This window comes from Lytechinus variegatus, chromosome 5 (genome assembly GCF_018143015.1).
Source record: "Lytechinus variegatus isolate NC3 chromosome 5, Lvar_3.0, whole genome shotgun sequence".
NCBI classification, from domain to species: Eukaryota; Metazoa; Echinodermata; class Echinoidea; order Temnopleuroida; family Toxopneustidae; genus Lytechinus; species Lytechinus variegatus.
This window is the reverse complement of record NC_054744.1, coordinates 40,882,547-40,949,040: the sequence shown is the minus strand read 5'-3', so window position 1 is coordinate 40,949,040 and position 66,494 is coordinate 40,882,547. Positions and strand designations below refer to the sequence as shown.

Here is a 66,494-nt window from a genome sequence, read left to right as displayed (position 1 = left end):
TTAAACTGTCATTTTTTTCAGACCGAATTAAATATCAAAATTTTCAGCTCGCGTTTCGCGCTCGCATCTATTTTTTTAGATACCCATCTTAATCATTGGTACAAAAATGCTTAGAATATCAAGCTTTCAGGTCAGAATATAAAGAAATTTCAGCTCGCTCTCGGCACTCGCACTATCTGTGTAGAGAGATATGTATCCTCCTCATAAGTTACTACAAATAGTCCTAAACAGTCACTTTAATCCTGTTTTCAGGTCAGTACACTAAAAAAAAATTCAGCTCGCGCTTCGCGCTCACATTAATTTGTTGGTGAAATATGTGTCTCTATCTCATGAGTCATATGTATATATATGTATGTATTTATATATAGATTTGTATGTGCGTGTGAGTATGTTTCGGGTGATCGAGTGCCTTTGGGAAGTTGATTCATGATTCCCTCCCCCTCCCATCTGAAAAATGGATCGACGCCCCTGTGGATAAATGACAAGATGCTAGCTCGAGTCGGCGAATGGAGTGCAGAGCAGGATCAGACTCTTCAACCTTTTCTGGTTTACTGTCTTTTTCAGGACTATATACGCTCATTTAAACAAAAATGACTCGACTATCAACTGTCCACGTCCTCTCCGATCAATTTTACTTCTTCCTCTATCCACTTTCTCGAAAACTCCAATGGTGTACCGTCAACCACATCCGCTATTGGAATGTAATTGTTTTCTTCTAAATAATGTTTCATAATGTACATTATGAACTGTGTTAGATTGTTAACCAGTTCATGCTTATTTACAAATGAACATTTCCTGGAATTGATATTCATCATTTCGTAGTTATGGTCACATTTTCCCCAGAAAATATGTAAAGAAAAAAGAAGATTTTGAAGGAGTCATCCAAAATTGCTTCCCAGCCATACAAAACATGCAAAAGGAAACACATAAATCGAGTAATGTTTTAAACTTTAATGATTTTCAGAAAAGTTTTAAATTGTTAGACAATTAAGCTTGTCATATTTCTTTTTCCTCCAGTTACAAGATATGAAACGTATTGTCCATGCATGCATGGATAATCAGGGACTATCTCCAATGCTGATGTCAGAAATGATTTGCATAGAATTTGGATTTAAGTGCTTAACGACGTCTGCCACGTCAGAACAGTATATTTTGAATTTTAAAAGACATTCATCAGAATTTATTTTGTTTCTGTTGTTACGGATCTTCTGCTTAATACACTCCTTGTTCTGACAGGAATTACTTGAAACTTATGATGATTGTGCTCTTTTGCGTCTTCCGTGTATGTAAATGTACATAAATAAATATTTCTGAAAGGATATTGAATGAAAAATGTAATTTCTGGTATTTTGAGTCAATATAAGCGTAATGCGCAATATAATTGATCAGACACGAAAACCAAATTCCGAAGCGATCGGTTTTCGCGTAGATTTCATTTATTATGAGTAAAGTCTTTCGTATCAGTGAATTCTATAATTCTCAAGAAATTCATTTTTGAATGCTTACCGTGGGGGTCCCAAACCCTCTCCTGCTCGATCGCTTCGGTATCTCACGCTATCAAAAATATGGTGCCTCCTTCGGGATTTTGCCCCCCCCCAAAAAAAAATGAAGTGTTCCGGCGCGCCCGCTCTTATGTCCAAGTTTTATGAACCACATCCATAAACTTTCAGAGTTAGAATGGTAATTTAACAAATACCCCCAAAACGGCCAAAGTTCATTGACCTTAATGACCACTGACCATGGTCATGTGACCTGAAACTCGCAAAGGATATTCAGTGGTATACTTGATTGACCTAATGTCCAAGTTTCATGAAATAGATCCATAAATTTCCAAAGTTATGACAGTAATTCATCAAATACCCTCAACTTGACCAAAGTTCATTGACCCTAAATGACCTTTGACCTTGCTCATGTGACGTGAAACTCATGCAGGATGTTCACTAATACTTGATTAACCTTGTGTCCAAGTTTCATGAACTAGATCCATAAATTTCCAAAGTTATGACAGTAATTCATCAAATACCCTCAACTTGACCAAAGTTCATTGACCCTAAGTGACCTTTGACTTTGCTCATGTGACGTGAAACTCATGCAGGATGTATGGTGATACTTGATTAACCTTATGTCCAAATTTCATGAACTAGGTCCATATACTTTCTAAGTTATGATGTCATTTCAAAAATTTAACCTTAAGTTAAGATTTGATGTTGACGCCGCCGTCGGAAAAGCGGCGCCTATAGTCTCGCTCGCGAGACAATAAGCAGCAATTCCTTTAAAATGGGCAAAATATTCATCACACTGGATAAATAAAAATGCCCAAAAGAAATATCCAATGTTGGTTGGACACATCATTACCCTCATGGAGCACATTTACCCAACATTGTTTAGAGTCTTGGGTGGACTTTACCTTTAAAGTTCAAGTCTATCCCAGAAAAATGTTGATTTGAATAAATAGAGAAAAATCATACTAGCATAACGCTGAAAATGTCATCAAAATCCGATGTAAAATAAAAAAAGTTATGACATTTTATAGTTTCGCTTATTTTTCACAAAACAGTTGTAAGTGCGGGTGATATGCAAATGAGACACAGTTGATGATGTTCCCCACTCACTATTTCTTTTGTTTTTTATTGTTTGAATTATACAATATTTCATTTTTAAAAATTTAACAATAAAGACCTACTTGCCTTAACCATATTTAATTCAAGAATGCTAATTTCACATGTTCAGGGAGGAATTAATCGATGTTTTACCTAGTGTGTGTATTTGAGTTTTGTCAGACGTGTATCAATCAGGTATGATTATTTACGTCTGGACCGACCTTTAACGTCACCATCCGAAAGACGTGATCAGGGCTCGAACCTCGAACCTCTGCATCAATTTGTAACTTCCCCACAGCTTGGATTACAGGCGCATGCACGCCACAACGCCCAGTTTTACTTAGCTGACAATGAGAAGAAAATTATGATATTTCGTATTTCCTATAATAAATACAAAAGAAATAGTGAGTGGATGATGCCACCAGTCTCCTCATTTGCATATCGACCAGGATGTGCATATAACTATTTTATGAATTTAAGCGAAACTTTAACATTTCATAACTTTTTTTTTTTTTTACATTATCCGATTTTGAGAAATTTTCAATAATGCGCTTGTTGGATTTTCTCTTTATATCTGAGTCAACTTTTTGTTGGAATGGACCTGTCCCCTAATATACCATAGTCCTTAAATGCACGAAGTTCCTAGTTTTGTTGTAGAAATAAAATTAACATTATTAAAACTTACAGTTAGTCTTAAGAACTACCTCCCCTCCGCTGATGAACAGATGTGGACCGGGGCTTGGGGTACATTGCATTAGAAAAAGAGAAAAGTTTCGCGACCAAGAAAGGGAAAAAAAGAAGAAAATGAATAGGGTGAAATATGTCATATTATTTTCAATATTTTGTTTTAAATGTCGTGTCAAAATCTATCACAAAATTAAATTTTTGTAATAAAATGTCAAAATTCTTGCTCGCTCGCTGAGCTTTAAAAAAAAATAATTTTTGACCCTTTGCCACGGGTCTGGTCCCCTATTAATTTTAGACTCGTTACACCACTGACCCCCCACCCCGTTCAAAACAAAAATATTTCCTTAATAGTGTCACCCCTACCCCAACCCCACCCCCCCCCAACCACGAACACTGATCGACAATCATGGTCATCAGTACACATGGATTCATATTTGAGGTCAAGTCCACCAAACTAAAATTTGATTTGAATAAATTCTGAATAGGCATAACTAAAGAAAATTCAAACAAGCGTAATGCTGAATCAAAATTGGATGTAACTTAAGAACGTAATGGTACTGTAAATTTTCTTCTTGGTTCTTATAAAACAGTTAAATAGACAACACGAGTGATATGCAAATGAGACAGTTAATCATGTCACATACACACTATTTCTTTTATATATTGCTAGATGAATTAATAAGGACTATTTTATTTTTTGGTAGATTTAACAACAAGGAAACTCTGTGTTTAATAATGACAGCGTGGCAATATTCCACATGGTCATGCAGGGAGAAATGAAACCGTGTTTCACATATTATTTATGAAGAAATAATTAAGCTCTTATACAAATAGTGAGTATATTTCGCTATCATCTTTAACTCATATTTTCTGACTTAACATTCGACTGAGACGACCTAAATTTTCAGCGTTAATCCCTCGAACTGTTTTTTCTCACTTTGCTCTTTAATAATTATTTATTGAAAACAAATTTTGACTTAATTGGGTATAATTGGCTTTTGACAGTATACTTATATATTCATTAAATACATGGAACAAATCTCATTTCAAATATCCCTTAATTTTGAAAAATATGAAGTTATTGTGATCAGCCGGCCCAAGCCCCTATATCGTGTAAAAAAAAGCTGACACGATTGTTCAAACATTGAATGATTGCACAAAGGTCCCTTTTATGATGGTTCAATCATCCGTAGAAGCCATTCTTCATTCAGAATACCCGCCTTGTGCTGTGTGAAGCACAATATACCTTGTTTACAGCGAGGGGAAGGATTGACTCAGGGTGCAACGTGTACAGAAAATATTGGCGTTTTACTCGTGATTGAGGTCTACGAGTGATAGAAATTAGTGACACCAAAGATAAATGCAACTCTTACCAAAGTGATCATGCTGATCCCGATCTAAAGAGATAAGTTACACTGAAAACACGGGAAACAGAGTCGGTGAGATTCCTGTATGAGAAGGGTAAAGAAGAGGTAAGCTTGTGTTTGACGTCATGCTATTAAATGCAATACTGTTCAATACATTTCAATCAGTTCAGCCCAGTTTATTCCCATTCGAGCAAATATGTTTACATCTAAATGTATAGTATTTGCATTATGTCAGGGGCCGCGGAACGGTTTTCAAATTAGGGGGGGGGGGGGGGGCTGACCAAGTGCATAAAATCACAATCATATGGTCATTTTTACGTTTATGTACACGGTTTTGGAAAAAAAAATTTGGGGTGAAGCCCCTCCCCTCCCTCCGCGGCCCCTGTGTACGGCTAAAAGCATGGATGATATAAAAAAAATGATCAACGTAATAGCCATACGTTGTATTGGTTCTTTACATACAAACAGACAAAAGGCGTACATATTTTGAGCAAGCAACTGTCCGTTTACAAGAAATGAATATAAAATTATAAAGTAGCATATAAGAAATGGATATTGCTTCGTTCACATCTTGATGTTTTTAGTGACATACAAATTCTACCATTCTCCATCGCCGGCTGTGATCATTGAAAAAAAAAACATATCACCGAGTCCTCTAAGTTATATGCTTACTAACATCTTCCATCAAAATTTCACGCACCTTTTTAATTATTGATACCATCAACAGGGCACCAAACAGTGTCAATTTACTTGTAATTTCGATCCTGAAAAAAAACAACTGATGGGACTTTTTTTTATTTCGATATTAGTATGAACTAAATTGTAATCTATTAACTAACAAACACGTTAACGCTATACGGAAGAAAGGTAGAGCCAAAGAAAAATGAGTGAAAAACACTACATAGGCCTATATAATACTATGTGAAGTGAAGAAAAGGTTAATTGTTAAGAATGCCAAAGAACTTAAATCAGCCTCTCCCGGTGTTCCTTTAATTCTACCCTTTTTTCTTCGTTTCGTTTCTTTTCTTAATTTTTCTTCCATTTTTTTTTCGGGGGGATGTTATGTCCAATGTGTTTTTATATGATTAAACCAAGTTCCAGAACAGTTTAGATTTACAATGGAAACCTAGGTTCCATTCAGTGAATACCAGGCCTACATTGTAGACTCTACTTTCACCCGATTTTATTTTGTTACTGATTTGATTTTCGCCACAAAAACAAATATAAATTTTGCGTTTCCTCTGATTTTTAAATCACCATATAGACATTATTGTGTTTGTAAAGCTGCAGCTTCAATGGTAAAACTCTCCATTGCCTTGTTCTTTTATCAGTTTGCAAGTGAATCTAGGCCAACATTTCTACTGTGGGCATGGCTGAAACAACATCCCTCAACACCGACGTTATTCTCCGCATCGCAAATCATATCGAAGTCAATGACGTCGGTAAAGAAGACACGATACAATCCCTTGGACTCTCCCTTGAACTCAACAAGGATATCGTCGACCAGGCACTAACCCTGATCGGAAGCAAGTCATCGAATCTAGTAGATGCAACACGCCATCTTCTCAACGAGTGGGTAAACGAACACGGGAGCGATGATAAGGCGGTTAAAAAGCTGAAGACGACCCTGAAAAAGAACGGTTATTCCAAGATGGCGGATGATCTCAAGGAAGGTAAATATAAAATAGATTATCATTCACGTGATATTTTTTGAATTGTTAACTTTTTGTTACTATGAAGTAACATTAGTAATGTTTAAAGACCAAGTGAACACCAAAACTGTTGACAAATAGAGAAACATCAGATTAGTATTGCAATTCGAATGCCACGAAAAGTCATAATTTCGCCGATTTCATAAACTTATTATAATATCATCAAGTAAAGCTCGGGGTCATGTTTAAATGAAAAAAATCAGACTTAATCATTGATACATGTAATAAGGCGTCAATAAAAAAAACACCAATTGAGCTGTAAACAGTAGTTTACAAAGTATTCTAGGGTAATTGTCGTGATTGTAGGAACAATTATCTTTTGAATGACATTGTGATGAAAATGGTTATATGAGGGAGCCAGTCGCATTATACACACTCAATACAATATGTCTTGTTAGGGAAAAATGATAAAAAGAGGAATTTCAGAGAATCACAATAAATTATGACAAAGATGATCTTGTCTTCTTTTTATGCAGAATCTACCAAGAAGTCTGTCAAACATGGTCACACCCACGAGCCACAGCCACAATCGACAACAGACAGAATTATTACATTAGTCACAACAATAGTGGTAGCCTTTCTGGCTATCACATACATCAACTATCGAGACTTCTCTTAAAAGCCATTGGTCAAGACTCAAAAGAAAATATTACCTCAGTGTGGGAGCTCGAAGGAAGGTGTCTTGATGTGAACTCGTCTAGGATAAAATGGTGCATTTCTTTTAGAAGGGATGGTAGCATGATTTGCTGACTGTCTTGCCTTGATAGGACCGAGTGCCATCTTGCAATGAATCCATGTGGCCGGCCGGGGATCGAACCCCGGACTTTCTACGTATAACCAGGCGCCTGAGACCACTCGGCCACGGCACCTCCTGAACTTGTATCGGTTGCCGTTCATGAGCCATTCTTATCAAACTTGACCGCGTGTCCCGTGTGTTTTATCACACTTTGATGAAACTCTTTCTTGAAACCTAATACACTTTTAACGAACCATTGAAGAGGGAATAATATGCGTTTCCCGTGAGAGCATCTAACAGTGACAATGACTTCACCTAATCCGGTTAACGTCGATAATTTGAATTGGTAAATAGGAACCTCACTGATTGAAAATGTTCCTGCATGGCCCCGTTGCCTAAAAATTACTTTAATGGTAACTTTGCCATCCGATGGTAACTACCATCGGGTAATTTACCCGACATAGCAGTCATGTCGAAAGAAGAGTCAGACAAACAAATTACAAAAATAAAGATTATCACTGTATAAATAAAACATATGTAATGTTATTTTACTGTACAAAAGAGATGTGCTAGATGAGTAAATATGCAAATTGAATGTGAAAATATAATTTTTCTCATATATAAACGCAAACACACGTATTTTCCTATTTTGGACGCTGTACATTTAGACCAACAAAGAGCGCAATGAACTATTATTTTCATTGATAGCTCACTCGAGCTTTCATGTGGTGTATAATATAAATCAATTGTTACTTTTTTTGCTTCCAATAAGACCTTAAAATAAAATTATTGTTCATAGAAGTCTTAAGGACGGTTTGTTATGAACAATTCCTCAAAAATGAAAGATTTGGATGGGGGCTGGCGGCGTTATTTTTGTCGTCTGAAAAAATGTCTGATCCGACAGCTAGACAACTTCTCTTCGTTTTGAAGGATAAGAAACTGGGAGCTATAGTTTCCTTGGTGAATGTAAGGAAAAGAGGGGAAGAGAGAGAGAGAGGGGGGGGGGTGGACAGAGGAAGCACATTGAGTGAAGGCGACAGGGTGCGCATGCAGAGAGGAAGCAAATCTATTGTCGGACAACATATACTAAGTTTGGGGAACAAAAGGTTTATAAAACTGCTTTCTGTTATTTTGGGTTACACTTCGTAATTCCGAAGCTTCGTAATTCCGAAGGTTCTTTATTCCGAAGGTTCGTAATTCCGAAACACGTAAATTGCCTATACCTCGATGTTCGTTAATCCGAAAACGAAAAAGGGTTCGTTAATCCGAACATTTGTGGCGTAATTCCGACGATTCGTTATTCCGAAGGTTCGATAATCCGAAAACGAAATAAGGTTCGTTGTTCCGAAGGTTCGTTAATCCGAAAACGAAATAAGGTTCGTTGTTCCGAAGGTTCGTTAATCCGAAAACGAAAAAAGGTTCGTTATTCCGAAGGTTCGTTGATCCGAAAACGAAATAAGGTTCGTTAATCCGAAAACAAAATAAGGTTCGTTAATCCGAAAAATGAAAACCGGGAAAGCAGAGGCAGAGGCAAGGGGCGGGGGACACTGTTGCCGTTCAATTATCATATGAGGATGGGAAGGCAAGGGCGGCCGAACGAACGAAATGGGCACTTTGGTGATATTTTCACCTTAAGATTATCATCTGCTTGAAGTCATTGTGTGTTTGATAGTGATTAAGAAGAGAAAAACTTTTTTGAAGTGACTTCTTATTATGGCAAAATGTATATTTAGGCTTTATTTTTCGGGAGAGAGTATAATGGGAGAGCGGCTTGGTAAAACAAATTCAAAGGTGAAGTTGTATAACGTTTTTTGTGGTCAATTATTCTTAAAATGGCATTATTGCGAGGTGTTGCGAGCGTGAATCACAAGCTAAACCTTAGGTTATTTCAATGAAAAATGAAAATTAGTTTTTAAAAATCTGAGCAGATTTCTGCTGTCATTAAAAAAGATGTGCATCTAACTAAAGAATTAACACGAGCGCAAAACGCGAGCTTAAACATACTGACCAGAAAAGGAACCTGTTAAAGAAAGCATTTAGTGACCTCTTTAGGATGAATATTTCACCAATCGAATGAGAGTGCGAAGCGCAAGCTGAAATTTTTCAATATTCCAGCCTGAAAACTTAACTTAACTTGTATACTTTAAAAAGAGTATTTTATTTCGAAAAAAACATGAAGAAGGGCATATTTGTTTTTTAGAATGATAATATTGATATAGATATCATTTACCCAGGGAAGCCACTTCAGTTCTGAAAACTATTCTCCCAGCTATTATTTTTTTTTTACAAGAATGCTTAGAATGTCCAGTTTTCAGGTTGGAAAATCGGAAAAATTTGGCTCACGTTTCTCGCTCGCATCAAGTATTGTTTATTGAGGAACTCATTCTATTTCTGGTTACAAAAAAGAAGTATGAAATGTCCAGTTTTCAGGTTGGAATATCACAAATTTTAAGCTTGCGGTTCGCGCTCTCATTATTTAGTTCGTGAGATATATATTCTATTCATGAGTCACTAAATGCAGTCCTTAAAAGATTACTTTCCGAAGGCTGTTGCATAAAACTTTTTACCTGAGAAAACTCTGGTAAAAACTGAAAACTAAGGTTAGTCTGATTTCCGCCTATGACTTTAGAGTTTAGTACAGGGCAAAAACTCCTGTAAAAACAACCTGAGTTTTCTCAGGTAAAAAGTTTCATGCAACGGGCCCCTGGTCAGTATATAAACAAATTACAGCTCGCCCTTGCATTAATTCTTTAGAAAGATACACATCTTTCTCACGATTACAAAAAATGCTCCGAATGCTCACTTCATGTCTTGTTACATGAAATGTCTACTAGTTTCAGCTTGCGATTCGCGCTTTCAACATTTCACAAGGATCATTATTAGTATTATTTTTATTTTTATTACCAGCAGAAGCTGTTATTAAAATGACATCCCCTCCAATACAAATCCTATTATGTAGAGGTTGCTCGCACGCTTCCAACACACTTGATCCCCTGCATCTTTAATGAAACCATTTGCTTATAGGCAGCAATTGCTCAGATAAAATCGAAATTAGCCTATGCTTGATCAGGGCGCCATTCTTAATGAAATACATGCTTTGGCCCCAACACACGCATGTATAATCGATCGTTATTACTATCATTGCATAATATCGTGTAATCTTGTAATGACAACATCGTTTTTGTTACCAAAATGAATTATTTTCATTTTCGGAAATACGAACCTTATTTAATTTTCGGATTAACGAACCTTATTTCGTTTTCGGATTAACGAACCTTATTTCGTTTTCGGATTAACGAACCTTATTTCGTTTTCGGATTAACGAACCTTCGGAATTACGAACCTTATTTTGTTTTCGGATTAACGAACCTTCGGAATTACGAACCTTATTTTGTTTTCGGATTAACGAACCTTCGGAATTACGAACCTTATTTTGTTTTCGGATTAACGAACCTTCGGAATTACGAACCTTATTTCGTTTTCGGATTGACGAACCTTCGGAATTACGAACCTTCGGAATTACGAACCTTCGGAAATACGAACCTTCGGAATAACCGAACCTTCGGAATTACGAAGCTTCGGAATTACGAATGTATGCGGTTATTTTGCCAGGATAAAAGTTATGGTTTTAAAGTAAATTTTAGACATCAAATCAATGTATGTCATATCACATCCATGGAGAGCAACTGTACTTTCTTTATAGTTGATTTGAATCAATAGAGAAAAATCAAGCATATAACTGACAATTTCATCAAAAATCGGATGCCTTATAAGAAAGTTATGAATTTCACTCATTTTTCCACGGTAAAGCTATATGCACCACTCAGTTATATACAAATCGAGTGATTCGATGATATCACTCACTTTTTCGTCTGTTTCATATTGTTTGAATTGTGCAATATTTCTACAGATTTGACAGTATAAGGACCCCTTTGACTGAACTACAAAATGTTTAAAACAATGGTATTTTTACATGCTCATGGGGGATAAAACTTTGCTTTACATTAAAATGGGGAAAAATTTTAATATCTTATATTTTATCATTATCAAATACAGAATAAATAGAGAGTGGATGAGATCATCGGTCATTTGCGTACCAACAATGAAGTATATGGGGATGTCATAACGTGTTTTTTCCTTACTGTTTTGTGAAATTAAGCGAATGTTTAAAATGTCGAAACTTTATTATTTTACATCTATTTTGATGAAATTTTCGGTGATGTGTTCATTTGATTTTTCTCTCTTCATTCAAATAAACCTTTTGTTGGGATGGACTTGACTGTTAATTGCAATTCTCCCTCGCACGATGGTGATACGACATCCGTCAAAAGTGGACTGAGGCTGGCAGGGGCGTGGATCCATTTTTCAGATTGGGGGGGGGAATCATGAGTCAACGTTCCACAAAAAAACAAACAACCCCACACACACATATAGGCCTATTCATACAGTATGATATATATATATATATATATATATATATAAATGACTCATGAGAAAGAGACACATATCTCACCGATGAATTAATGCGAGCGCGAAGCGCGTGCTGAAAATTTTCACATTCGAGTTGGAAAAGGGGACATTTTGAGTACGATTTTAAATAAAGAACAAGTTGTGTATCTCAATCTCGCTTGCTGTTTTCTGTGTAACATATTTTATTTTTGCACTTAGGAAATTATGGGGGGGGGGGGCAAAACGATATGTTTGCCCCCCAATATTTTCATTGGTGGGGCGATCGCCTCCCCCCTGCCCCCCACGATCGACGCCTCTGGAGGCTGGTGTAGGATGCGGCTAGCCGGGTTCCACTTATATGTCAAATCCCGTTTAGAGCCAAAACCCATCGGGGACCCACTGCTGCTTTCTCGTAAATCTATTCAAAACCAGTAATTATACTTTTTAATGATCACATAACAATTAAGACCCTGTTAGATGAAGCACAATTGGTGCTTGTTACCTCAAAATGATTCAGCCTACACCAACGTAAGTAAACGGGTCGAGGGGAATTCCCGAAAATGACAGACCTTAATGATGATTATATCAGCGTCCTTTCATCAATTTCATTCTTTTGAAAATCTGTCCATTTACAGCCATTCCCAATCATTTCCTCTTTGAGTCACGTTAGCTTAAAAAAAATCACAACTGCCCTTTTTTAAAGAGTTTGTGTATTCAAGTTCATTTTCCTTATCACTGATATTGATAACATCTACAGATATCTGCTGATTTTGGTATCTGCGTGTGTGTGTGTGTGTGTGTGTGTGGTGTACACATTATACACGCCAACCTCCCACACACACTCTCTCATATTAAAACCATTTTATTAATTATTAACAAAGACCAATTGAATGTGATTATAATGAAATCAACATTATATTCTTTACATTTCAGACAGATGCCAGTGATCCACAGGTTACCAATGGGCTTGTTTTCACTGCACTTCTTGAATACCAGTTCAATTCATTATGCCTTTTGTTAATATCGGTTCCGAAGTCCTTAGTCACAAAGGCGGTGCGCACAAAAGAAATCCCTCACAGAGAGAGCGTCTGGTATATGTCGAGAGCTCTAATGTACTAGTATACACAAACGATCTGATCAATAGATAAATAGACAAGCCTGTGTGCTATATCAATCGAATATAGGCGATATTAGCCACTCTCCTCTATATTCTCCGGAAAGTTCTATGAGCAAAGGTGAGTATTCATCCATACGTTCTTTCAATTATCATATATTTATGCTATATAGTGTGGTGATTTTAAAAGAAAAAACTTGCTTATCCAATGATATAATCGAAGAAAACATAGTGGTATACATTATTATCTGCTTTCATTTTGCGCCGTGGTATCGGCCATATATAGTTTCCTCTTTTAATCGTCGTAAGATACAAAAGACGATGGGATATGCTTATTGATGTGTAGACCATTAAGATAGCATGGGCACATGCGTTAGGATGTTAACTTGTTGAAATGATTTCTATCTATTGTTTTGATTTGCATCAATAGAGTAGATATAGCTTATTTGTTATTCGTGGGATTAAGAAATAATTTTACCAATAAAAAAATTACTTGTATTTTACAAATTTCGACTTCACAGCGAGATCTGTGAAAGAAAAGCAAATCTGTTCAATCACACAATAGTACACCGAAACCACCGAAGTTATATAACACACAAATTAGAGTGATGCATTTTAGGTTTTCGTCCCGCTCAATTTCATATTTATTTTAATGTTATTACCATTTAATTTCGTGATAGCTATATGATCGCCTCGGTTATTTGTCATTGTGTTTGATTATTTTTCACATGAATCTATTTTCCGCGCAAAATGATTATCAAACAAGTCACTATATAGTGGAGATTTATGTTTTTTGGTAGTATAGTGGATAAAATAATCTTGTTCCTTGGTAGTATAGTAAAATTTGGTTTTATAGGAGTAACATCATAGCCTAATACATGTTAAGTATTTGAGTTCTGATAGTACAGTATTTCCTCTATATTTCTAGGCATTGTTTACATATAGTTATCATCTTTTGATTGTTTCATTAGTAGATTATAACCATTTGTGGATTGTCTGAATGTGAAAGTCAATACTGTTAGTAATATTTTGAAATAATATTAAAATGTACTACATAATAATGTTACTTTCTAGAATAAAAATCAAAGTAAAGGCACCGGTTGATGGTATATGGAGCCACCCCTTGCAAATCCCCCATGTTTGACATACAAATGACCTCGACTTATGCAGTGAAAATCGCTTTTTAGGTTGTCAAAATTTTCGTAAGCAAAATCCCCCCCTCAATAGTAAAACCCTGGATCCGCCCTTGGGACTGACTTAAGTTGAAAAGAACAAAAAAGAGGGGAAAGTAAACAATGGTTAGAAATGCCCACACAGCCAGCATTGTCAAGTGATATGGAAGACTATTCATTCATTCATTCATATGCATTTATTTCGTTCATGTACTAAAAATAACATTACAAACATATCGATACAGGGATAGACAAGAAATAGAATTGATTTATGAAATGAGGAGACAGCCTAGAAGGCAGAGAAGCCTTATTGTTGCTGTCAGCAAAAGAACAAAATACAAATTATACCAAAAAAAACCAACCTTACAAAATAATGGACAATATACAGTGCGAGTCAGAAAAATTTTAAACTTTTTGAATGAAGTATTATTCAAGAAAATGTGGGATTCAGAGAGAATTTTTAGCATGTATGGATAGACTGAGTAGATATTCCTTTAACACTCGGTAAATTTGTTTCGGTGTTGTTGTTATATATGGTTGAGTGCACAACAGCCATTGTTTGAAAAAGTGTCAAAATCCATTTGCGCCAAGTCAGGTGATTGAGTAGCCGATATCTCTGGGAAAACGATAACTTGTAAATTTAAATGCACTTTAATACTTTTACGTGACTCCTATATGAAATAGCACGGGAAAACATACATTTCATAAATTTGATAATAATTTCGATTCACGGCCAGTTCAATTTAATTTGTCAAATTCTGAAATTGCATGGGAAAACATACATTTCATAAATTTGATAATAATTTCGATTCACGGCCAGTTCAATTTAATTTGTCAAATTCTGAAGCTTATATCTGTTGTTTTATATCGCAGTGATCATTGACATTTATGTTAAAATTTCTTAAAGTATAAATGCAATAAAAGAAACTAATTATCTAATATATTACGCGACTGGGAGGAATTTCGAAATATAAACCCTTGAGCTCAAAACGATACGGAACTTTGGAACATTTTGAATTTACAATCTTTGAATACCATCAATTGACCTTTGGAACATCTTCATGATATCATAATCCCTGATAATTTGCAAATTACTATAATCATGCTTACATTTCTTCCTTTTTTTTAATACCGTTATTTCTTATTCCTCTCCATGCAGATAAAGCATCATGAAAGATAACATTCTTAATCCTCCTTTTCTGCTGGAGTTATCTGAGAGTATTGACTTGGCAGTGGTTTCTCCAGCGAATTTCGCAATTTATTTGGGAGTCTCAAGTCCTAAAGGCAGCGCAGCAGTACAACAAGCAATACTTGGCATGAACCCCCAACAGGCATATATGACTTTATTAAACCATCATGTTAAAGAACATGGGACCGATGTTAACAGCGCATTGAATCTACGATCAAAACTATTGAACAACCGCTTGAAGTCTATTGCCGATATTGTAGATAGAGGTATGTTCTATTAAAAAAAAACCTACATGTATTTATTAATGAATCTATTCCTTTATTTTCGTTGCTATCCTGCTTCTTGTTATCAGTATAATTTGAATCTGCCACGTGCCCTAATAAAATTTGAAGTGATGAGAATGATGATATAAAAGGTTTAGGCCTACATAGAAACAAAAATGCTACTTTCGTCCCCAATACAAAACGCGTGACTAATATGTAGATAAATAGCTGTTGTGAAGAAGAAGAAGAAGAAGAAAAAAAAACGTAGGCAGATAGGGCATGATTCGAAGTCACCACATCTGAAAGAGTTACGAAAGGTGTGTGGAAGAAGAGAACTGGAAATTGGATAGATTATAAGCTTGGATTAAAAAAACCCAGATATAAATATGACTTAATGTACGTACGGTATGTATTACGTCTTTCCAGAATTAATGAAGTACAACATTCCTATACCCAGTCATGCTGATACAGTTATCGGCCAGCCACTTGATCTACCAACTCCTCCTTCTGATCTACCAGGCAATTCAGGTAAAATATAATATTAAAGGTCAAGTCCACCTCAGAAAAATGTTGATTTGAATCAATAGAGAAAAATCAGACAAGCACAATGCTGAATATTTCATCAAAATCGGATGTAAAATAAGAAAGTTATGACATTTCAAAGTTTCGCTTATTTTCAACAAAATAGTTATATGAACGAGCCAGTTACATCCAAATGAGAGAGTCGATGATGTAACTCACTCACTATTTCTTTTGTTTTTATTGTTTGAATTATACAATATTTCAATTTTTACGAATTTGACAATTAGGACCTCCTTGCCTGAAGCACAAAATGTTAGAATAATAGAATTCCACGTGTTCAGGGAGGAATGGAACTTCATTTCACATGACAATGACGACAAATCAAAATATTTCATATTTCATATAATAAAATACAAAAGAAATAGTGAGTGAGTGATGTCATCAACTCTCTCATTTGGATGTAACTGGCTCGTTCATATAACTATTTTGTTGAAAATAAGCGAAACTTTAAAATGCCATAACTTTCTTATTTTACATCCGATTTTGATGAAATTTTCAGTGTTGTGCTTGAATTTTTCTCTTTTTATTCAAATCAAGTTTTGTTGGGGTGGACTTGTCCTTTAATAAAGGTTGGTCAAAATAAATTTCCTAGTGGATATGTGTCCGTACAAAATAACAAAAATCGTTGGTAAGATTGTAACAAATTATTTGGCTAATTTTGACCTTCCCCTTTTTGTTCATTGCAAGGGGGTGGGTGGGGTCTGTCAGACACAAATTAATCAACATATTTTTTTATACGAATGTAGACACATATTCATTTTCATCTATTCAAATAATTTTCTCTTTCCTTGTCTCTTATTTATTTTTTCCCTTTCAAACCTTTCTTTCTTTCTTACTTACTTACTTTCCTTCTTTCTTTCTTTCTTTCTTTCTTTCTTTTTTCTTTCTTTCTTTCTTTCTTTCTTTCTTTCTTCCTTCCTTCCTTCCTTCCTTCCTTCCTTCCTCCCTCCCTCCCTCCCTCCCTCCCTCCCTCCCTCCCTCCCTCCCTCCTTCCTTCCTTCTTTCTTTCTTTCTTTCTCTATTTATTCCTCTCTGCCCAGCTCCATCCCCTTCACCTATATTTTTCATATAATTTTTCATTTGAAACTATAATGCATATCTGTATTTAAAACCAAGGATTTTATAACAAATATCAAAATAACATTTTTTTTGCCTATACACGTGTACTTCCAATGTTATCACTGCTTAATCATGCATGTTAATACTAAATGTACTTATCACGATGATAATTTTTCTGTTAACACTCCAAACGTTTAATAGCTAGCCTATTGTTTTAATTATCTATTTAAAAGGACCAAGGCAGCGGCAGGTACCACCTACGACAAGTATGGTTAGAGATCCCACCAGTCATGATAGGCAGCCAGTTAGACCAGATACCCAGCCTCCCAATCGTCCCGTAGACTGTGTTCCACACCCGTCGCCCCCTGATCACGACAAGCTACCTACACATCGGTTCTTTGCAGCCATTGTCATGGTCACATTGGTCACTGTCGGTGTCTATTTATTTCTATATTAAAAGATAATCAAGTCGCACATCTCAAGCGTATTTTATCGAAAATGTACACTGTAAAAACTGCGGTGTTAAAACTGACACCAATTGGTGTTAATAGAGGACCACACCCTGAGGTGTTAAAAATTGGCCCCAACATCCTACACTCTTAAAAATATTGGGTAAAAATGTTCCATGAGGGTAATTATGTATCCAACCAACGTTGGGCATTTCTTTTAGGCATTTTTATTTATCCAGTGTGATGGAAATTTTGCTCATTCTAAAGTAATTTCTGCTTATTTTTTAACCTTACTGGACAAAAAGCTTCCCGCATTGGGTAAAATACTGCCCCAAATTGGTTGGATACATAATTACCGTCGTGCTGGTTAAAATTTTGCCCAATATTTTTTACAGTGTAGGGATTAAACATAACACTAAAGAGTGTAAATGTAACAACAGAAGGTGTTGTAATAACACCTATAGGTGTAAAACTAACACCACCAATTTAACACCGGTGTAAAATAACTGGTGTGGTCCTCTATGTACACCGGTTAACACCACAGTTTTTGCTGTGTATACTCTTAAAATTGTTGGGCAACATACTTGTCCACACAGCACAATTGGTTAAAACCTTATCCAATTCTTGGTAGTTTTTAACCAATAATGTTTGCTTTGGGTGAAACTACACTCTATTGGTTGAAAAATATAACAAGAGTTGGATAGATATTTCAACCAATAAATTGTTGTGTGGACAGTACAGGGGCGGATCCAGGATTTTGAAATAGGGGGGGCGCCAGCGGCGAGGGAGCGAAGCGACCGAGCGGGGGGAGGGTGTGGGAGGGGGATATCCCCCTCCCACGGCAAGGACTTTTTCAAAAAACCATGTCCAAAAGTTGTATTTTGAGAGCACCTTTAGAAGAAAAATGCACACTTAAATCACTGTAACTTCATGAATAAAAGACACATACTGACTCATTTAGGAGCTGGTTTCCAGTCACACACCGTATAAGCGGTCATTCAAAACATACATTTGGCAAAGGCTCTTCACTTGCTTGCATCGTGTGATTGAAACGTCAAATTTAAATGATACGAAACTGAGACTTGTAATCGATAAGTTCCGAATAATCCATTCTGTTTATTGTCATTTGTGTATTAATATTGTGTGTTTCAAACGAGAATTGTTTAGTCGTATGGCAACATGCATAAAATTTGGTTCTTTTTTCCCCAAAATGCACAGTAAATTGTTACAAACTACAGAAAAAACGACATCATCTTCTGGTAATCAACCTTTTCCCTCGTATTATTTTCAAATCATCTTCAATAATCCAGTCATTCTGCACAACCTCAAAGTAATATAATGCTTCTTAAGGGGATTCTCATCATTTTTATTGTTTACGTTCAAAGTCTCTCATCGCGTTGCCATCTTAACTTATGACCAGCCAGGATGAAATTGTATTTATATTTATTTTAACATAAGATAATCAATTTTTACGAAACACTTGTTAAAACTATACCACAAAGTTGCCTCAAGTCACGTCAATCGGACGGGTGCGCGGAGGAACACATCAGGGAGGGGGAAATCTGTCTTCCACCAACCTCCTTGGTCAGATGGATTTGGGTTTACGCGCATATCATCGGCAGCGATCGGGTGGGGGACGACGGGGGACGTGTTCTCCCTCAAATATTTCGGGGGAGGTCGTCCCCCCCCCTAGATTTTTAAAACTATTTTTTTTTCGATTTTGCTGGCAATTTTTTTTTAAAGATATATTGTAATCAGCAAACCTATAGATTATCAAACATTAAAAATGGGGTAAGGGGGGGGGGTTAATGTCACAATTTCTACTTTTTAACAATACACAATGTGTCCTCGGGACGTTTTTCCCCAGCACGAAAGTATTTTTATTCTCCCCCCAACCCCCACCCCCCCCCCCGTCACATAAAATCTTCGCTCCTTACGCTGACATATAGCTGCCTATACACAGCAAACGCGGAGTGGGGTCGACTGGTGATTGAGAATATACAATTTTGCTCCTTGATAATTCGTTGGAATGATTGCTTCGGCGAAACTTAGTTGGGGCGCCCTGGATAATATGCCTCTGAATCTACCAGAAAGTGTAAAAGTTAGTTTACATTAAATACAAATATGTCTGACCTATACATTTCAGTGAAAACGTACATGATCAAGGCAGAATGATAATGCTGCGCACGTGGCGCCCGATATAGGGCTTCATCTTTGAGTGAAGAATAATCTCGGGGATAGACATTATCATTCGCATCGTTGACACTTTCTCTCGCGATCTGTTACTTACAATTTACATGTATTTGCCATAAAGACGGACAAACGCATGTTACAAAAAACACAAAATTTCGGGAAAAAATGATATCCAATCCAACATCTTCACACTGGTCACTGCACTGCAACTCCCGATTACAAGTGGTGCAACTTTCCAACCAATCGACTTGCGCGCCCTGGAATTCCGGAATTAACATATTGCAATACAGTATGACAGAGGTGCATTTGTGCGAACACAAAGGCCATGAGCGTAAGTTAAAATATAGTTTTGACTAGATCTAGCCCTTGAAATTGACTACATTGTACCAATCCAGTAAATATAACCATCCAAAAAAAAAAAATCCGGCGAAAATAGGGGGGGGGGCGCGCGCCCGGGGCGCCCCCCTCTGGATCCGCCACTGCAGTATGTTACCCAACATTTTAAGAGTGTATTGGAAGCTCCTTGATTGGAAAAAAACTCCATGAGCAGTTGAGTAAACCTTAAAAAAAGTATCATGTGACATGCACCCACCACATTTCATATCACATGGATGTGTGTCAGCTTTGAAGAGATGTAAATGCACTAGGACCACTTGAAATCGGGGTTATGGAGTCTTTTGCTTGTACCCGGTCATTGTAACTTCTTTATTTTCATCAGGGAAATAGATCAGCAAGCCTATTTATTTATTTATCTCATTGGAAACTCCATGGTCCTATCTTGCTTAAATTATACACTTGTTTTCTAACATCAGCCAATTAAATTCATTTATTGTATTTCTACGTTTTGTCTCTGAGAGCAATGTTGAAAAAAAATAAAATGTTCATTTTCTTCTTAAAATTGCATTTTATTTATTATTCTTTAAAAAGAAGTTGAATAGCACACTGAAATATAACATTAATTCTTTACTACTAGTACTATACCATAATATTAATCTTCGTGTGTTTGTTTTGTTTTCCTTTTATCGTGTTCTATCCTTCTTAATTCTTAATGTAGGATGGGGGTCGGGTGTCCGGACACTTTATTTTTTTGAAGCCTTCTTTTTTGTCTTTGGATTACACTAAAAATATGAATTCAATAGTTATAATCATCTTCTACTCTGTATAATATTTCATAGCGTCTTGTAATAAGAATGGATGAAACTTTACTTGTAATTATTTCCAAATGACTTTCTAAAATTGATTGTCCGGACACGCAACAACTGGGTATACCATTCTTTACACACCTTTCGTTTTCCAACTTTGATTGGGAAACTATCATGTACCCCTTATCCGATCCTTATTCAATATTTATAACTCATGTCTTTCATTGTTCTATGTGCTTTTAATATTGTAATTAAAATATTTCAATTCGAATATCTATTTTGTGTATAATCTTTTGCTATTTGGCAATGTTTGTAAAACAAAATTGCATTTTTAATCATGCATAAATACATAAATGAAATAAATAGCATAAAAGAAAAATTTATATAACTCGATGAAAAAAAAATATTTCGTTTAACGCCTCTTTTATTCTGTAAATACTTAAAGCATGTCTTTAGCTTTGGTTAGGGTCAATAATGTAAAATACACTTGAGTATCATCTAATATTCCAATCTTAAAAACTTGAAGTAACCCGTTGATCTTTCAACCGTCGAATTTAAATATTGAACATATCTAGCGCCCTCTATGTACGATATTGTTTTTATTTTAGTTTCCCTTTAAAAGTGCTCTTTGAGAAGTCTTTCTTTCAAATTTAGGGATTGGCTATCAAGAAGCTACAGCAAAAAAGATTATATCCTGAAATTTTAGCCCAGTGCATGCATTGGAATAGTTTTTATAAAAAAAGAAAACCGTACAGATAATTAATTTTGATCAGTTGGACATATGATCAAAATACACCATCATATAAAACACATGTTTATTTCATATCCTACACATCATAACTGTTTATAATCTAGTTATTAATTATAATTGTTGGATTCACATTTGGGGGATTTACCATTACAAAATATAAGAGTTTTTTTTTTACATTTAGAGCTCTAAGCTTTCAATCAGATGGAGGCGCGATAGCTCAGTCGGTATAGCGGGGATTCGTATTCCGGCGACCCGCCGGGTTCGATTCCCACTTGGTGCACTAGTGCCCTTTGGTTAGGCATTAATTCTCAGTACCAGGTCCTTCGGTGAGGACCTTAAGCCGTCGGTCCTCTGGTTGCTTGCTTACAAGCATTCATGCTTTCTTAGCAATCAGGTAAAAAATCACCACCAATCACCAATGAGTAACTAATTGCATCAATTTTAGTCAGATGTTTTCATGTGAATCTTGCCAAGCAGACTATCAAAGAAAGCAATGCCCCGTAAAATAAAATTGAATGGGAGAAGTAATAAAATCAACCAGCAAGTCAAAATTTGGTGAAACAATACAACAAAGAATGAGCCTCTGTTCGGATCAAGTTGACATCGTATAGCTTTTTAATGCATCATAAGTGAATAATGTCAAGTTTAAATTGATTTCATACAATGTTCAATATTTTGCTTGCTTGTTTTTACTCTATCTATTTAACTAAGGGAATTTAAAAAGGGAATTAACAGCGAATCAAATTACTTTCAAGAATTTTTAAATCATCTTGGAAATTGTGATAACAGTTAATTGCATTTGTTTGTATTGTTGATATAGTTAATGTCAATATTTCTGTTTTTCCTCATATACATATATACAGTGCGTATAAAAAAAACGGGACAGATTTGAAAAGTCTATAAAATTTTGGTTTCAAATTATGATTTCTATATTTTGGTGTCAATACGTGCGCTGGAGTCTTATCTTTCAAATGCCATTAAAATAATTTAGTTTCGTTCATGCTTGAGCGAACACTGAATGTTTTTGTCTGGGGTATAAAAGGAGGCTTGCGCCGAAATGGCATAAAATGATAAATATGATGGTCGGACTTCTTGCTAATAAGTAGACTTCTTCTTAACCTTTTCATTATCTTTGCCTTTAATTTTCGAATTATGCGGTCAAAATTCATTTCCAAATCTACTTATTTGCTTGAATAGTTCTGTTGTTGTTCCTTTTTGATATGTTCTCTTTTAGCTTTGAATATTCCTTCTTTAGGCAAGAACATTTTTTTAAACCAAAGTATGGGAGAGCGTGGTTGTTTTTTCAAATCCTTTCATTGTGTGCTACAAAGGTTATGGTGCCTTTGAACAGTGGCATACTGAGGGTGGGGGCTCGGGGTGCCCCCCCCCCCCCAATAAAGAATTATGACCAAGGAAAAAAGTGAAAAGGAAAATAACAGAAAACATCGAAAGTGAAATATGATATCATTTTCTGAATATTATGTCAAAATCACAAGATTGGATATTTAAATAAAAAAGTGGAAATTTTTGGTTGCTCGCTTCACAACTTTTTAATACATTTTACCCGATATGCCATATCTTGCTCCTTCAAAATTGACTCATTACACCATTGCCATTGAAAGACATGAATCCTTTCCTGTTTGTCCTGTCAAGCACTTAATTAAACTTGGTGAAGGATTCAATAACCCCTTGAAAATAGAATTCATGTCTTTTATATAGGTACCATAGCATAATTTGTTTTACCTAATAATTATTAAAGGCACCATAACATAATTTGTTTCACATAATCAAAGGATTTGAATAATTACAAATTCTCCCAATTAATAATGCAAATCTTCTTACTTGGGTTGACAAAAAGTCTCTTCTTTTCTTACTTGAAGAAAAATTCAAAGGTTAAAGAAGTTTAAATGAAAAGCAATATAATTCAGGTAAATAAATAAATTTGTCAATGAAATATGAAAGCATAATTCGAAAATTGTAGCAAAGATAATGAAAAGATTAAGAGGAAGTCTGCTGATTAGCCAAAAGTCTAATCATCATATTTCACATTTCTGCCATTTTGGCGCAAGCCTCTTTTTGAACCCCCGACAAAAACGTCCCGTGTTCGCTCAAGCATGAACAAAATTTATTTTTTTAAATGGCATTTCAAAGATAAGATCTTAGAGCATCTATTAACATCAAAATATAGATATAATGATTTGAAACAATTTTTTTTATAGACTTCAAAACTGTCCCGTTTTTTTTTATACGCACTGTATAATGAGAGAGAGAGAAAGAGAGAGAAAGAGCGCGTGAGAGCGTGTGAGAGAAAGGGGAGAGAGAAAAAAATTATAATAACCTGTTACCATGCAATATGGTAGCAGGGAAATATATAATGTGCGCCACACTATTGTTACTTGATGAGTAATAATTTAATGGAGCCTATTATTATAATAGCACACCGTAACAACGAGGAAATTATGATAATTTTCTAAGCCCTTTTAAACTATAAAGAATTCTCAAGCACAAACAAAATATACATTTTTGCTGTGTTTTTTTTAGAAATTTGTATTAGATCATATTTTTTTTTATTGATTTCTACTTTCTAATTTCCAAGGATTCATATCACTTCCATTAATTTGAAAGCAGGGTTAATAAGCATTGTCGATTCAGTGCTTTGCTCTAGGGCAACAGTGCTGTGACCGGGGATCTAACCCCGGACTTTCAAGTGTTCAGTTAGGCGCCTTAGCCCACTCGGCCATGCTGGTACCTCCACCGTATCTTTATGTTGGAGGCAACAAGAAGATACACAGCAAAAACTGTGTTGTTAACCGGTGTACATAGAGGACCACACCAGTTATTTTACACAGGTGTTAAATTGGTGGTGTTAGTTTTACACCTATAGGTGTTATTACAACACCTTTTGTTGTTACATTTACACTCTTTGGTGTTATGTTTAATCTCTAGGGTGTAATTTTAACACCTAAGGGTGTGGTCCTCTATTAACACCAATTGGTGTCAGTTTTAACAACGCAGTTTTTACAGTGTAGGCCTTCAGAATATTCTCGATATTACGTGAAGGAACTTAAAATGGATAATGACCGTCCAGTTTGATGCACAACAGAGAGAATAATGGTGTACCCAAATACAAAATAACTTCCAGTAACTATATTACACACATCTATTTTTTTTATATAATACTACATGTCGTCTCTGGACTGTTAACTCTTTATGCGTTCACCTGTAAACCCCCCTGTGTGTTGCATTATTTTAGCAGTGATCCCCTCTACGCAGTATAATACACTCTGTTATTCAGAGTGCCATAACTTTTTATATGATCATTTTCAAAGAAAATGTTGCGTAGCAAACTTGTAGAGTGTTTCCTGGGCTTTCTTATCGTATATAAATTTATCGGATAAATTATGGAAAAATGAATAGTAAATTACATTTTCTAAATGCTTTCTCCTAATACTTCCAACAAAATATAGCCCCCTCTTTTACTTTGGTTCTTGCGTTAGTGGCATGATTTATATTTATCCTCTTGGACTGTTCATTACATAAGCTTTGTATTGATACCAAAACTCATGATAATCCGATAAAAATAACTAGTGGAAAATAAAAGACTAAATTTTTGCCTGGTCAAGGTATTGAAAGGGTCTCATTCACATTCGGCGAGTCACAGACTCCTAACAATAAGCCTGGCCATGGTATTGTTTGTGAGGAGGGTTTTATTGATTTTCTCCTCTCCTTTTTTCAATGAACTTTCTGGCTGTGATCAGGATGTATTGATTTTTTGGAAAAAGTCAATGATTCTGTAATTTTTAAACTGCGATAATCCGTCGAACGCTAAACTAATGTCGCACTCGCGATCGATCGATCGGTACACAGGTACGGTATACACAAACGCCAGGCTATACACTGTAGCTAGGCACGCTCTGGGGCATGCAATTGTTAAAAACAATGGGGCAGGGGACGTCTATGGGAAATGCGTGGTTGTGCAAAAATGCGAACGAAACACGCCTGCGGATGTGCAATAATGCGAATGTAACGCATGAAGAGTTAACACCTTATGTCTCAAAAGTGAAATGCTTCATGACAGCTCAGAATAAGGTTGATTCTATAACTTGGACAGCAGCCTTCTTTTGCTTAGAAAGAGTTCTTGAAAGGTGTCACAATTGCATGCATATTTATACAATACAGCTTTTTCTAGGCTGCCCCAATTTCTTTACATTTTATTTTGTGATACAAGGTTTTAGGCATGATGTGGGATTTCCCCGCCACCACCCAACGCTCGATTATTGTACCAACCCGTCGGCGAACGAAGGGTTACACTCGAAAGAACAAACACCATGCTATGATAAACGTATTATTCATCAGTGAAAAGATTCTTCTCTGCTATTTGTATTTGGGTCTGCTGATACCAAAGTATTACTCATAAAAATCCCCCAGTGTCGAAATATAGAAGCTGACCTTTCAATAAATATGACACACCTTCAATACCTTGAAGAGTACAATTAAATTGCATGTATTAATACTCTTCATTCTGCACTTCCCAGCTCTCGGATCCCATCACTAATTGATCGACAAATAGTTCACCTTAAATTTGTGAGTACATATTTTTTTCCTTATATCTTCTAATCATATACAATTTTAACTTTAATGATATGCTCTCCTCATAACTGTTTAATATAGTTATTAAAATAAGCCTGTACTTTATCAAGTAATTTTAAGCATAAATGTTGAGTTGTTTCGATCTTGTTAACCATAGGCCTGCATGTGACTGGAAAAAAACGGATGATGCATTTCTGATAGGCTTTTGTTGCATACGCGAAAGCAGGCGCGGCTCTAGGGGGAGCTTTGGGGACTGCAGCCCCCCAAATATATATATATATACATATATATATATATATATATATATATATATATATATATATATATATATATATATATATGCGTATAATATGCATTGGATAATGCAGTATTCCATGCACGTATGTCTTCAAGTGCTCTAAAATCAAAGCTTTTACTTTACAAATTAGAAAATTTCGTTACACGTTCCCTCGCAAAACAACATCTTAGTACAGAATGCATTAATGATCTCTTAGAGAGTATAGTAAGTCCATGATCCCCTGCAATACAATAGAATGATTAGCATTTCTTTTAACTGACCTCCCTAATTCATCAATCACGAATTCGAATGCTGTAAAAATTAAAGTTTTTGCTCTTGATTTGTATGTTTTTTGTCAAACGGGATCTGAAATTTTGTCATTATTTAATAATATATTTATTTGGGGTGTGAGAAAGTGATCCGGTAGCTATATTCTCCCTGACCGAAGCTAAAGTTATTTAAAACATTTAGTTTGGATTTCTTTTTTTTCTCTTTGTGTTTTATAACTACCCCCTCCCCTCTGGTACCAACCCTGATTAAAACTTTGCAATTCTCCCTAGAATGAGAGAGTAAAGTCAATTCATAATGCGGATACTGTCATAGCGAATGTATTCAGTATTCACTCAACAGTGGGATTGAATTTCATTTTGATATTGCTCAATTGATTTTTTGTGTTTATCTTCTCAAGAGTTGAGGAGGAAATTAGGGTGTAGAATTTCCCGATCATGATAATGCAACCAATAAAAATATAGGGGAGAGTGGTGTGAATAAGTCCCCTTTTCATAGTTCCAAACATATTTTTATAGAAACATGACAAGATATGTAATACTAGGCCTGCAGTAGACCTACAATATAAAGTGGCGACGCTACTTCCAAAATTTTGATTTTGACGTGCTGCTATATAGGCTTATTCTGGCTATATATGATGTGCTAGTGGCTATGAGACTTTAAGTTATGTGCTAAGAACTGTCTCAAAAACCACACAAACATCAATCTCTTTGACACTGGTAAACTTGAGTAGCGAGCTAAAAACTAACTGGGGGCCTCAATTACCATATCCCCTATACTACTACCAATAGAAACCACGTACGTTCTTCATGATATATGTACAGTGCGTTTCAGAAAAGAGGTAATCCAAATCTAGAGGGCTGATATTCGGATTATATTTCATTTTGTGAGAAACTCATCAGCTTTCCATTGATTGTCTATTTGGACACTGTAAAAAATATTGGGCACAATTTTAACCAGCACGAGGGTAATTATGTATCCAACCAATTTCGGGTAGTATTTTACCCAATGCGGGAAGCATATTGACCAGTAAGGTTAAAAAATAAGCAGAAATTACTTAAGAATGAGCAAAATTTTCATCACACTGGATAAATAATAATGCCCAAAAGAAATGCCCATTATTGGTTGGATACATAATTACCATCATGGAGCATTTTTACCCAATATTTTTAAGAGTGGACCATTTTGTGTCATACAGTCATGACCAAAGTTTTGGGTAAAATGTGTTCTGATGGAATAAAATGTTTTTCAAAGCAAGTTTTGGAATGAAGAGTGAATGCATTCCCCTGAAATGATGATTGAAAGGGTAATGTATTATCCAACCACACCTTCAACATGTTCCCCTCTCCTTATTGCAAACACCTTGTTTTGTAAGTGTCCCCAATGGAAATAGTCACAGTGCGTGAGGTAAGGCGATCTTGGTGGCCATTCTACATCATGGTTGAGGGCAACAACTCAGTGTCAAAAAGTTCTCTGAGTCTATCTAAATGTTGGAACGATGGGCGGGAGAGCCATCCTGAATCCACCAAAGATGACCGTACACTCCTCTATCTTGTCTCTCAGAATGTGCGTCCAACGGTGGTAATTTCCCCGTTATAGTCCAGGATAGAAGAGGCATAACCTTGTTTTTTTTATAGATATACAATATTTTTTGATGGTTTCTTGTCAATTCGAGGGTGCTGATTACGAATCTGAATGGTGCCACTCAAAGACCTCATAATATATTACTAGACCGAAAGCTGCGCGCGCGTTCAGCACAAAAGAAATGTGATTAGACTCCGCCTACCGCGATCATTTGAAGAGAAAATTAAGCCCCATTGACATTCATGAGCGTAAATATATTCATATTCCGGCCTTGTCATTGGCTAAGAGCGTCATTAATACGCGATTTCCCCGATTCTTTGTCATCGATACTAGTGGTATCGTGTTACAGAAGTAATTATTCATTTGACCTCATTACGTCATCTAATTTATTCATTCTGAAACTTTACTTTCCACACAAAAATGGACCTACGAACACTCTGGTGAGTACGTATAAATTGATATAACCACATTAATTCAGTGGACTATTTACAAATTTCACACTGTATTTTGTGATCTTAGGTTATTTCTCTACCAAATTAGAGAGTTTACTATCATTCTTCTGTTAAAGGAAAGCAGAATTTGGTCTTTGAAATTGAAGTTAGATTGTCATCGTCGCCCAGTGCAGCCTGTATGTTGCTTGCAGTGTTGCGGTTATGCTGATGTGTTAACCACATGTATTTTGTACGGGCTACTAGCCGATTGGGCATCGAGAGAATTTCGGGCCGGTTTGGTTCACCTCCAATTAACAAGGACCAACCCACGATTGATTAAAGCAAGAAGAATGAAGCTTCTTTTTGTACACTGTAACGTTAGATCTAGAGGGAGATCTGCATCTATCTTCAGTAGATCGAAACCCAGTCAGGAATAAACTGTGAAGTGGAGTGTGGATGAAGATATAATGCCTGTCATTGTGTGAATCCTCAGTTTCAGATATCAAATTTATTTTGCATAACTTCAGGCTTCTTCATTTAGCCCCCACCCATTTTAACTTATTGTTATTTATAAATAGGGTCCCGGATAGGGTCTATAGTTAGACTCCTAGACCAAAAGCTTCAGTCTCTCTATTTTGGTTGTTCCGCTGAACTGTGTTGGCTCACTCACGAATAGTAAAAAAAATGTCAGAAATTGTTGAATAAATCCCCAGAAACGACGGTTATTCCTGTACGAAATAATATGCTGCTCTGCATGTTTGTCTTATTATCAATAGGCTAGATCTAGGACCTAGATCTAGATAGGCCTAACGTTAGATCTTATTTCTAACTTGGTTAACAGAGGATCTAGGCCTAGTGTTACTGACTATACTGTTGCTTCTTATTAATATATTTTTAGACTTAGATCTAGGCCTACAGTAGCCTACTTCACTTTTATTCATCGATGCTTTCTAATTCTAGGCCAACCTAATTCAAATCGAGTCATCTAAATTATACTTTCCCAACCCGCGACACTTACCCCAGGCCCAGGGCTTATGATCTAGGTCTGTAATTTAGGCCTAGATCTAGGTCTGGGCCTAAACGACTCCATTTACATCTACGAGTAGGCCTATGCCTGTCAGTGTCAGTGGACCAAGGACTAGATGTAATCTTGGTCAATAATGGCAATGAAGTTTAAACTTTTAGCCAAGAATAAAAGACATCAAATCCATATACGCCTAGATCTCAGTTTAGAACCAAAGCTTTACTTTCTAGGTCTAGATAGATCGAGAGTCCATCGACATCGTTACTATCTAGATCTAGACCTACGAGTAATTTAGATACGCGAATGCTGTTGCACAGCTCTGAGTCTTGGACTAGATCTATACTTTCTTACAAATAGATCTAGACCTAGTGCATGAGATGATATTATGTTACTTAAAGTCAAACGAAATAAGATTCGGAATAAAAAGATGCAGATGTTTCTTTTTTTTTTTGGGGGGGGGGGGAGGGCAGACATTTGAAAAAATTTAGAGAAACCTAAAATTCAGAAAGCGAGGGCCAGAAGTAACCAATATTACCTAGGCCTATGGCCGTTTTGTGCATTTTCTAAAATAAAATTGAAGGATGTCATGCAATTCTTTTTTTGATGAAGGTTTTCACATTTCATCTCTTACCCAAATCCCTCCCCTATACATACGGCCATGAAAAATATCACTTCTTATTATTGTACTCTCTTTTCTTTCACAAACAGGTTGAGTTTGAGGACAAGAAAAACAGTATAGAAGTCTACCTGTATGGTTCAAGATGATGATCATAAGTGCATGCATCATTTTGCAGATTCTCATCCAGGTATAAAAGTTAAACTAACCCATTCAAAATTACAGATACATTACATGCATTGAATGTTAACCATGTTTACATTAAATAAAAATAACCTGAGCCACAAAGAGGTAGGATCTGTACGGAACATACACTTCTTAAATATACAGGCTCTCGAGTCTAAAGTAGAACCAATGTCAAAAGTTATGTACTTTGGGCAAATTTATAAAACATGTAAAATTAGGACATGTCCTTGATCTACTAGTAATTAAATTGCCTTTTTATTTCCTATTTGTTTATAAACAAAGCAATATTTATTTTTCATGAGTTATATTTTATAAAATTCATTTTATTCGTTCTTTAGTGTGATATTCATATTTCATATTTGTAGATTTACGATATTTTTTGGTTTTACATTTTGTCTAATAGGATGATGCAATTTGACAATTTCCATGGAGGTGATTGATGATGATAAATAATTGGTGAAGTAGGCCTAATAGAACAGTGCCTGGACCACAGAGAGAAATACAAACTACAGCAGTTATGAGTGAGTGAGTGAGTTAGTGATTATTTTTGATAATGGAGGTTGTTCACATATTTTTGGCAACAAATAGACCTGCCTTTGAAAACCCATTTCAATTTTGTTTCTAGATTATAGTTAGTGTCGTTTTTAATTACAGATCAAAATATTCTGTGCAACAAAACATCAAATTCTGACTATTCATATAATTTACATATGTTAATTTATATATTCGTATTTACAAAAAATCTCTGTCATTTTTTTCGAAGAGTACCTGTAGTTAGAATGGAGAGTGGTATGTAAACTGCAGAGAACATGTTTAAGTGATATGCTTTATAGAAGTACAACTTTATAATTAGAAGTAAGATTTCCTATGGTATGTGTTAAAGAAACATATATACCTATGCATAGTCTCACTTTTCTTAAAACATTTGTTTTATAAATCATGACAATTTAATTGATTTTCTTTCTCTATTTTTTTCAATCTGCAGGACTGGTGTAACAGATGTTTTCATTCAAGAAATCCAACTATTCAACATTGAAGACTTAGGAACCACGTGATGAAGATGGAAAAGGTTTTTTTTCCAAGTCCAATTAAAAAAAAAAATTATTATCACAACCCAAATTCATGACGTATGAAATTTCTTATTGATTTTCATTAAAATTGGTTGCAAAAAGAGAAGCTATAAACATACAAATAGGAGCAGCGGATTGAAGTTGCTTGAAAGTGGGGGGGGGGGGGGGGGGGCACAGGGAAATGCTGTTTTATGTGAAATTATTAAAAAGTTGCGAGCAAGCCAAATTTTGACATTTTAAAAACAAATATCCAATTTTGTGATAGATTTCGACAAAATATTCAAAATGATATATTTCACCCTTTGCTTTCCTTTTTCTTTTTTTCCCCTTGGTCGTGATTTTTTTTTTTTTTGGGGGGGGGCAAGAGCATTGGCTGCGGAAGGCAAAAAATTTAGGGGGGTCCACCTGAATTTATCCACCTAAATCTTAGAAGGGACGACAAAAATTTCCAGCAAAAAAAAGGTTGTCAACCACAATTTTAGGGGGGGCACAACAATTTTAAGGGGGGGTCTACCTGAATTTAGGGGGGACGCAGGAAAAAAAATTGACGAGCAAAAAAAAAAGATTCTCAACAAAAAATTTAGGAGGGGGGACTGTCCCCCACCTCAAATTTAGGGGGGACAGGTCCCCCTATCCCACCGCTTCCACCGCCTATGGGCAAGAGTCCTTCAAGGCCCCCCCCCCCCATCTGTACGAACCTGCTTATATACCCCACTCACATGAATTATTAAACTTAATGCACACAGGATTTCCTTCAGAAGTATATTATAGAAATGAAAATATTGTTTTCTTGTTTCAAAGGGCACTCGTCATTGTGACCATAAAACAGATCCTTCTCAAGTGAAAGGGGCTCAGAACAAATTCTTTAGAAGCGCTCTTCTTGGGTAAAAGGGGGCAGTGATTCAAGAAAGGGCACTTTCAAGAAGGCGAGGGGGCACTTTGTATTACATGAAACGGGCTCTCAGATGGAAGGGCACAGAATACGTGGGGGGCATTTTTGGGTGAAAAATTGCATATAAGGAAGAGCACTAATTGGTATTACCTAAAACAGGTTCTCATCAGGTGAAAGGGACACAGTACACGTTCGTGAGGGGGCATTTTCTTGCATAAAAAGGCACTTTTCAGTGCTTCAAAAAGTAGGGGGAATTGTGCCCCCCCCCAGCATACAAAAACATATTTATTTTGGTTCAAACTATTAACATACGCTTAAGAAAAAGGTAAAGCTTAATCCTCTGATAATGTGATTTTTTTCTGGATAATTAATAAAATTCACCACTAACCAGAAAATTCCTTCATGTCTTTCATTTGTGTTCATATAGTATTTGTACCGAGCTAAAATGAAAGGGATTTGGAATTGGCAAAATTCAAAGTGAGACGGAGATCGAGAGAGGGAAAGAGTGATGAGAAGTGGGTTGAAAAGAGATGAGAAAGAAATGGAGGGGCACATAATTATGAAGAGATAATTTAGAGGGGGTGATGAGAGAGCTAGTGTTGGAAGTAGGAACAAAAGGGGTGGAAGAGAAATAAGACGAGATTTTTGGAAACCAGGAGACAGATAACAAGTGGGAAAATAAGGAAATATATGAAAAGTTAAGTTGCAAAAGGGGCTAGGGCCACTCCAAGAAAATATTTTTTTTTATTCTCCCATATTGCAATATTCTTATGCGAAAATGAATTTTCATGAAACCCTACCATTAGAAATTCAAAATTGGGTATAAAAGAAATCTACTTATCTTCATATTTTTTTAAGATATTATTTTCCAGAAAAATTATGAATGGACCTAACCCCTTTTGAAAAAAGTGAATTTTCTTTTTTTAGTTCACCTTTTTATGGGAATTTCAACTTTTGTATGGTATCATCTTATAGAGCTACTAAAAATCAATTAAGACATAAAAATCAAATTTGATTAAAAATGGACCTAACCCCTTTTAAAAGTGAGCTCTTCATATGTAGGAGAAAGGCGTCACAAAAGAACATGAGTGGGAAAATAAATGGAAAAAAAACAGAGTAAGAAATGCTGGAGAATAAAGGGGACAGGAAACATATTGAGCATGATAAACTGGGGCCCGTTTCATCATGAGTTACAAGTATGGTAACTACGAATACCAATCATAATCAAGGTTCCCACGGTTATCACAATAATAGCGATGTTTAAATAGCTCAGTGTAATTTTTTTTTTTTTTACTTCTCCAAATTAAATTTTTAACAAGAAATGACTCTTTTAGTGGTGAAAGTTATTTTTTTCAGTATTCATACTCAACCAGTGAAAATGAATACCATCATTGTAATAACCATGATTTGCCCCCACCCCACCTCCACCTTTTTACCTAATCGCGACTTGATCTACTCTTTTCATCTTCCCTTTTAGAATTAGCATAGGCCTATAAGACGCAATAATACATTGTTTTGTTTTTAAGTGATATCGCTTGTGATATCGATACTTTATAAAGCGCAACGTATCGTCTCAGATTTGCGCTTGCTTGATTCGCTGAATCCTTCGCGTCACGAGCGCGTAACAAAATGAATACATTAATAAATTTGCCAAGTTGACCTTTGTCATTGCGCTGGTGTGCGTATTGTCTAATACACGTACAAAACCACAGTTGACGAGGGAGCATCGTACGAAATTAATATTAATGGGGGCTTATTTTAGCTTCTAATGGATTAAACAAAATGGCGGTAGCTTCGGGGGCCTGGTGCCACTCGTGTATCCGTGAGCATTTTCCGTAAATTGGCAAAATCCAATATGGCCGCCAAAATATGCAAATTACCCATGAAAATCATAAATTGTCCGCACATTGGCTGTGAAATGCATGAAATTGTGTGGCAGGAGTGAAATACAATCTTAAAAAACAATTTTTAACAAAATATTTATTTTCCTGATATTCAAAATGGCCGCCATAGGTCATTTTATACCTTATTATGTACAATATGAATAAGGAAAACTAATTTTCACAAAAATGAGCACTAAACTGCAAAAAATCGCGATGTATGAACGAAGTAATATATGCAAATCATTATTACTAACGAGATATATCAATTTAATGTCATATATGGGAAAATTGCTGTATTTTGATATCTAAAATAGCCGCCACTGGCCCAAACAGTACTGCGTACAATGGCAATGAAGGCCAAAAAAATTCACAAGAGTGACCACTAAAATGTTTATTTTGAAGATTAAACAGGTGGAATACTGACTATAAACATAATTGTGAACGATAGAAAATGGCTGCCAAAGGCCCTAAAAGTATCATGCACAATGAGAAATGGGAGAAAAGAAATCACAAGAGTGAGCGCTAACATGCTATATGTAATAAATTAATTGGACACTGTCTAAAAACGTATTTTCTAACGAAATGTATCATTCAGGTTTCAAGTTTGTGAAACCTTTGGAAAAAATAGACTTGTGTAGAAACAGAAAAATCAAAGAATAAAAATAAAGAAAGTTTGAGAAAAATCGGACAAATAATTAGAAAGTTATGAGCATTTGAATATTGCAATCACTAATGCTATGGAGATCCTCCTATTGGCAATGCGACAAGGATGTGTGATGTCACTGAGGAACAACTTTCCCTTTGGTGGACTATAAAATACCCTCAAAATGTCTCTTTTTGCTTTTTCTAATGATGATACAAACTCTTTATCCATGATGTATTCTTAAAAAAATATGTAATACATGCCCTCATGTAGAAAGAACACATGATCTATGGATAGATGTGATAACAGAGGCAATTCAAGTGAAATATATACTAAAGTAATGGGGAGAGTTGTTCACAAGTGACATCACACATCTTTGTCGCATTGCCAATGTGCTATCTCCATAGCATTAGTGATCGCAATATTCAAATGCTCATAACTTTCTCATTATTTGTCCGATTTTTCTCTAACTTTTGTTGATTTGTTACTTTGATTTTTCTGTTTTCACACAAGCTATCTTGTTCCAATGGTTTCATTCTCCTTTAAATACTGTATTTCGATTTTCAAAATGGCCGCCATCGACATTAACCGTATCATGTACAATGCAAAGTGGGAAACCAATATTCACAGTGAGCACCACTGATGCATGTAATAGTGATCTATGAGTAAAATATTGTCTGAAAGCATAATTTCTATTAAGATATATCATTTATTCTGCCAGTTAGGTGATAAATACGGTTATTTTAAAGTCAAAATGGCCGCTACAGTCCCTAACGGTATTATACACAATATGAATGGGAACAAATCATTTGAACAGAATTTGGCTTTGCTTGGTCAAAGGGTGATGTATGAGTGGAATGATGTCTGAAAACATGATTTATAACAAAATATATCATATCTTATGTAATTTAGGTGATAAATACTGTTTTTCAACATTCAAAATGGCTGTCATAGCCCTTTTTGTGAACATTATTTGTCTCAACCCAAATTGTATATTATACGATAAGTGCCTATGGTGGCCATTTTCAATTTAAAAATGCAGCATTTATCACCTTAATTACACAACATTATGATACATCTCGTTAGAAACCATGGTTTTAGACAATAATTCACCTTTTCATCACAATTCACAATTATACGCAATATTTAGAGTCAAGCAAAGCCAAATTTTGTCAAAATTATATATATGTCCCATGTTTCAATGTACACAGAACTTTTAGGACCAATGACAGCCATTTTGGATTTCAAAGTACAGGGTTTATTACCTCCACCATGTCCACGACCCATATGTGATGTATTTAGTTAGAAATAATGTTTAAGACAATATCTTTACTCGTACATCACAGTTATATGCATTTTATGATTCTCACTCTTGTGAAAATTAGCTTCCCTGTTCGCATGTTACATAATTTAGTTAGGGCTTGTACAGGTTATTTTGAATGTCAAAATACAGGACTTATCACCTATATGGAAGAATAAATGCGATGATAAAAAAAATGTTTTCAAATTACGTTTTACTCATACTATAGGATTATATGGATGTCATAGTCAAGCAAATCCAAATTCTTACAAAATTATATGTCCCAATTCACATCGTAGATAATACTGTTATGGCCTATAGGGGCCATTTTGAATTTCATAATACAGTATTTATCTCATGAATGACAAAAGAAGTGATATGTCTTGATGTGAAACATGTTGTCAGACAATATTTTACTCATAGATCCCAATTACATGCATTTTATGTTTCTTACTCGTGTGAAAATTAGTTTCTCCATTCGCATTCTACATGATGAATATCGGGGCTATGACGGCCATTTTGAATTTCAAAATACAGCATTTATCACATAAATGGCATATTTACAATTATATTTTTAGTCAGTATTCCACTCGTATATCTCAACAGTATGCATTTTAATGCTTAATCTTGTCATTATTTTGCCCCGGCCATTGCCATTGTACATAATACTCTTTGGGCCAGTGGCGGCGATTTTAGATATCGAAATACAGCAATGCTCCCATATTTGACATAATAAATAATATATCTCATTAGTAATGATGATTTGCATATATAACTTCATTCATACATCGCGATTTTTGCAGTTTTATGCTCATTTTTGTGAAAATTAGTTTTCTCTATTCATATCGTACATGATAGTGTATACATTGGCCTATGGCGGCCATTTTGAATATCAGGAAAATAAATATTTTGTCAAAAATTATTTTTTAAGATTGTATTGCACTCCTGCCACACAATATCATGCATTTCACAGCCAATGTGCGGACAATTTTATGATTTTCATGGGTAACTTGCATATTTTGGCGGCCATATTGGATTTTGCCAATTTGCGGAAAATGCTCAAGGTTACACGAGTGGCATCATCCATATTCGTAATCAGCACCCTCGAATTGACAAGAAACCATAAAAAATATTGTATATATAAAAAAAGGTTTGGTCAACTTTCTATGGAGCCTATCCTGGACTAATGCATTATTGCAATGTGTTGTTGGGGTCTTAGTATTATTAAAAAAAACTGGGTGTGGGGTAAAAACATATTTCTTTACTGGGTGTAACTTTGGAAGATTGGTCTTAGATTTGAAGTTTTGAAAATTCATTTTTTAACTAGCCTAGTATGGAGAAAAGAGTACGTTTTAAAACTCGCGTTATTCCACAAGAATAAGAATATGATAGGGTCTTATGTTAGAAGATTTTTTTGCGTATTTGTTTTAATGATTAGGTCTGGACTAAAGACAACGCTCTAAACTTTTTTTTAAAACATTTCTTAGGTTGAAGGATTGTTTGGTCTTAGATTTTGATTTCTTTATTATTACTATTAGCGTAATTTTGAAAAATAAAACTGGGTCGGGCTGAAAGACTACGCTACATGTATATGTCCATATTATCCAGCATTAATAAGATTATGGGGTCTTATACTGTTTCGAAAATGTACATGTAATTCATAATTTTGAATAACTGGGTTTGGAGGAAAGACTATGCTATATTTTCATGGAATTCAACATTACCAAGAGTGGAGGATCTTTTTTTTCAATCATTTCTTATTTTGAAATAATCTGGTCTGGATTAATGTCTACACTTTATTTTCATGTTATTCAACATCAATAGATTGTGTGGTCTTTTTTAAAATATTTGATGAATGTTTTAAATGACCCGGAGAAATGTCTTTGCGCTATATGAATGCATTAATATAGGGTTTAGTATTTAGTTTTAAGTAACCGGGTCGAGAGAAAAGACTTTGCATTTTTGTGCTACATGAACGCTTACTATACGGTTTAGTTTTTAGTTTTAAGTAACCCGGTCAAGATTACGCTTGATTCTCAATTTCCTCTTAGTGCATATATTCACAATAATACACCAAATAAGTTGAAACAACTACAGACATTAATCCACCAGTCTTCATTAACTGGGTCTGGAAAAAAGACTAAGCTCGATTCTCATTTTTATTCCACTGGAATATCATTATCGTATCTTAGTTTGGACTTACATTATAATTTTTGAAATACCCGGGTCTGAAAAAAGACTTTGGACATATCGTATAATTTGTTAAACAAATGGGTCTGGAAAAAAGACTTTGGACTTACATTTCAATTTTTGAATTATTCGGGTCTGGAAAAAAGACTACGCTTGATTCTCAATTTACTCTTAGCGCATGTACTCACAATAATACACCAAATAAGTTGAAACAACTACAGACATTAATTCCACCAGTCTTCATTAACTGGGTCTGGAGAAAAGACTAAGCTCGATTCTCATTTTTGTTCCACTGAAATATCATTATAGTATCTTAGTTTGGACTTATATTATAATTTTTGAAATAACTGGGTCTGAAAAAAGACTTTGGCCATATCGTATAATTTGTTTAACAACTGGGTCTGGAAAAAAGACTTTGGACTTATATTTCAATTTTTGAATTAACCGGGTCTGGAAAAAAGACTTTGCACTTTTGTGCTATATGAATGCATTACTATAGGGTTTAGTTTTTAGCTTTAAGTAATCGGGTCTGGAGAAAAGACTACGCTTGATTCTCAATTTACTCTTAGCGCATATATCCACAATATAAGCCGTGTAAGTTGAAACAACAACAAAGACAGTAATTCCACAAGTCTTAATTAACTGGGTCTGGAGAAAAGACTACGCTCGATTCTCATTTTTATTCCACTGGAATATCATTATCGTATCTTAGTTTGGACTTATATTATAATTTTTGAAATAACTGGGTCTGAAAAAAGACTTTGGCCATATCGTATAATTTGTTTAACAACTGGGTCTGGAAAAAAGACTTTGGACTTATATTTCAATTTTTGAATTAACCGGGTCTGGAAAAAAGACTTTGCACTTTTGTGCTATATGAATGCATTACTATAGGGTTTAGTTTTTAGCTTTAAGTAATCGGGTCTGGAGAAAAGACTACGCTTGATTCTCAATTTACTCTTAGCGCATATATCCACAATATAAGCCGTGTAAGTTGAAACAACAACAAAGACAGTAATTCCACAAGTCTTAATTAACTGGGTCTGGAGAAAAGACTACGCTCGATTCTCATTTTTATTCCACTGGAATATTATTATAGTATCTTAGTTTGGACTTATATTATAATTTTTGAAATAACCGGGTTTGGAAAAAGACTTTGGACTTATATCATAATTTTTTAAACAACCGGGTCTGGAAAAAAGACTTTGGACTTATATAATAATTTTTGAAACAACCGGGTCTGGAAAAAAGACTTTGGACTTATATAATAGTTTTTGAAACAACCTGGTCTGGAAAAAGACTTTGGACTTATCTCCAACAAAGACTTTGCACTTTGTGCTATATGAACGCATTACTATAGCATTTTAGTTAAGAACGGATTCGCCAAAAATCCCTTCAAATTTATTTCATTTGTGGGTAAAGTCATTATTACATTTGTGGGCGATCAAACATTATTATCCCGCACTTTTCGTGCGGGATTGAAATGAATCCAATGACCGGGGTAATAATATGCTGTAACGCTCTTTGGGCCATTCTGGGAAAAGCGCTTTATAAAAATTGGCTATTATTATTATTATTATTATTACATTTGTGGGTAAAGTTCATTATTACATTTGTGGGGGAAATTATTACATTTGTGGGTAAAGTGTTATTACATTTGTGGGCGTTATTACATTTGTGGGTAAAGTGTTATTACATTTGTGGGCGTTATTACATTTGTGGGTGCAACAGGGGGCCGAATTGATGTTCAAACTAGGGGGGCGCAAAAATGATACTCGAACTAGGAGGGCGAGATGATATTCGAACTAGGGAAGGCAAATTTAGGGGGTGGGGCGAATTGATGATCGACCTACATGTAGGGGCGCCGAATTGATATTCGAAATAGGGGCGCCAAATTGATGCTGGACCTACATGTAGGGGTGCCAAATTGATATTCGAACTAGGAGGGCGCCGAAATGATGTTCGAAGGGATGTTAAAATGATGTTCCAACTGGGGGCGCCAAATTGATGTTCGACCTATATATCGGGGGGGGGGGTGCGCCGAATCGATGTTCGACGTAGGGACGCAAAATTTATGTTCGACATCGGGGGGCGCCGATTGAATGATCGAACTAGGGGGCGCCGGATTGCTATTCGAACTTCGGGCGCCAAATTGATGTTCGAACGAGGGGGGGGGGCGCCAAATTGATGTTAGAACTAGGGGGCGCTGAAATTGTGTATTGGTATGGCTTAAAAAAGAATGCAAGTTATACAAGTTGCATTCTTTTCAAGCCATAATACCTAAAATTGCATAGGTTATAAAGCACAGGTTAATATCGTCACGTTCAAAACCAATAACAAGCAAGCAATGACCCGCCGTGTAGCTAGTTGTAGGTCGGGATAACTTACGTTACATACTTATTTAGAAAGTGGAAATTGATAATAACCGTATATTCAGACTGCCTCGATCACAAGTTACGAGCATGCGCTTTATGGTCTGGAAAGCGGGCAAGGCGCGAATTCAAACTCGCCAGTCTGCAACTCATGGTGACCACGCCCAACTACAAAGTTCTCAAGTACCATGGCCAGCAAAATATCTTCAGCTTGCGAAAAAAAAGGCAAGCGTAGAGGCTAAAGCAAGCTGGCTCCCTAGACAAGTACCTCCGCCCAAATTTGAGAGGTAGGAACACATAGTGAAAAATGAACATTCAACGATTGATCTTCATGTCTCATTGAGAAGTTAGAATAGTGAATCCCAGAATAAACGAAACCGCAATTCAATGAAAATCTTTATTGCCATAAATCATAATCATAATTTTTCTTCATGTGATGTATAAATCGAAATATATGAGTTCTTTCTGTCATTTAAAGACCATATCAATGGTCATAAAACATGCATGACTGAGTAAGAACAATGGAAATGGTGTTACCAAATTTTCGTTTGCACGAGCAATTTTACGATTTTTCTGGCTTTTGCTGCTATCTATTCGGAAATCAAAGTTCATACACTGTAGAGCAAAATTTTTGCAAAAAAGTTGAAAGCAATTGAAGCGAGCGAGCAAAAATTTTTGCCCTCTTACTATAAGAAAGGTTATTTTGTGACAGATTGTCACAAGATGTTTAGAAAATAATTCCACATTTACTGCTTTTCCTTTCCTTTTCAAAGTTTATTTTTGGTGGTGGAACTTCTTCTTCTCTCTCTCTCTTTTTTTTTTTTTTGGGGGGGGGGGGTTCTGAAAACTTCTGATATTTTTAAAAACAGGCGAGAAAGAGGAATGGGAAGAGAGAGAGAGAGGAGGAGGAGAGAAACATGTGAGGGCGTAAGAAAGATGGGGGCGACACATTTGGCTGGTTAGGCAGAATATACTGCAAAATCAGTTAATATGTTGATTGGCAGTACATATTTTCTATTGTATTATATTTTGGGTCTAGTGTGCAGAGTGTAAAAAAAAATGTTTACTTCTTTTTAACCATATGGTTCGACGTGAATTTCATTTCACTACAGTTTCAAGGAAATAAACAACGTATTTGTTTTTGTGTCAATATGGTTTAATAGAGAACTATATTACTGAACATTTCAAGAAATAGTTAAGATTTTCCCTCCCCCAACTATTGGTATTGGGTGCAAACCCGTTTATTTTATATCCTTTTGAATATAAATTCATTTTTTAGTATTCTTTAATCCAGTTTTTGAGCCTGAGGTATTTTACGTGTAGAAGATACAAAAAAAAAATCAAAATTGAAATTTTAGATTGGTTGTAAGCAAAAAAAAAAACACGTGAAAACTGACACGAGTCCTTAAAATGACTCATTTGCAGGTCAGCACTTCAAAATTTCAAGTTGCTCTTTATGCTCTCTTGCCCCCCCCCAAAAAAAAAAATCCCTGTAGGAAAAATACAGCTTTTCCAAAATAGATAATGCCCTTTTTTTCCAAATGAAATATGCCCTTTTTCAAAAAGAAATACCTTTTTATAGTAGTAAAACATAATACATTTAGGTTAAAAAAAATCACCAAATTTGGATCTCACTCGCATCAATTATTGTGAAGTACAGTATTAATCATGTTAATGGTTTAACACAAAAACGTTTAGCATGTCCAGTTTTCAGGTGACAAATTTTTGGCACGCTTTCTGCACTCGCATCAATTATTGTTAAGTAAGGTACTCATTCTGTTCCCGTTTACAAAAAAAAATGCTAAGAATGTCCGTTTCCAGGCTGGAATGTCGCAAACGTTTGAGCTTGCACTTTGCGCTCGCATTATTTGATTGGTAAGTTATATATAGGCATATCATATTTATGAGTCACTAAATCCAGTCCTTAAGGCGCTGTCACACCTTGGCGTTTTAGACAGCGTATGCCCGACATATGAGGAATTTGGCGAATACGCTGGCGTACGTCGAATACGTTACGGATAAGTTTTGCATACGTTAAGAGTACGCTAAAACACGCTGGTATACGTCGTCATACGGCGAGGTCGTCAAAAAATTTTGTGCAAGCACAAAATTTTTCGACGTATGCCAGCGTATGGCTCATACGTCCCGCATACGCGGGCCATAAGTTGTAGGCAAGTTACGCGATACACGTTGACACACGTTACTCGTAAGTTACTCATAAGTCGATGTACGTCGAGATAATGTCCAGCGTACCCTAAAACTTACTTCTAACCTTTGAGTAACGTGCTTTGAACGTATGTGTAACTTAACTCCAACGTATATTGACGTATGAAGACGTGCTCCGGACGACCACAAAACTTACTGAACGTGTTTATAACTTACAGCTACCGTATAATGGCGTATAGACAACGTTTATCATGTTTATAGGAATTGGTATATAAAGGTGGGGTTCACAGGAGTTTTCTTCGGCATGGCGGTGGTGTTGATAGGTGATGTATCGTGCGGTTATGATTTGAATAGTCGAGCGACAACCTTTTTATAGGCTACGACACGTGTTCGTCAGCAATACGCTGCCGCGCGTTATGCGTAAGTTAGGCTATCGTAGGGCATAAGTTGTGTACGCCAGCAATACGCTAAGCAATCGTTGGAATACGTTGGGTCTAGTGTGCAGAGTGTAAAAAAAATGTTTACTTCTTTTTAATCATATGGTTCGACGTGAATTTCATTTCACTACAGTTTCAAGGAAATAAACAACGTATTTTTTTTGTGTCAATATGGTTTAATAGAGAACTATATTACTGAACATTTCAAGAAATAGTTAAGATTTTCCCTCCCCCAACTATTGGTATTGGGTGCAAACCCGTTTATTTTATATCCTTTTGAATATAAATTCATTTTTTAGTATTCTTTAATCCAGTTTTTGAGCCTGAGGTATTTTACGTGTAGAAGATACAAAAAAAAATCAAAATTGAAATTTTAGATTGGTTGTAAGCAAAAAAAAAAACACGTGAAAACTGACACGAGTCCTAAAAATGACTCATTTGCAGGTCAGCACTTCAAAATTTCAAGTTGCTCTTTATGCTCTCTTACCCCCCCCCCCCAAAAAAAAAAAAATCCCTGTTGGAAAAATACAGCTTTTCAAAAATAGATAATGCCCTTTTTTTCCAAATGAAATATGCCCTTTTTCAAAAAGAAATACCTTTTTATAGTAGTAAAACATAATACATTTAGGTTAAAAAAAAATCACCAAATTTGGATCTCACTCGGATCTCAAGGTGGGGTTCACAGGAGTTTTATTAACCTTTTATTAACCTTTTTATAGGCTACGACACGTGTTCGTCAGCAATACGCTGCCGCGCGTTATGCGTAAGTTAGGCTATCGTAGGGCATAAGTTGTGTACGCCAGCAATACGCTAAGCATTCGTTGGAATACGTTACTTATAAGTTAACGAAGCGTTCGATATAAGTTACTAATACGTTATGTATACGTCCAACTCGTTATGAATACGCTAAGTATACGCCCAGAGTTGATAAAAAAATCAAAGTTCAGCGTATGCCGACGTTTTAGAGAAATTTTGATACGTGGGGCATACGCTGTCTAAAACGCCAAGGGGTGACAGCACCTTTAACAGCTTCATTTTCTGGTCAGTATATTATACATTTTCAGCGCGCGCGTTAATTCTGTAATGAGATACACATCTTTTTCACGATTACAAAAACACTCAGAATATTTAATTTTTATTTAACTCGAAATGTCCAGAAGTTTGAGCTCGTGATTCGCGCTGGCAACAGCTTGCAAGGATGCCCTTTTAACAGTGATTAGCGCCATTGACCAATTATCTAGTTTTACAATTTATTTTTTACAATTCTTTTTTTTTCGCTCCGTTTCTCGCGGAAAAGTAATGCCTAAATCAAAATATCTATCGTATCAGTTAGAAATCACTTTGAAAAGGCGTTGTTCAACTAAATATCTATAAAACACACACTATACTTCACGCAGATTATAATCTCATTTTGAAAATATCTGTTTTGCACCAAAAAGCCCATTTTGACATATAACTGACCTTTTTGGCTTTGACCCCCCTGAAACAAAAATATGTTCTGCCGCCTGTCCCAGGGAGTGGAGAAAGACATACGTTGAGAATGGGCATGCCAGGATCAGATGACCGTAGTAATAATAATAAATATTGCAATGTATATCGCCTAGAAAAATAAAAAAAGTATTATTACTTTAATATTATGTCTAAATCTATCAGGAAATTATTTTTGTTTTACATGTACAAGGGTCAAAATTTGTGCTCGCTCGCTCCCACCATGTCTGTCGCCTTGTTGTTGGCTCATTGTTCCATAAAGTTTGAAATGCCTTGGCCTTGAGGTTTTCAGGCCTTGGGTTTCCATGCCTTGGCCTTGGCCTTGGCCTTGGCCTTTGGGATTGAAGCCTTGGCCTTGGGTATTAAAGCCTTGGCCTTGGAGGCTTGAGCCTTTAAAGTAATAAGGAAACATATCAGCTCTCTATCAAGTGTGATTTATATCCACCTTACAATTTTCCTACAAATAATATTCGAAATATAAAGCTGAAATTGACCACCTTTTTCAGATCGGAATATCAAATATTTTAAGCTCGCGCTTCGCGCTCGCTTTTATTTTCATGATAAAAAATTATTTAGAATGCCTAGATTCTAGGTCTAAATCTGAAACACGCGCGCGCATGTTCATTCAGTTATGCAGTTTCAGATCACAATATCAAACATTTTTTGCTCGCCCTTTGTGCTCGAATTATCAATGTAGGAAGATCCCCCTTTCTCATCCCTTTCATGATTTACAAAACATGAATAGAGTGTCCCGTTCAAGGTCTAAATCTCGAATTTTCAGCTCGCGCTTCGCGCTCGCATTATTTGATTGATGAAATATGTAATGTCTTCATGGCTAAATGCAATTAGTCCTCAAAAGGCACTTTTCGATCAGTTCAAAACGTATACATATATTTTCTGCTCGCGCTTTGCACTCGCATTATTAAGGTAGAAAGATCCCCTCTTACTCATCTTTTTCATGATTTAGGAAACATGAATAAAGAGTCCAGTTCTAGGTCTAAAACTAGAATTTTTCCGCTCGCACTTCAAGCTCGCATCCATTGTTTAGTTATACTGTATAGCTATCCTGTTCATGATTACAAAAAATGATTACAAATTTTCCTTTCTTTATGTAGAAATGTCAATTTTTTTCAGCTCGCGCTTCGCGCTCGCATTATTTGATTGTTGAAATATAGTACGTCTTCATGGCTAACTGCAATCAGTCTTTAACATGACTGGTAGGCCTACCTTTCCGATCAGTTAAAAACGTTTATCAAAAATTTCTACTCGCGCTTCACATTCGCAGTAATTATTGCAGGCAAATCTTTTTTTACAGAATGTTCAAATTTTAGGAAAAAATACATACAATTTAAAAAAAATATGAAATAAGGATTATAATATTATATATTTATGTTGATTTAAAGAATAAAGCCAAGAAGTGACTTATAGGACTACCCCCTTCAAAGAAACAAACGAAAAAAAATCTTCGAGCGGCCGATCGGGAAAAATATGGCTGAACAAAAATCCGGGCTCCACTGATCCGCCCCTGATTCATGTGCCTATGAAATAAGATAATTTAACATGCTTAAGGCACCTATGATTGCCGGGGGGGGGGGAGGGAGGGGCCGCCATTTGTCCGAAAAGTATACACAGGGGTGCCAAAATCAGGTCGACTTTGGGCCCCCTCCGTACGAAATCCTGGATCCGCGCCTGTGTATAACCAATAGTGGCATAAATCTCTAACAGTTTGATTTCAATGTCAGCTCATTTTTGTCTCAAATAATTCTTAACTGTTTCGAAGGATAAGAAGTTAGCTTTCTTCACCATTCACGATTTAGGAAAGGGCACAGTAAATATAAGAAACATACAAAGTAAGGAAAATTTTTACATTTTTGGTTGCCCACAATTTTAGCAGAAAGTTAGGCCATGGTTAAACCTTACTTCATCATACAGGCCATTGAGTTTCCTCAAAAGATAGCAGACATGTATAAACTTTGCCCCTCACTTGTTCCAGAGTCAAGCGATGGATAGATTTGCGGTTTAATACCAGACTTTGTGAGGTATGAATGCAGGAGATCATAAAAATTGCTTGAGCAAAGTACATTATGATACAACTAAGTAAATAACTATACCTGTAATTTCCAAAGAAAGGCATTTAATACAAATATCCAAAGATCAAACGACGCTGATATCACATTACCACATTCGGTTAAAATCCCGGGGGGGGGGGATATGACAATAATGCATAGTGGGTGTGTGCCGCGGAGGGTACCCCCATTTTTACACTCAAATTTCCGTTCCTTTTTTGTCTTATTGAGAAAAAGAACAAAGAAAGCCGCTCCAAAGCATATAATTTTCTTCTTATCGAGAAAAAAGAAGAAAGAAATCCGCTCCAAAGCTTCGCAAATTGTTCGTAAAGGCCTGGCCACACCGCCCAAGCGTTGTTGGAAGAGTCGTGGAGCGGTAGGGAGAGAGGGTCGAATTTCCCTCACAAAATTGGGGAAAAATAAAAAAAAAACAAAAAAACAATCGGAATCGAAAATGGTGAACAGTAGCGAGCGGTGATGATTTTTTTTCTCTCCGGTCCACGACCGCTCCAACAACGCTCGGGCGGTGTGACCAGGCCTTTACGCCGTTCCGGTCGCATTGATCCGCTACAATGAGCTGCAGTTTTGGTGAAAAGCGGCCGCAGAGAACTGTCCGACCATCGCCTCTGTGCGAGCGCACCCAACGGCCGTGCCGCCGTGCTAGCTGCATCACACACGCATACCCGCTCCATAGGTATGCCTACGCACTCACACGCCGGTGATCCGTTCCAAAGACCCCCGTTTTCACAAAAATGTGTAGTTCCGAAGCCCGTTCCGAGGACCCTCCTTTTACAATAAGCCCGTTCCAAGGCCCCCGTTTTTTGTCTCGCCCGCGCGGCCCGCGGCACACCCCCACCACTTTTTTGGTAGAGTGCCCTCCCCTGGGGTTAAAATACAGTATTGCGTCTAGGACTACTTTCCGTTGTTTCAAGTTATGATTATATGCTACTATTATCTGTGTTATACATGTACTTGCAAAAAAGTTTCTTTATGGAAGAGAAAGAGAAAAAACAGAGAGAGAGAGAGAGAGAGAGAGAGTTTTTGAAGTATTAGTTGTTACTTTTAGTGCATTGCCACCAAAATTTCATCAATGTCTTTGTCTTCTTGTATTTACAATTGAATTCACGTTAGGTTGGATTTCCCATTTTAACGACCCATTAAGGGCACGAAAGCGATATGGTGTACGTATATGTTATCTTTTGAAGAAGTATTTAGCAGTGTATATATATAAAAAAAACACTCGAACTAATATTGTATTTATTGTAGGCCTAAGTGTGTAATGTGTGTTTAATAAGTGCAATTACTGTATTGCGATGTTAATTAATGTAATGATTCTTGGAAAGGCTCAGTGTTGAATGTAGACAACAACAACAACAACAACACTACAATGATGATTGGCGAGCCCAGAGAAACAAACTTTACTGAATGTAACATTTTTTCACCCAACTTCATAAACACTCAAAACATGGCAGAACTTCCACTCTATCATGTCTGTGTTTATAAAATCGTTAATTTTCTGGGCACCACTGAAGGGGCATATGTAAATTCGATATACCCAAGTATACTCTTAAAATATGTTAAGGGTTCAACTGAAATCATTTTTTCGTCATTTTTTAAGTTTTTAGATTAAAAAGGTGTTGTTTATTTCCGTGACCTTTCTCAATGCCGAATCATATTTCTGATTGGAGCTTCTGACATTGCGATAACTGCACCAATAATAGGTGACATCCCAGGGATTGATTTTTTTTCTCTAATCCACATAGTTTCTTTCAACTTTCTCCTAAAATGTGCATGGAAAATCAACCGCTGTGGACTCTGTTTGTGTCTCTTTAATCATAACCAAAGGCCCCCCCCAAAAAAAAAAATAATAATAATGATAAAATATGTATGTGCATGCTAGATGCTCTCAGGAAAAAAATGAATAAGATATATTGTTCATAATGTCACTGTCTGGGCGGCAAGCACGGTTTCATCTAGCGTGGGCGATATTTAACCAAAATCTTTATGTGTTAATAATAACTAGTTCTTATTACATCTCATTACCTTTGTTATCATTATTCAGAATCGCAATTTAGGCTACGATGGATGATATTTTGAGTGACAACTTCTTATTGAAATTGGCGGAAAAAATCGATCCTTCGAATGTGCCTCCACAGAATTTGAGCACCCACTTAGGTTTCTCTCGAGCTGAAGGTTCACGCGCAGCAATAGAGGGAAACATCTCCTTAAATCAAGAAAATGCATACCACAAGATCTTCACCAAGTATACAATGAAACATGGTCGCAAGGAAGACAGTGCCCTGAAACTCACCAAGATGTTTCTAGAAAGTGATATGAAGGACTGTGCTGATCTTGTCAAAGAAAGTTAGTAGTTTTAAAATGCTTGCTATAACTCTCCTCGTCATGGCCGTACACAGCTGTTTTTTTTTGCTAGGGGCAAGATACTTAAACTTAAACAAAAAACTTAAACAACAAACTTAAAAACTTGAAAGCGAGTGAGCAAAGCGACCGAGTTTGTCATTTTGTCGCTTTTACATTTTGTTAAGTGAAATTGAAGTATTTTGTGCATACTTTTGGTGAATTTTGTAAAAATTTTGAGTAAAATAATGTAAGTTTTTAAAATTTCTGGGGAAGGGCAACTGCCCCCTGCCACCCATCCCCCGCTGCGTACGGCCATACTCCTCCTAGAAAATGTAGATATAAATGGATTAGCATTTTATCCTTTTTATCTTGGCATTTGCTTTTATCGACGAGCAATGTTCTAACCGTGCTTACGGTGATTCAAAATTTAGTTTGTTCACTAGTGTATATCCAGCCTAAACATTACAAAGTTCTTTAATATTTGTTAAAATTGACATTATTCTAAAGTTCTTAACCTGCTGAATTCACCTATAATTATCGATGGTTTTCAAAAAATTGTGATGATATCGTCTTTGGCAACATCATATTTTCAATCTAATTTCCATTATCATAATTAAGATCTAAACCCCTAAGAAAAAGTTTGGAAATCTGAGTTTGGCCATTAATTTCTCCCTACTCCCAATTTAACTCAATGTATATTTCACATCTTTTAAAAGATCATTTAATTCTCTTTAAAATGATACCATGCTTATAATGGTCATACCATCACGAAAAGAGCAGAATTCAATAGTGTTCAGTTGTTGTGTAAAGTCTGAATTGAAAAGCTGCAAAAACGAGCAAAAAAAGTTCGAAAATCTGAGTTTGGCCATTAATTTCTCCCAACTCCAAATTTTACGCAATGCATATTTGATATCATTCTAAAGATCATTTAATTCTTTTTAAAATGATACCATGCTTGTTATGATCATGCCATCACGAAAAGAGCAGGATTCAAAAGTGTTGGATGAGGTCTGAATTGAAAAGCTGCAAACCGAGCAGAAATAGTCATGAAGGGTCAATACAGAACATGATTCTTTTGTTCTTTATTTTTTATGTTTTGTTGTGGTTTATGTAGTGATGGTTTGTTTGTTATGTGTTTGCTTGTGCAGAGGTTATATAGGCCTACATGTCTTTTACAAATCAACTATTTGAAACATTTTGTTGACTATTTGGCAAAGTTGCCAATCACTTCGCTTCCTCGGAGACATCCGAAAAAGTGCATTAGGAGTCCCTCAGAGGGTCTGCTTCTACAGGCCAATATGTATGTGTGGGACAGGTATTATGGGGGAGGGGGTAATATATACGTTCTTTTAAAGTTTTTATCGTTAATTCATTTGTTTTAATAATTTTGTCTTGGTTTATCTCCAGAGTTAAAGAAGTTTGGGATCCCAGTTCCTTCAGATGAAGATCTGACTGTAGATCAACCAGTGTCACTTCCCACCCCTCCACGTGACATCCCAGGTAAATATTTATAAATTTATATTCTCTCTCACATTCAGAATTACCAGGCAATTCAGGTAAAATATACTATTAACATGATTAAGGTTGGTCAAAATAACAAATTCCTGGTGGATATGTGTCCGGATAAAATTACACAAAATTCTAACAAACTGTTTGGTTGATTTTGACCCCTCCCTTTTTTGCAAGAGGGTGGGTGGGGTCTGTAAGACACAAATTAATCAACAGATTGTGTTTTTTTTTTACCTGTGTAGACACTTATCCATTTTCATCTATTAAAAAAAAAATCTTCTCTGTCCTCGTCTCTTCCTTCTATATTCATTTTTTTCTCTTCCTTTCTTTATTTCTTTCTTTCCTTCCTCCCTCCTTCCTTTCTTCCTTCCTTTTCATTCCTTCCTTTCTTTCTTTCTCTTTCTTTCTTTCTCTTTCTTTCTTTCGTTCTTCTTTCTTTCTTTTCTTCTTTCTTTCTTCATTTCATTATTTTATTCTTCTTACCATCCTTCTTGCTTCCTTTCTTTTTGTGCTTTCTCTTTCATTCTTTCGTTCTTTCTCCATTTGTTTTTCTCTGCACACAGCCCCATTCCGGCTCCATTTTTATTGAAAGCCAAGGATTTACAAACAGATATTGAAATAGCACTTTTGCCTATATACACGTATTAGTATACTTCCAATGTTATCAGTGCTTAATCATGCATGTTAATACTAAATGTACCTATCACGATGATAATTTTGCTGCTAACACTCCAAATGTTTAATAGCTAGCCTATTGTTTTAATTATCTATTCAAAAGGACCAAGGCAGCGGCAGGTACCACCTACGACAAGTATGGTTAGAGATCCCACCAGTCATGATAGGCAGCCAGTTAGAACAGATACCCAGCCTCCCAATCGTCCCGTATGTGTTCCACACCCGTCGCCCCCTGATCACTACAAGCTACCTACACATCTGTTCTTTGCAGCCATTATCATGGTCACATTGGTCATTGTCGGTGTCTATTCATTTCTGTATTAAAAGATAATCAACAGGGAAGCGATACGATTTTCAAGGGGGGGGGGCTGACCATGCCAAAAATCAATCATATGGTAATATTTGCGTTTTTTTGTGTACACGCTTTTGGAAAAACAAGTGGGGGCTGAGGCCCCCCACCCGCCTTTCCGCGGCCCCTGATCAAGTCGCACATGAAAAGAATATTGTATCGAAACTGTTTACTCTTAAAATTGTTAGGCAATATACTTGGTTAAAACTTTATCAATTCTTTGGTAGTTTTTTTACCGATAATGTGTGCTTTGGGTGAAACTACACTGTATTGGTTGAAAACTAACCAGAATTGGATATTTTTTTTAACCACTTGTTGTGTGGACAGTATGTTACTCAACATTTTAAGAGAGTATTGGAAACAAACTCCATGAGCAGTTGCTTAAACGTAAAAAAACCCCACCACATTTCATATCACATGGATGCGTGTCGGCTTTGAAGAGATGTAAATACACTAGGACCACTAGTAATCGGGGTTATGGAGTCTTTTGCTTGTACCTGGTCATTGTAACTTATTTATTTTCATCAGGGAAATAAATCAGCAAGCCTATTTATTTATTCATCTCATTGGAAAACTCCATGGTCCTATCTTACTTAAACCATACACTTGTTTTCTAACATCAGCAAATTAAATTCATTTATTGTATTTCTACGTTTTGTCTCAGAGAGCAATGTTGAAAAAAAATATCAAATGTTCATTTTCTTCTTAAAGCTTGTGTATAGTTTTGGTAAATCCACCAAAATGCTCCTATCACTATTCCAATTCATTGCTAGCTAATATGACTGGATATGCCCTATAACAGTTATGATGTGGAGGATATGAAATGAAAATGTGTTTTACAGGATAAATTTTGCGATTTTACATGGAAATTTAACTTGATCGGGTCACCCGATCAAATTAAAATATCTGTGTGTTTTTGTCTTTCAATTAAATCCTATTCAAAATCATGGAATGGGCTGAAACTTTCAAGATATGTTCTTTGTCTGTAACTTTTGGATATCTAATCACTAAATTTATAAGATAAGTGCTTGAATGCCCATTTTTTAAATTTAAATCAAGCATCGCCGAGAGAGGGCGCTATATATCCAAGATTTGAATATTTGAAATTTTCTCAGAGAAGTGCAGTTGGAAAAATATCTAACGGTCTCTACGCTTCAGTAAGACTGTCATATTAGATGATATTCGATTATCAATCACATTATTGACCCTTTACCAAAGCTATACACAGGCTTTAAAATATCATTTTATTTATTATTTAGTTGAAGATCACACTGAAATATAATTATAAATACTCTACTACTAGTACTACAGCATAATATTAGTATTCGTGTGTTTGTTTTGTTTGCCGTTTATCGCCTTCTAGCCTTCTTAACTCTTTATGCGTTCACCTGTAAACCCCCTGTGTGTTGCATTATTTTAGCAGTGATCCCCTCTACGCAGTATAATACACTCTGTTATTCAGAGTGCCATAACTTTTTATATGATCATTTTCAAAGAAAATGTTGCGTAGCAAACTTGTAGAGTGTTTCCTGGGCTTTCTTATCGTATATAAATTTATCGGATAAATTATGGAAAAATGAATAGTAAATTACATTTTCTAAATGCTTTCTCCTAATACTTCCAACAAAATATAGCCCCCCTTTTACTTTGGTTCTTGCGTTAGTGGCATGATTTTTATTTATCCTCTTGGACTGTTCATTACATAAGCTTTGTATTGATACCAAAACTCATGATAATCCGATAAAAATAACTAGTGGAAAATAAAAGACTAAATTTTTGCCTGGTCAAGGTATTGAAAGGGTCTCATTCACATTCGGCGAGTCACAGACTCCTAACAATAAGCCTGGCCATGGTATTGTTTGTGAGGAGGGTTTTATTGATTTTCTCCTCTCCTTTTTTCAATGAACTTTCTGGCTGTGATCAGGATGTATTGATTTTTTGGAAAAAGTCAATGATTCTGTAATTTTTAAACTGCGATAATCCGTCGAACGCTAAACTAATGTCGCACTCGCGATCGATCGATCGGTACACAGGTACGGTATACACAAACGCCAGGCTATACACTGTAGCTAGGCACGCTCTGGGCATGCATGCAATTGTTAAAAACAATGGGGCAGGGGACGTCTATGGGAAATGCGTGGTTGTGCAAAAATGCGAACGAAACACGCCTGCGGATGTGCAATAATGCGAATGTAACGCATAAAGAGTTAATTCGTAATGTACCATTCTTTATACTCCTTTCATTTTTCCAAGTTTGATTGGGAAACCAAAATATTCGATATCATGTACCCCTTATCCAAGCCTTAGTCAATATTTATAACTCACGTCTTTCATTGTTCTACGTGCTTTTAATAATGTAATTAAAATATTTCAATTAATATTTATTTTGTGTATACTCTTTTGCTATTAGGCAATGTTTGTAAAAGAAAATTGCATTATATGTACTGCTCTTATGCATACATACATAAATGAAATCAATAGCATGAAAAAAAATGTTTATATCAACTCGATGAAAAAAGTATTGCGTTTAACGCCTCTTTTCTTCTGTAAACACCTAAAGCGTGTCTTTATCTTTGGTAAGGGTTGACTTTTCAACCGTCGATTATCTGTACAAATTTAAATATTCAATTTACACTGATTGAACTTATCTAGTTTTGTTTTACTTTATCTTTAAAAGTGCTTTTTGAGTTCTCTTACAAATTTAGGGATTAGCTATCGAGAGGCTATACAGAAAATGATATCCTGTAATTTTTAGCCCAGTGCATGCATTGGAATAAGTTTAAAAAAAAATAGAAAACTGCAGATCAGTTGCACACCTGATCAAGATACATCATCATATGAAACTCATGTTTATTTCATATCCTACACTTCATAACTGTTTATAATCTAGTTATTTATTGTAATTGTCAGATTCACACTTGGGGGATTTGGGGGATTTGCATAACATAACATTTAGAGCTTTAGATGTATAAGCTTTCAATCGAATGATTTTAATTGCAATTAATTGCACAAATTTTAGTCAGATTTTTTCATTTGAATCTTACCAAGGACACTATTAAAAATAGTAATGCCCCGTAAAATAAAATTGAATGGGAGAAGTAATAAAATCAACCAAAGTCAAAATTGGGCAAAACAATACAACAAAGAATGAGTCTCTGTTCAGACCAAGTTGACATCGTGTCGCTTTTTAATACATTAAATGAATTATTTCAAGTATAACTGATTGCATACAGTGTACAATATTTTGCTTGCTTGTTGTTACTCTATGAATTTATATGTATATAAAATTGTTTACTATAAAAAGGGAATTAATCGCGAATTAAAGCATTTTAAAGAATTTTTTAATTCATCTTGGAAAGTATGATAAGAGTTAATTGCATTTTGTTTTTTATATTGTTATTTCCAATTCACAAGTGTAAGCTCCTTTTCTTTGTTGATATAGTTAATTCTCCTCTATTTCTCATGTTTTTTTGAGAGTGTGTGAGGAAGAGAGAGAGAATAAAAAAAATTATAATAACCTGTTACCATGCAATATGGTAGCAGGGAAATATATCATGCGCGCCACACTATTGTTACTTGATGAGTAATAATCTAATGGAACCTAGTATAGAACACCGTAACAACGAGACAATTATAATAATTTTCCAAGCACTTCTAACCTATAAAGAATTCTCAAGCACGAACAAAATATACGTTTTTGCTGTGGTTTTTAACAAATTCTGTATTAGTTCATATTTTTTTTATTTTTTTTATTTCTTCTTTCTAATTTCCAAGGATTCATATCACTTCCATTAATTTGAAAGCAGGGTTAATAAGCATTGTCGATTCAATTGCTTTGCTCTAGGGCAACAGTGCCGTGACCGAGGATCGAACCCCGGAATTTCAAGTGTTCAGTTAGGCGCCTTAGCCCACTCGGCCATGCTGGCACCTCCACCGTATCTTTATGTTGGAGGCAACAAGAAGATAGGCCTTCAGAATATTCTCGATATTACATGAAGGAACTTCAAATGGATAATGACCGTCCAGTTTGATGCACACCAGAGTGAATAATGGTGTACCCAAAAACAAAATAACTTCCAGTAACTATTACGAAAATGTCATTTTCATAATACTACATGTCGTTTCTGTACTGTTAACACCTTATGTCTCAAAAGTGAAATGCTTCATGACAGCTCAGAATAAGGTTGATTCTATAACTTGGACAGCAGCCTTCTTTTGCTTAGAAAGAGTTCTTGAAAGGTGTCACAATTGCATGCATATTTATACAATACAGCTTTTTCTAGGCTGCCCCAATTTCTTTACATGTGGGATTTCCCCGCCACCACCCAACGCTCGATCATTGTATACCAACCCATCGGCGAACGAAGGGTTACACTCGAAAGAACAAACACTATGATAAACAAATCAATGTACACATATTGTTCAACAGTGGAAAGATTCTTCCTCGGTTATTAATTTTGTATTTTGGTCGGCTGATACCAAAGTATTACTCAGAAAAATCCCCCAGTGTCGAAATATAGAAGCTGACATAATAAATACGACACACCTTCAATACCTTGAAGAGTACGATTAAATTGCATGTATTAATACTCTTCGCTCTGCACTTCCCAGCTCTCGGATCCCATCACTAATTGATCGACAAATAGTTCACCTTAAATTTGTGAGTACATATTTTTTTCCTCATATCTTCTAATCATATACAATTTTAGCTTAAATGATATGCTCTCCTCATAACTGTTTGATATAGTTATTAAAATAAGCCTGTACTTTATCAAGTAATTTTAAGCATAAATGTTGAGTTGTTTTGATCTTGTTAACGATAGGCCTGCATGTGACTGGAAAAACGGATGATGTATTTCTGATAGGCTTTTGTTGCATATACCCGAAAGCAGGCGCGGCTCTAGGGGGAGCTTTGAGGACTGCAGCCCCCCAAATATATATATATATATATATATATATATATATAATATATATATATATATATATATATATATATATATATATATGCGTATAATATGCATTGGATAATGCAGTATTCCATGCACGTATGTCTTCAAGTGCTCTAAAATCAAAGCTTTTACTTTACAAATTAGAAAATTTCGTTACACGTTCCCTCGCAAAACAACATCTTAATACAGAATGCATTAATGATCTCTTAGAGAGTATAGTAAGTCCATGATCCCCTGCAATACAATAGAATGATTAGCATTTCTTTTAATTGACCTCCCTAATTCATCAAACACGAATTCGAATGCTGTAAAAATTAAAGTTTTTGCTCTTGATTTGTATGTTTTTTGTCAAACGGGATCTGAAATTTTGTCATTATTTAATAATATATTTATTTGGGGGTGAGAAAGTGATTCGGTAGCTATATCCTCCCTGACCGAAGTTAAAGTTATTTAAAACATTTAGTTTAGATTTCTTTTTCTTCTCTTTGTGTTTTATAACTACCCCCTCCCCTCTGGTACCAACCCTGATTAAAACTTTGCAATTCTCCCTAGAATGAGAGAGTAAAGTCAATTCATAATGCGGATACTGTCATAGCGAATGTATTCAGTATTCACTCAACAGTGGGATTGAATTTCATTTTGATATTGCTCAATTGATTTTTTGTGTTTATCTTCTCAAGAGTTGAGGAGGAAATTAGGGTGTAGAATTTCCCGATCATAATAATGCAACCAATTAAAATATAGGGGAGAGTGGTGTGAATAAGGACCCTTTTTCATAGTTCCAAACATATTTTTATAGAAACATGACAAGATATGTAATACTAGGCCTGCAGTAGACCTACAATATAAAGTGGCGACGCTACTTCCAAAATTTTGATTTTGACGTGCTGCTATATAGGCTTATTCTGGCTATATATGATGTGCTATAGTGGCTATGAGACTTTAAGTTGTGTGCTAAAGAACTGTCTCAAATACCACACAAACATCAATCTCTATGACACTGGTAAACTTGAGTAGCGAGCTAAAAACTAACTGGGGGCCTCAATTACCATACTACTACCAATAGAAACCATGTACCTTCTTCATGATATATGTACAGTGCGTTTCAGAAAAGAGGTAATCCAAATCTAGAGGGCTGATATTCGGATTATATTTCATTTTGTGAGATTATTCTGCATGGATATGCATGAGAAACTCATCAGCTTTCCTTTGATTGTCTATTTGGACCATTTTGTGTCATACAGTCATGACCAAAGTTTTGGGTGAAATGTGTTCTGATAGAATAAAATGTTTTTCAAAGCAAGTTTTAGAATGAAGAGTGAATGCATTCCCCTGAAATGATGATTAAAAGGGTAATGTATTATCCAACCACACCTTCAACATGTTCCCCTCTCCTTATTTGCACACAAAGCCGGTATATAGAGCGCGTGGAAGGTTGTATTGGACACCTCGTCTCGCCGTTGCCGGATCATTGCGCAAAGCATCCACCTCTTGTCGAATTCGGCCCTGCAAATCATCAAGATCTTGGGGAGGAGTTGCAAACACCTTGTTTTTCAGTGTCTCCAATGGAAATAGTCACAAGGCGTGAGGTCAGGCGATCTTGGTGGCCATTCTACGTCATTGATTGGTTGAGGGCAACGACTCAATGTCAGTTCTCAGAGTCTATCTCAATGTTGGAACGAAGGGCGGGAAAGCCATCCTGAATCCACCAAAGATAGGCCTATGCCCGTACACTCATCGAATAAACGATCCTGTCTCTCAAAATGTTGGTCCAACTGTGGTAATCTCTCCGTTTACCATCTGCAAGAACATTTGCTTATTAACACTTCTTTGAAGGAAAGGGTCCAATCAAACAATAATTTTTGACAGCTCAGACGTCGAAAAAAACTAAGGAAAAAGATGTATGCACTTGTTGTCTTTAACATCAATAATTCGGTCACGCATGGCCCAAATTGTACAAATAGGGTATGCATGGCAAGCTGATAAGTTTTTATTTAATATCCATGCAGATATCATGAATTTGAATAGGATTGGAATATAAGTCCTCTAGATTTGGATTACCTTTTTTTTCTGAAACGCACTGTATAGAGAGTGTTTCGGCATCACCACACTCGCTAGTCTTAATAACGATAGATACAGCTACTACCATGATTACTATGTATGCAAAATGTACCCATACATGCCATACGCATGATTGACGTCTCTTTGATTATAGCTATAACTGGTGACTTAATTATACCGACTTGATGTATACTGTATTGTCATTTATTATTGTGTAGTTTTCCTCTGTATTTGCCGGTGAGTATAATAGGTTTGGGCAATCTTGACTCTGTCGCCCTTTTTTGACCTATCTTTGCTTTCATAGTTAATAATTACACGAATATCGTTTCCATATCATTGTGTCAATAACGTGCTCATTTAGCCAGGCCAGAGTATGGGATTGGCCGAGATGGACCCCTTTGTTAGAGCCTCACCAATCATGCTCAATGACAGATTTGTCTGCTTTACAAATGTGTTATTTTTTTAAAGTATGGAATCACAAATATTCGAACACGAAACCTTGCTTGTACCAGTAGTAGGTCTGCTTGCACGCAATATATAACAATCCATAAATCATGTCTCCTCTTTGCACGTTTAGTTGTGTTTTGACAGACCAGACCAATCTTCTGTAGAGATCAACGATGAATGGTTTACTACTTCATTGTTCATGAATACGAACAAAACACCAAACTCTCCGCTAAGATATAGTCTTTTTTTACTTCCATGGCAATAGAATATCTCCATTAGAATTCCATTTGTATATACAGTGCGTCCCAGAAAAAAAAAGGAAACCGTGATTCAGGGTAATTTTTTCCTATCATGATCATAAATTTGCTTCAATGTTCATGAATGGAAAGATATACTTCTCTTCTTTCATTTGAGACCCATCTCAATGTTCATTATGCACGCATGACCGAGTTAGAACAATGAAAAGCAGTGGTACCAATTATTTCCATTTGCAAGAGCAAATTATGATTTTGAGTGAGTTTTGCTGGCTTTTCCTGCAATCTATTCGAAAACAATTTCATACCTTGAACATCCAACTTTTCCCCTTTCATATGAGACCTTATATGCGTAAAATATAAAAGACGCATGGTCGAGATAAGGTTGCATGTAAGCATGCTCATATTCGACGGATCGTTGAAACACAAGCACTTCTTTTCCCCCAACAAAACAGTAGACAATTGGTCGGGGAAGGAAAGCCCTTTATTGTTGCAGACTGGAGTATATGGCTCTGAGAACTCAAAGATACAATTGTAATAATTTGGATGAGTTTTATCTCAAACTTCTCTCAGTCATTCGGCGGCAGAATGAAGGGGGCGCAGCAGATAAGGGGTACATCACTTTTTTTTTACAATGGAAGGAGAGAAAGTAATTAGACTGTTTTTCTGTAGGCGTTTCACTCCCCCCCCTCCAACATTCCACCACCCATGCCTCGGCTCATCATTTCAAGATTTTTTTGTCAAGTTATACAGAAAGAATTAAAACCTAACATTCAGGCCAACCATAAAAATCACACTGCGCGTTCACCGGTAGCCCTTTGTCTGCCGCATTTTAGGAAATGCTAGTTTTTCATTGATCCGTCCTTTATGTAAAAATCAAGCATGTTTTCATGCAACCCTTTCTCGACAATGCGTCAATCATATTTTATGCATGGGTCTCATATGAAAGATGGCAAACATGGCAAATTGAATATTAAAGTTATGAACTTTGTTTTCCGAATACATAGCCATAATTGCCACACTCAAATTCTTAATTTGCTCATGCAAATGGAAATTTGCCAGCACCACTTTATATTGTTTAACTCAGTCATGCGTGCATTATGAACATTGAGATGGGCTTCAAAATGAAAGAGGGGAAGTGTATCTTTTCATTGATGTACATCTTATGAAGCAAATTTATAATCATGATTATGAGGAAAAACATTAAACTGAATTCAGGTTTCCTTTTTTTCTGGGACACACTATATAATGATGTTGACAGTGATACCCGCCGGATATACCAACTTCATATTGGACGAGAACGCATTAGTGTATTAAAAATGAAATCATTAGAAATTGGACCTACGATGAAAATTTGAAACAGCAAGTTTTATAAGCGTGTGTTAGTCTGCTGGGTGGAAACCCAATCAGGGGCCGTGGAACCGGGGGGGGGGCACTTTTTTCCAAAACCGTGTACAAAAACGTAAAATTTACCATAATTATGATTGTGATTTTAAGCATGATCAGCCCCCCCCCCCCCTTTGAAAATCGTTCCGCGGCCCCTGCCAATGGTTCAAAGTTTCAATTAGGATCTATATGACTACACACTAAGGGTCAGGTGCACCAAACGATATACATATTATAACAGTACGGTACGTTATAGTGAACCGTATTTTCTCTGCAGTTCAGAATGAAAAGACGCCAAATGATACTCATTGGTCCGTATTCTGAAGTCGGGTTTAATCTAAACTCTGGTTTAAAGTTGTGGGCAATAGTGGCATAAATTTCTAACAGTTTGATTTCAATGTCAGCTCATTTTTGTCTCTAATAATTCTTAACTGTTTCGGAAGGATAAGATGATAGCTTTCTTCACCATTCACGATTTAGGAAAGAACACAGTAAAAATAACAAACACACGAAGTAGGGAAAATTTTGTCATTTTTTAGACCATGGTCTAAGTTAAACCCGACTTCGGAATACAGGCCATCGCGTTTCCTCGAAAGATATCTGACAATAGTCATGTATAAACTTTGCCCCTCACTTGTTTTCAGAGTCAAGCGATGGATAGATTTCTAGTTTAAATATAATACCACACTTTGTGAGGTATGAATGCAGGGGATCATGAAAATTGCCTGAGCAAAGTACATTAATATGATACAACTGAGTAAATAACGATAAGCCTACCTGTAATTTCCAAATAAAGGCATTCAATACAATATCCAAAGACCAAACGTCGCTAATATCACATTACCACTTTCATCGAAGCTACAGTTTGCGACTCGGACTACTTTACGTTGTTTCAATTAAGTAAGTTATGAGTATATATGCTACTTTTATCTGTATTGTATTTGCAAACAGAGAGAGAGAGGGGGGGGGGGGGGGGGGGGAGATGATGAAATGGTTAATTGATCGTAATGTATTATATGAATTAGAGTGAAAAGGGAAAGCAATTTATCACAGCAACAATAGTCAAAACTGAGCAACAAAAGCACATTTTTATACTATTTTGTACAGGTATTATTTTGTTCAATTTTCTGAGAAAAGGTCACCTCATTATCACTCCACAATCACCCCAATAATCAATTATCCAAACATATCATTGCAAAGCTGTTTAACGCAACAATTCTAAAAAGTTATCAATTGTCACCTTTTCGTATATATCCACTAACATTTCATCAAAGTATTTGCCTTCTTGAATTAATTTTCAATTGAATTCACTTAAGGCTGGAATTATCATTTTAACGATCCATTATACGGGCACGAAAGCGATATAAAAAATCGTGTGCTATATTTTGAAGAAGTACTATATGAAAAACTCTCGCACCTTTATTGGATATATTAGGGGCTAAGTGCAATTATTGTATTTCAATATTAATGTAATGATTCATGGAAATGATCAGTGTTAAAGGTGGACAACAACAGCAACGAGAACAACACTACAAAGTTTGGCGAGCCCAGACAAACAAACTTCATTGAATGTATTATTTTATCATCTAACTTCACAATCACCTAAAACATAGCAGAACTTGAACAATATTTTTTTACAAAAATTTTCATTTTCTGGTGGGGTTCATTAATTTTTGAGCACCAATGTATGAAGGTATATTTGTAAATTCGCTGTACCCAAATAGGCCTACCCTTGATATGTTAAGGGTTCAATTGAAATTATGTAACTGAGTTTTAATTTATTTATATTTATACCAAACATAATTTCTTCGTCACTTTTTTTTTTAATTACAAAGGTTTTTATTATTTATGCGACCCTGCTCAAAGCCGGATCATATTTCTGGTTGGAGCCTCCTACATTGCAATTACTGCACCAATACTAGGCGACATAGCCATAAGATTGATATTTTCTTTAATCCACATTTATTTTCTTTCAACTTTCTGCTAAAATATGCTTGGAAAGTTAACCACTGCGGGCTCTGTTTGTGTCTCTTTAATCATTACCAAAGCACCCCCAATTTTTTTTTTAAATTTGTTATTATTATCTATCCATCAATATAAAGCTTACTCTTTGTTTAAGAGACGGAGGAAATATACTTCGCCTCTCGTGATATTTTTTTGGGAATCCTGAATCATAGAAGCGTTACAATAGTAATTATTTTTCTATCCCAACAAGTTGTCATCTCGGTCAACTTTCATTGATTTTGATTGGCTAACAGGCACTGTTGTGTTAACTATGGGATAAAGCAAAATGCTCCCAAGAATTGAAAAAAAAGAATAAGGCACTGTTGTGTTAACTTTGGGATAAAGCAAAATGCTCCTAAATTGAAAAAAAAATGAATAAGATACCTGGTTCATCTTTTTGACTGTCTCGCGGCGACAAGCACGGTTTCATCTAGCGTGGGCGACATTTATTTTTTGTTGTGTTTTGATAATAACTAATGCCTATTATATCTTATTACCATTATTCAGTATCGAAATTTAGACTACGATGGCTGATATTTTGAGTGACAAATTTTTGTTGAAATTGGCGAGAAAAATCGATCCTACGAATGATACTCCGCAGGACTTTAGCACGTACTTAGGTTTCACTCAAGCCGAAGGTTCATGTGCAGCAATCGGAGGAAACATCGTCCAAAATCAAAGAAAAGCATACCAGACGATCCTCACCAGGTATACGATGGTGCATGGTCGCAAGAAAGACAGTGCCGTGAAACTCATCAAGATGCTTCTAGAAAATGAAATGAAGGACTGTGCTGATCTTGTCAGAGAAGGTTCGTAGTTTTTCAAAACGCTTTTTATGACTCTCCTCGTCATGGCCGTACGATTTTTTTTTGCTGGGGGCAGGATGCTTACCCCCCCCCCAAAAAAAAAAAAAAAAACTCGAAAGCGAGGGAGAAAAGCGACTTAGTTTGTCATTTTGACACTTTTGCTTTAGAAATTGAAGTATTTCGTGCATACTTTTGTGCATTCTGTGAACATTTTTAGTAAAATAAATTAAGTTTTCAAAGTATCTGGGGAAGGGCAACTCCCCCCTCCCGCTGCGTACGGCCATGCTCCTCGTAGAAATAAATGGATTAGCATTTTATCCCTTTTCATCTTAGCATTTCATAGGCAGGTCAGAGCCCCCCCCCCCCTCCCGATTGGCAGAGCAACAAGAAGAAAAGTTGAAAGAAAAAAAAAGAAGGGAAAAGAGGGGGGGGGGGGGGAATAGGAGGAAGACGAGTGAAGAAAATAAGGTGAGGCTCGCATTGCATGATCGATAAGATAAATATCTTACTCAATAGGCTGATGGAGCTTAAAATATCAAGCTTCTAAGTAATAATACAAAACATATTTCAGCTCGGACATCGAGCTTTCGTTATTTTAGTTGATTTACAAAATTGATTTTGAAAAAGTGTTCGGTGAAATAGCCGATTTATTGTCTGAGTATCAAATTTAGCTTAGGGGGGGGGGGGGTATCCAGTATACATACGTTTTTTTTACATTTTTATTATTATTAATTCATTTATTTTATTAAATTTTGTGTTGGTTTATCCCCAGAATTAGAGAAGTTTGGGATCACAGTTCCTTCAAATGAAGAACTGACTGTAGATCATCCAGTGTCACTTCCCACCCCTCCACGTGACATCCCAGGTAAATATTAAAATTCTTTCTCAAAAAGATGCAGTTACGACAAGAACATATGATTTATGATATCAGAATCAATAATGTAGGTTGCATGAAGACTGATTTTGACATTAATGATACTTATGATAGTACTATTTATAACAGCATTGGGAATGATAATAATGATATTGACACTAATAAAAAAATAAATGTATATTGAAAATGATAAGATAAATAATGTTTTATAAAGGAATGCTACAACAACAACAACAGCCACAATAATAATAATATTAATAATAATAATAATAATGATAATAGTAATAATAATAATAAGAGTAATAATGATAATAATAATAATAATGATAATAGAAGTAGTAATTGTCGTCACTGTTTTTTTTGTTATAAATTATTGTCATATTACAAGATGTGTCATGTTAGCTAGGGATTGCCTGGTTACTTGATAACTACCAAGAATTTACAGAATGATTTAAAAAGAAAGAAAAGAGTTTCACATCGAAAGTACGATCGGTTTTAACCATTGACGGTTTTGTCTTCATACTTTGATTATTGTTTACCCTACTTTTTATCATAAAACAAAAACCACGAAGCACCGTCCTAATATTGCGTCGATTGGTCCTGATTTACTTCTTTTAATTTTGCCTTTCTATTATTTGTTTACTTTTAGGCGAGGAATTAGAAGACACTGGTGCAAAAACAAAGATAGAATGCGAAAAAATGGAGACGGACTGAACGGAAATGGAAGGTCTCTTTTGTGTGCGTGGGGGTTTAACTTAATTCTATTCGATTTTTATCTTATCATATTTGAAAATATGAATTTATTAATCTAAATTTATCCCATTCTTTTTTTCCTATTTTTAGGTGGTCTGTCTATGACAGATCACCTATTGATTTCGTCAGAATTTTCTTTATTATTTATTATTTATTCTTAGCCCCTATGTTTGTCGCCAACTTTTCTCGGAATTGACTTAATCAATTTTGCTGATTTTTTCGTCATTTATAGAGTCTATCATAGAGACGGCATACGAATCTTTTGAAGGTCATATGGTCATGATGACGTCATCTACCCGCCATTTTGTAAAATTCTTCATTTCCTCATATCTTCATTATCAAATATCAAAAATTAATAATATTTACAGGACATTAACTTCATGTCAAGGGTCAACTGTCGATGTCATCAAAGGTCATGTAGAGGTCATGACGCGCGCGTACGCGCGCGTCAAAGGTAAAAAAATCGTCCAAATGACCTATAAATTTTTTTGGGTACGTTTTAGGTCATTTTAAGCATTTCAAAAATTTGCGCGCGCGCACGTATGCGCGCGCGTTTCCGTGCGTTACACCTTAACACAACGCAGAAAAACCGTTTCTTTTAATATCATTGCATTGCTAATAAAATTCTGAGCAATTTGATACCTTGATCAACCTTCTACAACCATTAATATAGAAATTAACACCCATTAAAGTTTGCAGCACGTGTGCGCGCGAGCTCTCACTATAGGCCATATATGGGCAAAAACATGCCTATTGTAAATTCACTGTAGCTCTTTAAAAAGTCCGTTGACCCCCAATTTTTTTTCATATATCGATAGAGTATGAGTTGTAGATTTGATTTCATGTCACCATTGTCCCTAAATTATATCGTGACGTCATCAAATAGGCGCCCAAACTAAAAATTTCATTTTTTTCAAAAATGACGTCATCAAATTTATGCAAATTTGGCTGTAACTTCTCGAATATAGATCATTTTTCGCCCAGATTTTGATATGTTTTAGTTTAGAATGTATTCTTTCTCCTCAGTTAACATGAATCTTCGTTTTGAGAAACGCATCATTGCGTAAAACAGCGATGAAAAGAGGCCTGTCATTTTTC

At 35.8% G+C, this 66,494-nt stretch overlaps 4 protein-coding genes across 9 annotated transcripts; all 4 read left to right on the top strand.

The window, feature by feature from the left end:
* Positions 1-4,504: 4,504 nt before the first annotated feature.
* LOC121416163 lies at positions 4,505-7,622 on the top strand. The gene is made up of 3 exons (XM_041609644.1): positions 4,505-4,759; positions 5,986-6,327; positions 6,843-7,622. The coding sequence occupies exons 2-3, from the start codon at positions 6,024-6,026 to the stop codon at positions 6,983-6,985; spliced, it is 447 nt and encodes a 148-aa protein (XP_041465578.1). The 5' UTR covers positions 4,505-4,759; positions 5,986-6,023; the 3' UTR covers positions 6,986-7,622.
* Positions 7,623-12,485: 4,863 nt separating this feature from the next.
* LOC121416162 lies at positions 12,486-17,500 on the top strand. Its single transcript, XM_041609643.1, has 4 exons — positions 12,486-12,786; positions 14,997-15,292; positions 15,716-15,817; positions 17,164-17,500. The coding sequence occupies exons 2-4, from the start codon at positions 15,007-15,009 to the stop codon at positions 17,385-17,387; spliced, it is 612 nt and encodes a 203-aa protein (XP_041465577.1). The 5' UTR covers positions 12,486-12,786; positions 14,997-15,006; the 3' UTR covers positions 17,388-17,500.
* A 7,729-nt stretch (positions 17,501-25,229) lies between these two features.
* LOC121416161 lies at positions 25,230-51,932 on the top strand. The gene is made up of 5 exons (XM_041609642.1): positions 25,230-25,610; positions 26,001-26,049; positions 49,031-49,332; positions 50,737-50,829; positions 51,617-51,932. Exons 3-5 carry the CDS (start codon positions 49,050-49,052, stop codon positions 51,835-51,837), a joined length of 597 nt encoding a protein of 198 aa, XP_041465576.1. The 5' UTR covers positions 25,230-25,610; positions 26,001-26,049; positions 49,031-49,049; the 3' UTR covers positions 51,838-51,932.
* Positions 51,933-55,645: 3,713 nt separating this feature from the next.
* On the top strand, positions 55,646-65,460 carry LOC121416160. 6 transcript variants are annotated; one of them, XM_041609636.1, is made up of 5 exons: positions 55,646-56,101; positions 56,474-56,522; positions 63,565-63,772; positions 64,542-64,634; positions 65,293-65,460. In XM_041609636.1, exons 1-5 carry the CDS (start codon positions 55,893-55,895, stop codon positions 65,355-65,357), a joined length of 624 nt encoding a protein of 207 aa, XP_041465570.1. In that variant the 5' UTR covers positions 55,646-55,892; the 3' UTR covers positions 65,358-65,460. The 6 variants fall into 6 exon arrangements, with proteins under 6 accessions (XP_041465570.1, XP_041465572.1, XP_041465571.1 ...); XM_041609638.1 differs by having other exon boundaries at positions 55,649-56,101; positions 63,471-63,772; XM_041609637.1 differs by lacking the exon at positions 55,646-56,101 and having other exon boundaries at positions 56,243-56,522; positions 63,471-63,772.
* The last annotated feature ends 1,034 nt before the right edge of the window (positions 65,461-66,494 follow it).

What these genes read in the sequence shown, in the direction of transcription:
- LOC121416163 (XM_041609644.1), top strand. Translation starts at nt 6,024, where the DNA reads ATGGCTGAAACAACATCCCTCAACACCGACGTTATTCTCCGCATCGCA. An exon ending in GGCGGATGATCTCAAGGAAG is followed by an intron (nt 6,328 to 6,842) that starts GTAAATATAAAA and finishes CTTTTTATGCAG; the next exon opens with AATCTACCAAGAAGTCTGTC.
- LOC121416162 (XM_041609643.1), top strand. Translation starts at nt 15,007, where the DNA reads ATGAAAGATAACATTCTTAATCCTCCTTTTCTGCTGGAGTTATCTGAG. An exon ending in TGCCGATATTGTAGATAGAG is followed by an intron (nt 15,293 to 15,715) that starts GTATGTTCTATT and finishes ACGTCTTTCCAG; the next exon opens with AATTAATGAAGTACAACATT. An exon ending in TGATCTACCAGGCAATTCAG is followed by an intron (nt 15,818 to 17,163) that starts GTAAAATATAAT and finishes TCTATTTAAAAG; the next exon opens with GACCAAGGCAGCGGCAGGTA.
- LOC121416161 (XM_041609642.1), top strand. Translation starts at nt 49,050, where the DNA reads ATGGATGATATTTTGAGTGACAACTTCTTATTGAAATTGGCGGAAAAA. An exon ending in TGCTGATCTTGTCAAAGAAA is followed by an intron (nt 49,333 to 50,736) that starts GTTAGTAGTTTT and finishes GTTTATCTCCAG; the next exon opens with AGTTAAAGAAGTTTGGGATC. An exon ending in CCCTCCACGTGACATCCCAG is followed by an intron (nt 50,830 to 51,616) that starts GTAAATATTTAT and finishes TCTATTCAAAAG; the next exon opens with GACCAAGGCAGCGGCAGGTA.
- LOC121416160 (XM_041609636.1), top strand. Translation starts at nt 55,893, where the DNA reads ATGCACACCAGAGTGAATAATGGTGTACCCAAAAACAAAATAACTTCC. An exon ending in AAATAGTTCACCTTAAATTT is followed by an intron (nt 56,523 to 63,564) that starts GTGAGTACATAT and finishes GATACTCCGCAG; the next exon opens with GACTTTAGCACGTACTTAGG. An exon ending in TGCTGATCTTGTCAGAGAAG is followed by an intron (nt 63,773 to 64,541) that starts GTTCGTAGTTTT and finishes GTTTATCCCCAG; the next exon opens with AATTAGAGAAGTTTGGGATC.